Consider the following 72089-nt stretch of genomic DNA (forward strand, 5'->3'; position numbering starts at 1 on the left):
ATCGCACTTAAACTATATTTTACAACACGGACTCATCCCTAAGGATAAAGGAAACATACTACTCACCCCAATCCCTAAAGATTCAAAGAAAAATGAAAATGACATACCCAAGTACCGCCCGGTTGCATCTATCCCTCTGGCAGTCAAACTAATGGAAAGTATGGTAACTAAGCAGCTTACCAATTACTTAAACAAATTCTCAATATTACATAGTAACATAGTAGATGACGGCAGAAAAAGACCTGCATGGTCCATCCAGTCTGCCCAACAAGATAAACTCATATGTGTATACCTTACCTTGATTTGTACCTGCTTTTTTCAGGGCACAGACCGTACAAGTCTGCCCAGCAGTATTTCCCGCCTCCCAACCACCAGTCCCGCCTCCCATCACCGGCTCTGGCACAGACCGTATAAGTCTGCCCTCCACTATCCTCGCCTCCCAACTACCAACCTCTCTTCCCCCACCTGCTCCGCCATCCAATTTCGGCTAAGCTTCTGAGGATCCATTCCTACTGCACAGGATTCCTTTATGCACATCCCACGCATGTTTGAATTCCGTTACCGTTTTCATCTCCACCACCTCCCTCGGGAGGGCATTCCAAGCATCCACCACCCTCTCCGTGAAAAAATACTTCCTGACATCTTTTTTGAGTCTGCCCCCCTTCAATCGCATTTCATGTCCTCTCGTTCTACCGCCTTCCCATCTCCGGAAAATATTTTTTTGCGGATTAATACCTTTCAAGTATTTGAACGTCTGTATCATATCACCCCTGTTCCTCCTTTCCTCCAGGGTATACATGTTCAGGTCAGCAAGTCTCTGCTCATACGTCTTGGAACGCAAATCCCATACCATTCTCGTAGCTTTTCTTTGCACCGCTTCCATTTTTTTAACATCCTTCGCAAGGTACGGCCTCCAAAACTGAACACAATACTCCAGGTGGGGCCTCACCAACGACTTGTACAGGGGCATCAACACTTCCTTTCTTCTGCTGATCACACCTCTCTCTATACAGCCTAGCAACCTTCTCGCTACGGCCACCGCCTTGTCACACTGTTTCGTCGCCTTCAGATCCTCGGATACTATCACCCCAAGATCCCTCTCCCCCTCAGTACCTATCAGACTCTCCCCGCCTAACACATAAGTCTCTCGTGGGTTTCTACTCCCTAAATGCATCACTTTGCATTTCTTCGCATTGAATTTTAATTGCCAAACCTTAGACCATTCTTCTAGCTTCCTCAGATCCCTTTTCATGCTTTCCACTCCCTCCCGGGTGTCCACTCTGTTGCAAATCTTAGTATCATCCGCAAATAGGCAAACTTTACCTTCTAACCCTTCGGCAATGTCACTCACAAATATATTGAACAGAATCGGCCCCAGCACCGATCCCTGAGGCACTCCACTACTCACCTTTCCCTCCTCCGAGCGAACTCCATTTACCACCACCCTCTGTCGTCTGTCCGTCAACCAGTTCCTAATCCAGTTCACCACTTCGGGTCCTATCTTCAGCCCATCTAGTTTATTTAAGAGCCTCCTGTGAGGAACCGTGTCAAAAGCTTTGCTAAAATCTAAGTAGATTACGTCTATAGCACGTCGATGATTCAGTTCTCCAGTTACATGAATCACAATCAGGATTTCGATCCAACCACAGCACCGAAACAGTACTAATCATTCTCCTAACCAAATTCAAACAAGCAATTGCAACTGGCAATAGTGTACTTCTCCTACAATTCGACATGTCCAGCGCGTTTGACATGGTAAGCCATAAAATACTATTAAACATCCTAGAATACTTCTGTATTGGAGGAAGCGTACTTTGTTGGATCAAAGGCTTCCTAACTGCAAGAACAAACCAAGTGATATCAAATTCGAGTACATCATCACCATGGAAACCAGAATGCGGAGTACCCCAAGGATCACTGCTTTCACCGACCCTTTTCAACCTAATGATGACACCTCTATAACATCGCTATCCAACCAAGGCCTTAATCCTTACATCTACGTAGACAATGTCACGATCTACATCCCGTTCAAACATGATCTAACAGAAATCACAAATGAAATCAAACACAGCCTCCAGATCATGAATTCATGGGCAGATGCATTGCAACTAAAACTCAACGCAGAAAAAAACACAATGTCTCATCCTTTCATCACAATATAATACGAACAAACCCACCACCATAAACACCCCAAACTACACCCTTCCTGTTTCAGATAGCCTGAAAATTCTCAGAGTCACAATTGACTGAAACCTCACACTAGAACGCCATGCGAAAAATACAACAAAGAAAATGTTCCACTCAATGTGGAAACTCAAAAGAGTAAAACCTTTCTTCCCAAGGGAAATATTCCGCAGCCTGGTACAATCAATGGTGCCGGGGAAAATGGTAGAGGCTATTATTAAAAACAAAATTACAGAGCACATCCGAGGACATAGATTACTGAGACCAAGTCAACATGGCTTTTGTGTGGGGAAATCTTGCCTGACCAATTTACTTCAATTCTTTGAAGGAGTGAACAAACATGTGGACAAAGGGGAGTCGGTTGATATTGTGTATCTGGATTTTCAAAAGGGGTTTGACAAGGTACCTCATGAAAGGCTACAGAGGAAATTGGAGGGTCATGGGATAGGAGGAAATGTCCTATTGTGGATTAAAAACTGGTTGAAGGATAGGAAACAGAGAGTGGGGTTAAATGGGCAGTATTCACAATGGAGAAGGGTAGTTAGTGGGGTTCCTCAGGGGTCCGTGCTAGGACCGCTGCTTTTTAATATATTTATAAATGATTTAGAGATGGGAGTAACTAGCGAGGTAATTAAATTTGCTGATGACACAAAGTTATTCAAAGTCGTTAAATCGCGACAGGATTGTGAAAAATTACAAGAGGACCTTACGAGACTGGGAGACTGGGCGGCTAAATGGCAGATGACGTTTAATGTGAGCAAGTGCAAGGTGATGCATGTGGGAAAAAAGAACCCGAATTATAGCTACGTCATGCAAGGTTCCACGTTAGGAGTTACGGACCAAGAAAGGGATCTGGGTGTCGTCGTCGATAACACACTGAAACCTTCTGCTCAGTGTGCTGCTGCGGCTAAGAAAGCGAATAGAATGTTGGGTATTATTAGGAAAGGTATGGAAAACAGGTGTGAGGATGTTATATTTCAATTATCTTTATTAAAGCCGGTAAATAAACAGTGTACATGTTTGTTCCGTTCTTTTCAAGTTAACATCTTAACACTATTAACCAGGATGTACTACAAACATATCCCACTACCCCCTCCCTCTTCCAACCCCTCCTTCCCCCCCCCCTTCCCCCCTTCCCCGCCCTTCCCTCTACCCTCCCCGTTCCTAAGAACCTTTGAACCTTATAATACCACAGGTATTAAGTCCTCTCATCATCCTACACAGTTCCTCAATTTAAAATTCTACTTCGTTCTGCTGGTTGTAATGTGTCCCAAAAATTCGCCCAGATTTTTACCAGCTTTTTCCCCTCAGCAGAGGAGAAATCTGTAATTCCACACCGCTCCAGCTTCAAAAGTTCGATCATGTTTGTCCTCCAGGCCCCAAAAGAGGGGCCCACGCTCTCTCTCCAGGTCAGCAAAATGATCTTCTTTCCAATCAAAACCGCTCTATGAAGAAAGGAATTAAGTCCTGGCGGGGTGAGCCCTGTACACTCATATTTGCCAAAAAGTAACAGTGGTTGTCTCTGTATTGTGCTGCAGCCCCAGTACCGTTTGACTTCGTCTAGCATTTGAGACCAAAATCTCACCACTCGGGGACAAGACCAGAACATGAGCCCCAGCCCTGCAGGTATCTGGTCGCAGCGGGGGCAGGCTCCAGTGCCACCAAACCCCGCTTTTGATGCTCTGGCTGGTGATATATATAGCCGCAGTGCAAACTTATATTGTAATTCCCAATGTCGAGTGTATACAGAGGTCCTTGAGGCAAGAGCCAAAAAGGTCTGGAATACCTCGTCCGAAACCTCTGCTGCCAAGTCTGACGCCCATTTCTGCGCCCTGCCTCGATAATCAATGTCCTCAGTGGAGTCTTGAAGATATCTATGGTGAAACCGCAGGGGTACTGTATTCTGTGCCCCCAGTGTCAATGCTGTGTTCATCTTGTCCTGCACATCTTCACTCAGGTTAATCCATCCCAGTTCTGTCATATAATGTTGGATCTGCAGGTGCGCCAATTGGTCTGTCCCTGGCAGTTTAAATTCTCTTTGCAGATCCTGGAAAGGTCGCACTTTACCTTCATCTGTCAGCAGTTGGTACAAGTAGTGTATTCCTTTTCTCCGCCATCGAGCAAATATCACTGAAGATGTTCCTTCTGGGAAATCTGGATTGTGGAACAGAGGCAGGAAGGGCGTTGCAGTCCATTTAAACCAATGTCTTTTACACAGCCACTTCCAAGCTGCTCTTGTTGACAGTAAAAATGGGTTATTTCCAAGTTTATGTGTGATTCCCATGCCTGATGCGTGTAACCACCACCCCAGATGCTCTGTGGGAGAGAGTGTCTGCTCTATTTGTGTATTTGAGAATTCCTGCTGTCCCGTGAGCCAGTCTCTAATGTGCCTCATCGAACATGCGACTGTCAGGTATCTTATGTTGAGTAGACCCATCCCCCCGTGCCCTCTTGGTTTTTGTATTATGTGCAGAGGAAGCCGAGGCCGTTGTCCTCTCCACAGGAATACCTGAATCACTTTGTTGAGTGCCAGTTCCTCTTTCTTTCTTAGGTATAAGGGGAGCATCTGGAATGTGTAGAGCCATTTGGGGACTATCAACATATTAACCAGCCCTATGCGTCCTGACAGGGAAAGTGGACATTTACCCCAAAGATGCAGCAAGCGCCTGGTCTCTCTCAGAACCGGGATCACATTTTTATCATACAGTCGCCCTATGTCTGCTGGAATGACTACCCCCAAGTACTGAATCTGATCCTCTGCCCACTGCAGCGGGAATGCACCCCTCCAACCCCGCCGCAGCTCCGGATCCAGAGGCAACGCCAGTGACTTGTCCAGATTTAATTTAAAGCCCGAGAGTCTGCCATATTTATGCACTGTATGCAGGAGATGCTTTAGAGATGTCTGAGGGTTATTCAGCAGTAACAACAGGTTATCAGCATACGCCAACACCTTAATCTCGTGTTGTTGGAGCCTAATGCTCTGTATTTGTTCGTGTGCCCGGATCTCATTCAGCAACGGCTCTAAGGACAACAAGAATAACAGTGGAGAAAGCGGGCAACCCTGTCGCGTCCCTTTCTTAATGTCAAACCCCTCTGTTCTTATCCCATTGACTAATATCATGGCTCGGGGGTCAGTGTATAGTGTGGTGATAGCCTTCAAGAGCCATCCGGTAAGACCTATCCACTGCAGTGTTTCAAACAAAAAGTGCCATTGTACCCGGTTGAATGCCCGTTCAGCGTCAAGGCTCACCGCCAGTCTTTGTGATTTTGTGTCAGGGTCTGCTAATGTGGCTAGAATGAATTTGCGCACATTAAGGACAGATTGACGCCCTCGAACAAATCCGGCCTGATCTTCCTTCACTAGCTGTGGCAGCAGTGGTGCTAGTCTATCCGCTAAGATCCGAGACAGCAGTTTTGCCTCCACGTTAATCAGTGAAATTGGTCTGTAGGAACTGGGTTGCAGTAAGTCTTTTCCTTTTTTTTGGAATTAAACTGATAAGAGCCGTGTTGGCATGTAGTGGGAATCGGCCTTTCTCTACTACTTCATTAAGGTATTCTAATAGGGGTCCCAAGATCTGCAGTTTCAACATCTTGTAAAACTCACCGGAGAGACCATCAGGTCCCGGTGCAGAGTGCATCTTCAATGCGCCTATAGCTTTCTGAAGCTCTTGTGCCTCTATCGGTTTATTGAGGGGGTCTAGTTGTTCTGGATGTATCTTCCCCATGTTAACTGTGGCTAGGTACTCTGCTGTAGCCTTCCTGACGTCTCTCTCACCCTCCTCTCCTTTGTAGAGATTAGCAAAATGCTGTTGAAATACCTGCGCTATCTCGTCTGGATTGTTGGTAATCCCCCCCGAATGTCTGCATATCGCAGCAATATAATGGGACTTCCTTGTGCCTTTCACCAGCCTCGCTAGCATCCCTCCCGTCTTATCTCCAAATTTATGCAACCTGTACTTCCTGAATAGCAGGGATCGTGTCGTGCGTTCCTGAAGTAGGCTGTTCAGCGCCGCTCTAGTGGATGTAAGGAGTTCATAATTTTGCTGCGTGGGGTGTCTGCCATACTGCCGCCTTATAACCCGGATCTTCCGTTCCAGCTTCACTATACCCTGCGTTATTTGCCTGTTCCGTCTGCTTACGTATGCTATAATCTCTCCTCTGAGTACTGCTTTAGCAGCAGACCAGAACAGAATAGGGTCATCCACGTGTGCCTGATTATGTGTTTGGTACTCCTCCCATTTCTTATGCATGTGCTCTGTGAATGCTTTGGAGGGGTACAGATATGCAGGGAACCTCCACCCAGGGGATTGCTGAAAATATGTTGCAATCTCTAAATCCACCCATATGATGGAGTGGTCCGATATCTCTTCAGGGCCTATGACCGCTCCCGTTATTTTCTGAAATATATCAGGGGAGGTCAAAATATAGTCCAAGCGAGACTGTGAATGATGTGCCCTGGAGATGTGTGTGTAATCTCTTTCATCTCCATGTAATATCCTCCAGGGGTCAAGCAGGCCCACCTTCTGACAAAAGGAATCTAGGAGGGACACCTCCGATAGAGTGTCGGGGCGCGCCTGCCTTGACCTGTCTAACACTGGGTCTATCACTTGATTCATGTCTCCAGCAATTACTATTGGGAGGGATGCATGTGTGTGGCAAAGGGTCAACAGCTGAGCGTAAAAGGGTGTAGCTGAGGTGTTAGGGCCGTACGCTGATACCAATAGCATCTCTTTTCCTTGCAGATTGAGCTGAATTCCAACATATCTCCCTTCTCCATCTTTGAACAGCACTTTTGCCGCGCCCATCAGTGATTTGTGCAGCAGAATTGCTGTCCCACCTCTCCTACCTGTTGCTGGGGAATAGAATACCTCCCCACCCATCCTCTTTTTAGCTTATCGCTTTCCTCTTTGGATAGCCTCGTTTCCTGCAGGCAGGCAATGCCTACCCCATGACGTTTTAGAGCTGATAGGATTTTGGTTCTCTTAATTGGGGATGTGATGCCGACTACATTCCAAGAGATCAAGCGTGTTTTAACCACCTTCCCCTTGGTGTCTTGGAACTTGCACTGTTAAATACCTCTGAGGCCTTTGTCTCCCAGGCTCCCAGCCTAGCCCCGAAGACATCTCTCTCCCCTGTTGCATCAACGTGTGTGTCTCCTTCCCGCTTGCTTTCTTCCACTTCCGCCACCCTGGACTTCTTTGTGTAGGTTCCTTCTCCATTTTACCATACCTGAGGATACTTCGTTTGCTTATTACTAATCCCCCCCTCCCTTCTCCGCCCTTCCCTAACTCCCCTCCCCCCCTATTAATCTCTACACTCCCAAACATACCCTAGACAACAAATTATGTGGGAGCCCCTGCCATGCCCGAGGCCCCCCCACCCGATCCACCACTTTGTGTTGTGAACCAGCTCTTTACTGTGTGCGATACAGAACAACCATTTTATAGTTCTCACCCACTTTGGGTCTTAGAATCGTCCTTATTTCCAGTCTGCTCTGCCGCCTGTTGTTGTTCCCTCTGTTCCAGCGCTGTTATGTACTCTTTGGCAGCTGCCTCTGAATCATAGGACCTCCATTTGCCATCTTGTCGGATTTTTAAAATTGCTGGGTAAATCAGCATGAACTTGATCTGCAAATCCTGTAGTCGTCTGCACAGGGGGGTGAATTTCTTTCGACGGTCCTGTAAAGATACTGAAAAGTCCTGAAAGATTCTTATGGTCTTCCCCTCAAACTTTGTATCGTCCCGTTTTAATCGGTAGCCTCGCAAAATCTCCATCTTGTGCAGGTAGTTATGTACTTTCAGTATGACTGCACGCGGGCTCTGGCGGCCATCTTGGATGCGGCCCACTCGGTGTATTCGTTCTAAGCACAGTGCTCCTGCATGGTCCGACAGCGCAAATTCGGCCTTCAGCCACTTTTCTATCACCATGGCCAGCACCGAGTCACTCACCGATTCTGGTATGCCGATCAGGCGTAAGTTGCTCCTTCTGGCCCTGTTTTCTAAGTCATCCACTTTCTGTTGCAACGCTTCGACCGTGGACTGCGTGTTCTGCAGCCGACCATGCACTGGGGAAAGCGCATCCTCAATCTCCGACACCCACCTCTCTAGCTCCCCAGCCCGTTGTGTTACATCTGTCAGGCGCGATTCATATTGTTCTAGCTGTGCCGAGATTTTTTCCAATCGCGGCTCCAATGCTTGCGCTACCGCGGCGGTCAGTTGCGCCAGCTGCGCGGGAGTGAAGTTCTGCTCGCTTCGCTGCAAGGCCTTCTCCTCGGTGGTATCCGCCGTCTTTGCCTTATCCTTCTCCTTTTTAGCGTTGCGTGGCGGCATTGATTTAGTTGCTGTTTCTACGAACTTATCCATTGGTTGTACTGCTTCTGCTAATATATTAGTTCGCTGGTCAGCCGTTTTCTGCGGTTTATATGGCTAAATCAGGCGTGGGGGCCCCGGAGAGCAAAGACACACGTCCTACTCTCTCAACGCATCATGTGACTCCCCGGTGTGAGGATGTTATAATGCCGTTGTATCGCTCCTTGGTGCGACCGCACCTTGAGTATTGTGTTCAATTCTGGTCGCCGCATCTCAAGAAAGATATAGTAGAACTGGAAAAGGTGCAGCGAAGGGCGACTAAAATGATAGCGGGGATGGGACGACTTCCCTATGAAAAAAGACTAAGGAGGCTAGGGCTATACAGCTTGGAGAAGAGACGGCTGAGGGGAGACATGATAGAGGTTGTAAAGTGGATCCCCTTTTCTACGTGGTTGCAGCTCTTCCATAAACCAACTCCAGTATGGCTCTCCTGTTTCTCAAAACAAAAATACTGAAGCTTTTTATTGAATAGGAGGGTCGTCCCTCCTTCTCTTAGTCACGTCTCCAAAACAACACCCCAAGTTACCCAGTACCGGCTTCAACAGCCGCTTCCTCTCCCGATCTCCTGGAGAGTAGCAGTAAAAAGAAAAAAAAACACACTGCGCAATTCAGCCCTGGTTTCAACCCCCAGTTCACCTTATTTTGCCAAGCTTTGAAACACAGCTCAGGCCAGCCAGGCTTTCAAAAACACAGTTCAATTGTAGCCAGGCTTTTAAACACAGCTCAGTCCAGCCAGGCTTTCAAAAACACAGTTCAATTGTAGCTAGGCTTTAAAACACAGCTCAGCTCAGCCAGGCTTTCAAAACACAGTTCAATTGTAGCCAGGCTTTTAAACACAACTCAGGCCAGCCAGGCTTTCAAAACACAGTTCAATTGTAGCCAGGCTTTTAAACACAGCTCAGTCCAGCCAGGCTTTCAAAACACAGTTCAATTGTAGCCAGGCTTTTAAACACAGCTCAGTCCAGCCAGGCTTTCAAAAACACAGTTCAATTGTAGCTAGGCTTTAAAACACAGCTCAGGCCAGCCAGGCTTTCAAAACACAGTTCAATTGTAGCCAGGCTTTTAAACACAGCTCAGTCCAGCCAGGCTTTCAAAACACAGTTCAATTGTAGCCAGGCTTTTAAACACAGCTCAGGCCAGCCAGGCTTTCAAAACACGGTAACGGCTCTGCGCGGGCTCAACGCCTAGGGTCCCACCCTCTTGGTCAGTCTTACTCCTACCTGACCTCCTCCCGCTTGACCCCACTTGGCCCCGCTACTTCCTTGGCTTTCGCTGAGCCAGAGCTGAAAAGTCCATCGGCTCTTCCAGGGCGCTCTCTGGTTCAGTTACTTCCATAGGGCATGGCCCACTCTCCTCCTCTCTCTCCTCAGGAGCCCAATCCATATTCTCTTCACCACGCCCTTCCCCCAGCTGCTCACCCTTTCTCTCATTAAAACTCTTTGGTGTCTCTTCTTTCTCCACCCACCTGTTCCACCACCTCTTCCACCAGGTTGGAGAATCAGCCTTATTCTTTCCCCTGCGGCCCTCCTCTGGAGACTCCTGGGAATGCACATAGTTTCTCTTATCCCCAGGCTCCCTTGGGGCATGCTGGGAGTTGTAGTTCCTTATTTCTAGTTCTTTCTTGGGGGATGCCCGCCTATAACGGGGGTATTCTTGCCTATCCCAGGGTTCCTTTGGGGCTTTTCCTACATGCTCTTTACATACCCCCCCCCCTTAAACTTCCACCCCCCCATTCTTTCTCCTCCTCCTCCTCCACCCGGGACAGGGCATCAACATTTCCTAAACAGAACCAAGGGCGATGTTCCACAGAATATTGGAAAGCCTGCAACGCTAAGTACCATCGCATTAGTCTCCCATTATTATTCTTCATCACATTCAGCCATTTCAAGGGAGCATGGTCCGTTACCAGCTTAAATTTTCTCCCTTCTAAATAGACACTACACTCCTGCACTGCCCATCGTATGGCTAAACACTCCTTTTCTCTGGTGGAGTAATGCTCCTCATGAGGCAGGAGCTTACGGCTTAAATAAAGCACCGGGTGTTCCGCCCCTTCATGCTCTTGGGACAGCACTGCGCCTAACCCCCTTCCCGAAGCATCTGTTTGAAGGACAAAGGGCTTTTCAAAATCAACTGCCTTCAGCACAGGTTCCTGGCACAGGGCCCTCTGCATTTGTTCAAATGCCCTCAACTCCTCCCCTCCCCACCTCAAGTGGTCCGGATTCTTCCCTCTCAGCATGTCAGTTAAGGGAGTGGCCATTGCGGAAAAATGAGGGATGAACCTGCGGTAATCCCCTACCATCCCCAGGAATCTACGCAATTGTTTCTTGGTGTTTGGTCTGGGAAACTCTTGGATGCTTTGAACCTTATTCAATAAGGGCCGCACCTCTCCCCTTCCCACATTATACCCTAAATACTTTACCCGGTACTGCGCAAAATAACATTTTTTGGGGTTCAGGGTGAGCCCCGCATCCCTAAAAGCCTGCAGAACTGCCTCTACCTGGATTAAATGGGTGTTCCAGTCCCCACTATGTATTACCACATCATCCATATACGCGGCTGCATATGCCTGATGTGGTTGGAGAACCCTGTCCAGCAACCTCTGGCAGCTCGCAGCTGCTGAATTAAGGCCAAAGGGCAATCTCTTGAACTGGTACAGGCCTATGGGCGTACTAAAGGCGGTCTTAGCTTGGGCCCCTGACGTAAGGGGAATCTGCCAGTACCCTTTTGTCAAGTCCAGGGTGGTGAGATATTGTGCAGATCCTAGCCGGTCCACCAGCTCCTCAATATAGGGCATAGGATATGCATCTGCTTGAGAGATATTATTAAGCTGGCGGAAATCTATGCAGAATCTCCACTCCCCTTCGGGTTTTGGTACTAACACCACTGGGCTTGACCAGGGGCTATTTGACTCTTCGATCACCCCGAAGTCTAACATTTCCTGGACCTGTTTTATCACCTCCCTCCTTTTCATGGGGGACAGCCTATATGGTTTTTGCCGAACTACTTTACCCCTTTCCATTATAATGTCATGCTCCACTAGGTGAGTATTTCCAGGGCAGGCCGTCAACACATCATCAAACCCTTTCAGGAGCCTTCCTATCTCTTTCTTTTGTACCTGTGTCAACCGGGGATTAACCCCTGGCTCACCGGGCTTGAAAATATCTCTTATTTGCGGTCCCAACTCCTCTCCCTCCTTTTCCTCCCCCCGGGTCTGAAAGCCTACCCTTGCTACCCAGCGTTTCATCAGGTTTACATGGAAGGTTTGGACTCACCCCTTTTCATTCGCCACCTCATATGTGAGAGGCCCTAGTCTCCTCTTCACCACCCAGGGACCCTTCCACCTAGAGGCAAACTTATGAGGATCTTCCGAGATCAGGATAAGGACCCTATCTCCTATTACAAACTCCCTCTCCCGAGTACCCTTATCATAATATTCCTTTTGACGATTTTGGCTCTGTTCAAGCCTATCCTGGGAATATTCCTGTAACTTATCTAATCTGGCCCTCAGATCCTGTAAATATTCGACCACTGACTGATCGGAGGTGTCCGGGGGTACCCAGTGTTCCTGCAAGATATCTAATATTCCCCTGGGCTTCCGGCCAAACATCAATTCATAAGGAGCAACTCCTAATGAGTCTTGCACCTTCTCCCTGTAGGCATATAGCACGAAGGGCAACAGTTGGTCCCAACCTGTCCTATCCTCGCCCAACGCTTTTTTTAACATACCCTTTAAAGTTCTATTAAAACGTTCCACCATCCCATTGGTTTGAGGATGGTAGGCCGCGGTACGGATATGTTGTATCCCAAAAGCCTCCCACACTTGCCTTAAGGTACTTGACATAAAGTTGGACCCCCTGTCTGTCAAAACTTCTTGGGGAAATCCCAGCTCACAAAAGATTTTTATCAGCTCCCGGGCAATGACCTTCGCTGATATACTCCTCAAAGGTATGGCCCAGGGATACCTAGTGGCCATATCCATAACCACTAAAACATAGAGGAAGCCTCTCTGTGATTTTGTTACTGGGCCGATAATATCCATGGCTATTCTCCTCCCCGGTTGTTCCACCCTAGCAAGGGGCTTTAGAGGTGCCTTAGGGGGTAGCCGGTCTGCCACCTTCTGACAGTTGGGGCAGGACTTGCAATACCTCTCCACCTCCCCATAAACTCCGGGCCAATAAAACCGCCCCAATATCTGAGTCAGGGTAGCCTGGGAGCCCTTATGCCCACCCAAAGGGTGATCATGAGCGAGCCTTACTACTAGGGGACGAAAAGCTTGGGGGACGACTAACTGTCTCCCAGCTTCCGAGTTCTCCCAATTGGGTACCCTGCGATATAGAATGTCCCCTTCTATCATGAAACCAGGGGCCTCCCTGCCCTCCCCCTGTCGTGCCCTTTCCCAGGCATATTCTAAAGTCGAGTCTGTGGCTTGCTCCCTATGAAAATGGGGAAACTGTTCCTTCAATTCTTTCGGGGCTACTGGCAAATAACTTTCTTTTTTCGCCTGCTCCAATGCCTCCCGTCTACCCCTCTGCTCCTTTTTTTTAACAGCCTTCCCCTTTCTCTCTTTTCCCGGCTCTCCCACTACCTCCCCCTGAAAAGGAAAAATACCTCCTATTCCCTCTTCCTCAGCCTCAGGGTCTACCCGAGCCTGAGCGCGGGTAGTTACCAACACTCTTTTTTCTCTAATACATTCGGAAAAAGGGGGCCAGTCCCTTCCTAAAATCATCTCCTGAGGCAACCGGGGCAGGACGGCCATGGTTATCTCTATCTCTCCTGTGGGTCCCTTCACTTGCACTCTATGGAGGGTATATCACGTACTGGTCCCATGTATACATTGAATAGCCACTGCTCCCTCATAGGTATCCTTACCTTTTGTCCTCCTCGTTCTTAATTGTTCCCATAACCTTTTAGAGATCATGGACTGGTCAGCTCCGGAGTCTAACATGGTGTCGCGTGCACGAGGACCTTGGCACACTGTCAGGCTTCTTCCCCAGAAGCACTGGTTTTGTGAGTCCTTGGGCCACTACCGTGGAGCGGCAGTGGCAGGCAAGATCACCAACAAGGTAGAGAGAAGACAAGACTGGCCTGGAACCCCGGACTGGAGTTCTACACCGGAACACTCGGAACTGGAACGCACCGGACGGGTGCGCACTGGAGTGGGGCCCACTGGACTGGACACACTGGAGTGGCCCCACAGGACTGGAACATACAGGAGTGAAACCCGCTGGACTGGAACACGGACTGGACCTAGGCTTCACCTACACTTGACTGCCTTCTCCCTCGGGTTGAGCCCTCAGGTTCTGGCAGCCGGTAGGACTTACAGGAACCGCAGGAATGAAGGTCCAGGAGAGCCTACTGGCCCCTAGGCGATGGCTAGGCAGACAGGCAGGGAATGTCCGGGTTCTGGCAGTAGGCAGGTTCAAAGTAATGGTCACAGAAGGGCTGGAAACCCACAAAGCAAATAACACAGAAGGGTAGGAAGCCCACAGAACAATAAACACAGAAGGGCAAGACACCCACAGAGCAAACTCTGGAGACCTGTAAAGCTATACACCAGCTAACAACAAAGCTGTGCCCAGGCTAACAAGTCATACACAGGAAACATACACAGAGCAAACGCAGAAGACTTAGTAAAGCTAAACACCAGCAAACAACAAAGCTGTGCCCAAGCTAACAAGTCATACCCTGGAAACATACACAGAGCAAACTCAGAAGACTAGTAAAGCTGTACATCAGCTAACAACAAAGCTGTGCCCAAGCTAACAAGTCATACACTGGAAACATACACGGAGCAAACTCAGAAGACTTAGTAAAGCTATACACCAGCAAACAACAAAGCTGTGCCCAAGCTAACCAGTCATACCCTGGAAACATACACAGAGCAAACTCAGAAGACTAGTAAAGCTGTACATCAGCTAACAACAAAGCTGTGCCCAAGCTAACAAGTCATAAACTGGAAACAAACACAGAGAACTAGCAGAGCTAAACACAGGCTACAAACCAGACGGTGCTAAGCTGGCTAATCTAACACTAGGAACAAACACAGAGAACTAGCAGAGCTAAGCACAGGCAACAAGCCAGACGGTGCCTAAGCTGGCTAATCTAACACTAGGAACACACACAGAGAACTAGCAGAGCTAAGCACAGGCAACAAGCCAGACGGTGCCTAAGCTAGCTAGTCAAACAAAGAAACTCACACAGAGCAAACACTGAAACTGTGTACAGAGCACTCTATACACCAGGACCTTTAGATGAGATGAGATGAGATGCAAAGGCCAGGAGTGTAGTCTTCAGATGACTAATAAAGCCCAACACCAGAGCCACAGGTGCAGCAATCACCTTGCAACCAAACAGAGGCTTGACACTCAGAGCAGGCATCCCATAGAAAGTGACAGCGGAAGCCATCTTGGATACTGGCAGAGACGAAGAGGCGGCAGCCATCTTGGAAGAGGCAAAGCCCACACAGGTGAGGTTCAGTAGTGCAATCAGCACACAGAGCCAGAGAGAAACTAAGACAGAGACAGACACAGAGACCAGCAGAAGCCAGCACAGCCACTGACTCCCAGAAACAGGGTAAGTCTGAGGGTGGTCACGGCCACAGACGTGACAGTACCCCCTCCTCAAGACCCCCCTCTCGGTCTCCCTGAGGAGGTCAGGTGTCCAGGGGTAACTGTGGTGAAACCTTCTGAGCGGTTTCAACCCCCAGACATGGATCACTGGACTGGAAGTCACAAAGAAGTTCCAAACTGGCAGACAGGAGCGGAACTTGTCAACAGGAGGCTCCTTCCAATCACCGCTGGGCCAACTCAGGAACTTGGATGCATCAAGAGGAACTACATTCAAAAGGAACCCTTCTCCGAGGGAACCCAGACTGAACTCAGGAAGCAAACCGGGACTGGGACCCGGACTAGAGTCAAGAAGCAAACCGGGCCTGGGACCCGGGCGGGCGTCAGAAGCTTGACTGGAACAGGAATTCTGAACAGAAGTTGAACCGGGACTGGGACCCGGACTGGAATCAGAAGCTTGACTGGCAGGGCCCCTCAAACTGGACTCAGGAGCTTGGCTGGGAGCGCCCCGCGAACTGGACTTTAACTGAGGCTCGGTCTGAAGCACCACTCGAACTGGCCTTAGGAGCTTGATAGGAGGTGCCCTCTGGACTAGAAGCGGAGGCTCCACCTGAACCACCCTTCGGACTGGCACCGGAGGCTTGATTAGAAGCCCCCCTCGAACTGGACTCAGTGGCTTGACTGGACGGGTCACTTGGACAAGAACCAGAGGCTCGACCCGAAGAGCCACTTGCACAGGCCTCGGAGACTCTGTCAGAAGCACCCCTCGGACTGGACTCAGAGGTTTCAAAGGGCCTGCCACTTGAAGGAGGACAGGAGGCTCGGCCCGAAGCGCCACTCGAGCAGGAATCAGAGGCTCAATCGAAAGCTTCCCTCGGACTGGACTCGGAGACTTCAAAGGGCGTGCCACTTGGACGAGGACTGGAGGCTCGACCTGGAGCGCCACTTGCATAGGAATCTGAGGCTCCATCGAAAGTCTCCCTCGGACTGGACTCGGAGCCTTAAGTGGCATCGTTACTTGGACTTGAATTGGAGGTTCAGTATGAAGCATCCCCTGGACTGGACTCAGGCTCTTAAGCGGCCGCGCTACTCGAACTGGGGTCAGGGGCTTGGTCCGACGCCTCACTCGGCCTGACCTCAGAGACCTGGTCAGGACCGTCCCTCGGACCGAACTCAGAGGCTTAACTGGCGGCTTCACTCGAACAGGATTTGAAGACTCCACTTGAAACTCTCCTTGGACTGGACTCAGCGCCGGTGGACTGGAATCCCGAATAGGAACTAACCCGCTATGGTATCGCAGGCTGCTCTGCTGAGGAGACCTGAGCGGAGGAATTCCCCGGCGTCCTTTTTCGGCCTCAGCTTCAGGAGTATCCCGCAGAGCTGGCTCCTCCAGAAGTCTGAGGCGGTACTCCCAGAGCGAGATAGCAGGATTCATGTCAGAAACTGGGCTATGGCGGACCAGACGCCACCAGAGACGCTTTCTTTCAGCTGCTGCTTCAGGAGTAGCCGTAAAGGCTGGATTCGACAGAAGTTCCTCTCGGTATTCCCACAGGCTTAAATAGGGATTCAAAATAGAAACTAGATTGTCCTTGGAATCAAAAAAAAATATCAGACTCTCCCCTCGGATTGCCCATAGGGCACGGACTTATGGGCATGAAGCCCACCTGGACTGATGATCTCGCCGAACTCCTGGCTTTTGCATTCTGTCGCGTGCACGAGGACCTTGGCACACTGTCAGGCTTCTTCCCCAGAAGCACTGGTTTTGTGAGTCCTTGGGCCACTACCGTGGAGCGGCAGTGGCAGGCAAGATCACCAACAAGGTAGAGAGAAGACAAGACTGGCCTGGAACCCCGGACTGGAGTTCTACACCGGAACACTCGGAACTGGAACGCACCGGACGGGTGCGCACTGGAGTGGGGCCCACTGGACTGGACACACTGGAGTGGCCCCACAGGACTGGAACATACAGGAGTGAAACCCGCTGGACTGGAACACGGACTGGACCTAGGCTTCACCTACACTTGACTGCCTTCTCCCTCGGGTTGAGCCCTCAGGTTCTGGCAGCCGGTAGGACTTACAGGAACCGCAGGAATGAAGGTCCAGGAGAGCCTACTGGCCCCTAGGCGATGGCTAGGCAGACAGGCAGGGAATGTCCGGGTTCTGGCAGTTGGCAGGTTCAAAGTAATGGTCACAGAAGGGCTGGAAACCCACAAAGCAAATAACACAGAAGGGTAGGAAGCCCACAGAACAATAAACACAGAAGGGCAAGACACCCACAGAGCAAACTCTGGAGACCTGTAAAGCTATACACCAGCTAACAACAAAGCTGTGCCCAGGCTAACAAGTCATACACAGGAAACATACACAGAGCAAACGCAGAAGACTTAGTAAAGCTATACACCAGCAAACAACAAAGCTGTGCCCAAGCTAACAAGTCATACCCTGGAAACATACACAGAGCAAACTCAGAAGACTAGTAAAGCTGTACATCAGCTAACAACAAAGCTGTGCCCAAGCTAACAAGTCATACACTGGAAACATACACGGAGCAAACTCAGAAGACTTAGTAAAGCTATACACCAGCAAACAACAAAGCTGTGCCCAAGCTAACCAGTCATACCCTGGAAACATACACAGAGCAAACTCAGAAGACTAGTAAAGCTGTACATCAGCTAACAACAAAGCTGTGCCCAAGCTAACAAGTCATAAACTGGAAACAAACACAGAGAACTAGCAGAGCTAAACACAGGCTACAAACCAGACGGTGCTAAGCTGGCTAATCTAACACTAGGAACAAACACAGAGAACTAGCAGAGCTAAGCACAGGCAACAAGCCAGACGGTGCCTAAGCTGGCTAATCTAACACTAGGAACACACACAGAGAACTAGCAGAGCTAAGCACAGGCAACAAGCCAGACGGTGCCTAAGCTAGCTAGTCAAACAAAGAAACTCACACAGAGCAAACACTGAAACTGTGTACAGAGCACTCTATACACCAGGACCTTTAGATGAGATGAGATGAGATGCAAAGGCCAGGAGTGTAGTCTTCAGATGACTAATAAAGCCCAACACCAGAGCCACAGGTGCAGCAATCACCTTGCAACCAAACAGAGGCTTGACACTCAGAGCAGGCATCCCATAGAAAGTGACAGCGGAAGCCATCTTGGATACTGGCAGAGACGAAGAGGCGGCAGCCATCTTGGAAGAGGCAAAGCCCACACAGGTGAGGTTCAGTAGTGCAATCAGCACACAGAGCCAGAGAGAAACTAAGACAGAGACAGACACAGAGACCAGCAGAAGCCAGCACAGCCACTGACTCCCAGAAACAGGGTAAGTCTGAGGGTGGTCACGGCCACAGACGTGACACATGGCTACAATAGGTAAACCCTCCACCTCCACCTTGGCGGTATACCGAGGCCTAAACCCTTGGGCAACCTGCGAGGTCCATCCCTCTCGACCTGGGCAATCCCTCCTGAAGTGCCCCGCCTTCCCACACTTATAACAGATTTTTCCTTCATACGGAGTGGCCTTTTTTCCAGGGCCTGAGGGCTCTACAGGTCTTTTACCACCCCAGCCGTAATCGGGTTTCCCTCCCTGGGAATCTGTCTTAAAGAAGGAACTTTTGGAACCCCAGCTTCCCCCAGGTCGGGGCTTCCCACCCTCCAGGTCGGGTCCTCCCCAATGTTGGGCTTCCAAATAACACTCTAACCCTGCTGTCACGGCCTCCACCGTCTTACAGCCCCTTTGGACCAATCCTGCCCTGATCTCCCTGGGAAGGCCCTGCAGGAATTGCTCCACTACTAATTCTTGCAGAATCTCTCCCGTGGTGTGGCGATCAGGTTCCAACCACTTTTTTACCAAGTCCATCAGTTTAGTGGCCACCGCTTTAGGGGTTTCCCCCTTCTCCCATTTAGTGGACCGAAACTTACGCCTATAAGCCTGGGTACTTAGTCCATATCGGTCCTTAATGGCCTCTCTCAACCTCCCATAATTGGCCGCGTCCCCAGGAGCCAAATCTCTAAAGGCTCCTAGGGCCTCCCCAGATAATGAAGGCACTAACCGCATGGCCCACTGCTCTTGTGGCCATCCCGCGGCCACTGCCACCCTCTCGAATGCGGTCAGGAAATCATCTACATTATCCTGCTCAGACAACTTTCCCCAAGTAAGTGAGTTCATGGATAAAGGTCCTACCGCACCGCTTCCTCCTGGCCCATGTCCAGTTGCTCCGGCTCCACCGCCCCTTGGAGCCTCGACCCCTCTCTGCAAAAAGTCCTGGAGCATATTCAGCACCGGTTGTTGCTGCTCCCGTGCCGCAGTCAAGGAGTCTTCCACCATCTTCCCCGTCAGTTCTTGCTGTTTTTGGAACTGCATCGTCATCCAAGCGAAGATCTCCTTGGGGTCCATCCCTGCTCCGGAACAGCGACTCCTGGAGGAAATAAAAACAGAGGACACCTCCAAGTGCGGTCTCACTACTTATTTTCCCCTTTTACGAGGATCCCTTTATTTCCCCCAATCTAGGCCCCGCTTACCGGAACCCCAGACGGGTCTGCGCCTTTCTCAGCGTTGGCCCCTCCGTCGGGCTTTCCTGTCTTGCTAGTCTTGACCTCCTCGAGCGACAGGTCCGCGAAGTGATCCCACTTCTGACACCAATTGTAAAGTGGATCCCCTTTTCTACGTGGTTGCAGCTCTTCCATAAACCAACAAAAAAACACACTCCAGTATGGCTCTCCTGTTTCTCAAAACAAAAATACTGAAGCTTTTTATTGAATAGGAGGGTCGTCCCTCCTTCTCTTAGTCACGTCTCCAAAACAACACCCCAAGTTACCCAGTACCGGCTTCAACAGCCGCTTCCTCTCCCGATCTCCTGGAGAGTAGCAGTAAAAAGAAAAAAAACACACTGCGCAATTCAGCCCTGGTTTCAACCCCCAGTTCACCTTATTTTGCCAAGCTTTGAAACACAGCTCAGGCCAGCCAGGCTTTCAAAAACACAGTTCAATTGTAGCTAGGCTTTTAAACACAGCTCAGCTCAGCCAGGCTTTCAAAACACAGTTCAATTGTAGCCAGGCTTTTAAACACAACTCAGGCCAGCCAGGCTTTCAAAACACAGTTCAATTGTAGCCAGACTTTTAAACACAGCTCAGTCCAGCCAGGCTTTCAAAACACAGTTCAATTGTAGCCAGGCTTTTAAACACAGCTCAGGCCAGCCAGGCTTTCAAAACACAGTTCAATTGTAGCCAGGCTTTTAAACACAGCTCAGTCCAGCCAGGCTTTCAAAACACAGTTCAATTGTAGCCAGGCTTTTAAACACAGCTCAGGCCAGCCAGGCTTTCAAAACACGGTAACGGCTCTGCGCGGGCTCAAAGCCTAGGGTCCCACCCTCTTGGTCAGTCTTACTCCTACCTGACCTCCTCCCGCTTGACCCCACTTGGCCCTGCTACTTCCTTGGCTTTCGCTGAGCCAGAGCTGAAAAGTCCATCGGCTCTTCCAGGGCGCTCTCTGGTTCAGTTACTTCCATAGGGCATGGCCCACTCTCCTCCTCTCTCTCCTCAGGAGCCCAATCCATATTCTCTTCACCACGCCCTTCCCCCAGCTGCTCACCCTTTCTCTCATTAAAGCTCTTTGGTGTCTCTTCTTTCTCCACCCACCTGTTCCACCACCTCTTCCACCAGGTTGGAGAATCAGCCTTATTCTTTCCCCTGCGGCCCTCCTCTGGAGACTCCTGGGAATGCACATAGTTTCTCTTATCCCCAGGCTCCCTTGGGGCATGCTGGGAGTTGTAGTTCCTTATTTCTAGTTCTTTCTTGGGGGATGCCCGCCTATAACGGGGGTATTCTTGCCTATCCCAGGGTTCCTTTGGGGCTTTTCCTACATGCTCTTTACAAGGTATATAAAATAATGAGTGGAGTGGAACAGGTGGATGGGAAGCGTCTGTTCACGCTTTCCAAAAATACTAGGACTAGGGGGCATGCGATGAAACTACAGTGTAGTAAATTTAAAACAAATCGGAGAAAATTTTTCTTCACCCAACGTGTAATTAAACTCTGGAATTCATTGCCGGAGAAAGTGGTGAAGGCGGTTAGCTTAGCAGAGTTTAAAAAGGGGTTAGACGGTTTCCTAAAGGACAAGTCCATAAACCACTACTAAATGGACTTGGGAAAAATCCACAATTCCAGGAATAACATGTATAGAATGTTTGTACGTTTGGGAAGCTTGCCAGGTGCCCTTGGCCTGGATTGGCCACTGTCGTGGACAGGATGCTGGGCTCGATGGACCCTTGGTCTTTTCCCAGTATGGCATTACTTATGTACTTATGTACTTATGGTGCTAAGCCACCTAGATTACTGCAATGCAATCTGTGACGGATGCAAAGAACAAATCATTAAGAAACTCCAAACTGCCCAAAACACAACAGCCAGACTCATATTTATTTTATTTTATTTTTTTATTTTATTTGTTACATTTGTATCCCACCTTTTCCCACTTATTAGTAGGCTCAAAGTGGCTTACATAGTTCCGGAGAGGTGGTTACAGACTCCGGTGTGAACAAATACAGTATAGGGGAACTATTACAGTGACAAGTACAGTAAAGAAGTATCGGTAGTACTTAGAAAAACAAAATACGAAACAGCCAAACCCCTAAGAGAAAAACTACACTGGCTCCCACTTAAAGAACGTATTACGTTCAAAATTTGCACACTGGTTCATAAAATCATTCATAGCAAGGCCCCGGCCTACATGTCAGACCTCATAGACTTACCAACCAGGAACACCAAAAGATCAGCACGTACATTCCTGAATCTCCACTACCCCAGCTGCAAAGGACTAAAATATAAATTAACACATGCATCCAGCTTCTCCTACATAAGTACGCAACTATGGAATGCACTACCAAATGCCATAAAAACAATGCACGACCTAACTAACTTCCGAAAATCACTAAAACCCAACCTGTTCAATAAGGCATACCACAATGATCCATCCTAAACACCAGACAACGAAACTTATACCAGAACTGGGCAAAACCAAACTCTCTATACTTGACTGCTTCAGCTACTTTGTCATGAATGAACTTTAACGCAATGCCGCTCTATTTCTCATTCCGAATATGAACTCTCAATCCTTGACTGCTTAATCTACTCTGTCACTTATGAACTTTGATGCAACACCTCCTTGTATTTCTCATTCCGGAAATGGCGATCGCCATTACGGAACAATGTAAACCACGTTGAGTCTGCAAATAGGTGGGAAAATGTGGGATACAAATGCAAAAAATAAATAAATAATGCCTCTGTATCACTCCATGGTGCGACCTCACTTGAGTATTGCTTTCAATTCTGGTCGTTGTATCTCAAAAAAGATATAGCGGAATTAGAAAAGGTTCAAAGAAAAGCGACCAAAATGATAAAGGGGATGGAACTCCTCTCGTATGAGGAAAGGCTAAAGAGGTTAAGGCTGAGACGGATGAGGGGAGATATGATTGAGGTCTACAAAATCCTGAGTGGTGTAGAATGAGTAGAAGTAAATCGAGTTTTTACTCATTCCAAAAGTACAAAGACTAGGGGACACTTGAGGAAGTTACATGGAAATACGTTAAAAACAAATAGGAGGAAATATTTTTTCACTCAACAAATAGTTAAGCTCTGGAACTCTTTGCTGGAGTATGGACTTATGTACTTATGTCCATAGCTCCCTTCCCTTGGGTGCTGAGCTCCCCCAAATCCCCCCCCCAAAAAAAACCCACTCCCCACAACTCTACACCATTACCATAGCACTTATGGGTGAAGGGAGGCACCTAGATGTGAGTACAGTGGGTTTTGGGGGCGATTTGGAGGGCTCCCATTTACCAGCACAAGTGTAACAGGTGGGGGGGGGGGGTTGCCCTGGGTCCACCTGGCTGAAGTCCACTGCACCCACTAACAACTGCTCCAGGGACCTGCATACTGCTGTCATGGAGCTGGGTATGACATTTGAGGCTGGCATACAGGCTGGAAAAAAAAAGTATTTAAAGTTCTTTTTTTTGGTGGGAGGGGGTTAGTGACCACTGGGGGAGTCAGGGAAGGTCATCCCCGATTCCCTCCGGTGGTCATCTGGGCAATTGGGGCACTTTTGGGGGACTTGTTCGTGAAAAAAAAGGGTCCAAAAAAAGGGTCCACTGTTACCACTGGAGGAGGTGGTATCAGTGGTTAGCGTATCTGGGTTTAAAAACGGTTTGGACAAATTACTGCAGGAAAAGTGCATAAGTCTCACCACCATGTGGATGTTGCTGTTTTATATTCTGTTACTTGGCGCCCGGCGGGAGAGAGAATCCATAGCGTTGTCATGCTGGTAGAGATGATCAATCATCTCTTCTACCTTCTCTCCGAAAAGGTGATCCCCCCAGCATGGGATATCTGCTATCTTCCGCTGAGTTCGTTCCTCCAGGTTAGAGGCACGCAGCCATGAGAGCCTGCACATCGCTATACCTTGAGCAGAGAAGCGAGATACCACATCGCAAGTGTCAAAAATGCCCCTGGACAGGAACTTGCGACACGCCTTCTGCTGCCTGATCACTTGACGAAAGGGTTCGGCTTTCTCCTCAGGGAGTGTATCTACCAAACTCTCAAGTTGCCTCACAGAGTTCCGTAAATGAATACTCGTGTAGAGTTGGTACGACTGGATCTTGGCGGCGAGCAGACCGGCCTGATACGCCTTTCTCCCAAAAGAGTCCAGAGTTCCAAACTCCCGCCCCGGGGGCGCCGAGGAGAAGTTCCTGGAACTCTTGGCTCTTCTGAGAGCGGAATCCACCACCGCTGAATCATGAGACAATTGAGCCCGCATGAGACTGGGTTCCCCGTGGATCCGGTATTGGGACTCAACTTTTTTGGGGACGGTTGGGCAAGAAAAAGGCTTCTCCCAGTTCCTCAGCATAAGTTCCTTGAGAGTCTCATGAAAAGGAACTGTGGCAGAAGATGAAGGTGGAGATGGATAGTCCAGAACCTCAAGCATTTTGGCTCTGGGCTCATCCACAATTTCCAAGGGGAAGGGGATGGCCTCAGACATCTCCCGAACAAAAGATGAAAAAGACAAGCTCTCGGGAGGAGACAGCTGTCTCTGTGGCGAGGGAGTGGAGTCAGATGGAATGCCTTGAGAATCCTCGCCAGAGAACTCCCCATGCACTCCATCATCATCCTCAGATGAGGTATTGTCAGATGGGGCTAAAAGCTCAGACAGAGCCGCCCGGATCTGAGCCCGTCTCGACGAAGAGGCTTGACGGCCTCTATGGTGATGCCGAGAAGTTGACGGTCCCTGAGACTCCGGAGAAGCTTCCTGCCCCAATGTCTTGGGAGAGTCAACTCGGGAAGTCAAAGACACCGGCGCCGGAGGCGGCACCGGTGAGACAGACCTCACCACAGGCTTCAGCAGAAACATCCGGCATCGGCAATGTCGATACCTCCGACGCCGTCGGCACCGGTGCCTCTGAAAGCATCGACACCGGCACCGCCGACGCCGTCGGCACCGACAACCTCAATGCCGACTGCCACTGCTGCATCATGTCCATAAAAAATGGGAACATGGCCTGCATACGCTCATCCAGAGTTGGTGCCGGAAGATGCTGCGGGGTCGGTTGAGGCATTGGAGGCAAAGTCTGCTGAGGTTGGGGAGTGGGGACTCGGCTGCCAGTGACCCCACGCGTCGGAACCTCAGTAATAGAGGGAGAGCGGTCCTCTCGGCACCGACGCTTCTCGGGTATCGAATGTATCGATGACCCGGAGCTCCCGGTGCCGTGAGGCGAAGGAGACCGACGACGATGCCTCTTGGCCTTCGCCCGACGCATGTCGTCGAGACTCCTCGGCACCGGAGAAGAGGACGTGGAATCCACACGTCTCTTCGGGGCCGGGTCCGACGCAGGACGGTCCCGGGGGGTCTGCAAAGCAGGAGGCGCCGAGGCGGGTGGAGACCCACTCGATGCATCACTGCTCCCAGCATGCATCGGTCGAATGGCAGCCTGTCCCCGGTCTCCCGGTGCCGACGCTTCCTTCGACGTCGACCTTGACGACACCGGCTTCGAAGACATCGTCCTCGACGGCACCGACTTCACCGGCACCGACTTCCCCGGCGCCGATTTGGACGGCGCCGACTTAGACGACGTCGATAGCACCGACGTCGACGGCGCCGACGCCGAAGCACCGGGCCAAAAAATCTTTTCTCTCTAGGCATCTCGAGAGAGCAGTGTCCGCTTTTTCATGGCGAGACACAATTTGCAGCTCTCCGAGCGGTGGTCCGGCCCAAGGCACTGAATACACCACAAGTGTGTGTCAGTGCCAGAGATGGCCCGATGACAGCGGGCACAAGTCTTGAAGCCGCTGGGCGTCTTCGTTGACATCTCGGGAAAAACTGTCCCTGCCAAATCAAAAGACGCGATTGTGTCTATAAAAAGAGGACACAAGACAAGAAAAGAAAAAGGGGGGAAAAATAAGCCCGAACAAGCGATTTAAATAAAATCGCAGGCTAAAAGAAAGGAAACTTAATAAACGAAAAAATTACTAAGACAACTAGTAAGGATACTTCCTTTTTCCTTCGAATCTTCACCTCCGGGCACAGCAACACGAAGACGATCAAGTCGAGCTCCGTGTCACCTCAGACGCGGAGAAGAAAAAACTGAGGAATGTGCCCACGCGACGGGCGGGAAAACGGACGCGCGCATGCGCACTGCATCCGCCCGCGCGACGGGGGACATTTTTGTTTTTGTCATGGACTTTGCTAGAAAGTCCTCCGGGCCGACGTGACGTCACCCATCAGTGAGAATATTGGCCTGCTTGTCTTTGGAGAATGAAAACTTCCTTAAATGAAGTGGCTTCAGCCTTTTCACATCATGCCGTCTCCTTGACCACACCAGGGGGAGGAGCTCTGAACATGCTCTGTCTGTTCCATCTCCTTGACCACACCAGGGGGAGGAGCTCTGAACATTGCTCTGTCTGTTCTTTGTCTAGTGTCTGCAACAAGAGCTGCAAAGAGGGAAAAGACTGAGAACAAAAGCAAAACCTTTCTGTCTCTGGGTCCTGGAATCCCTGCAAGACCCAGTCTCAGATCTGCAGAGGGAATTTATCTGAGACCTGGAATCAGCTCAACCTCCTCCTGTTTTATTCATCTGTCCAGGGAAATCTCCAGCTTGAATCTATTCAGAGGGGAAACAGCAGGGAAATGTCTGATCAGGTAAGAAATGATTCTCTCTCCTCTTGCACACAGGGTTCCAGCACTAACAGGAAAAGATTTCTGTCCAGTTTTTCCTGCTTTCTCTTCTCCCTCCTTATTTGTCCATGTCGAGTGAAGCAGTAGGTCTAGTTTATGTTTCTTAAAACAATAAGTACATAAGCACTGCCACGCTGGGAAAAGACCAAAGGTCCATCAAGCCCAGCACTCTGTCTCCGACAGCGGCCAATCCAGGCCCCAGGAACCTGGCAAAAACCCAAAATTCAATAATGATCAATGGACTTTTCCTTCAGGAATCTGTCAAGACCCCCTTTAAACTCAGCAAGGCCAGTTGCCTTCACTACCTTCTCCGGCAATGAGTTCCAGAGTCTAACCCAGTGGCGTTCCTAGGGGGGTGTGGTGGGTGCGGTCCGCCACGGGTGCACGCCGCTGGGGGGGGGGGGGCACGCGCGCCTGTCCTTCCTTCGTTCCATGCTCTCTCTGCCCCGGAACAGGTTCCGGGGCAGAGAGAGCATGGAACGAAGGAAAGACAGGCGCGCGTGCCCCCCCCCAGCGGCGTGCACCCGGGGGGGGGGGCGCATCGGCGATCTACCCTGGGTGTCAGCCCCCCTAGGAACGCCACTGGTCTAATCACGCTTTCTCTGATTTGTTTTCAACCTACCACATTCTAATTTCATCTTGTGTCCCCTGGTTCTATTATTGTTAGAAAGTGTAAACAAACACTTCACATCTGTCCGCTCTACCCCACTCATTATTTTGTAGACCTCTATCATATCACATCTCAGCCACCTTTTCTCCAGGCTAAAGAGTCCTAGCCGTCTTAATCTCTCCTCATAGGGTAGTCATCCCATCCATTTTATCATTTTTATCACCCTTCTCTGCACCTTCTCCAATTCCTTTATATCTTTTTTGAGATGAGGCGACCAGAACTGAACACAATACTCTAATTTCTAATAATACTCAACATTCTGTTCGCCTTCTTAGCTGCTGCAGCACATTGAGCTGAAGATTTCAATGTCCTATCCACGATGACTCCCAGATCCCTTTCCTGGTCCGTAACTCCTAAAGGGGAACCTTGCATGACATAGCTGTAATTCGGGTTCCTCCTTCCCACATGCATCACTTTGCATTTGTCAACGTTGAACTTCATCTGCCGTTGAAGTTCATCTGCCATTTGGACGCCCAATCCCCCAGTCTCAGGAGGTCTTCTTGTAATCTTTCACACTCCTCCTGTGACAAGACAACCCTGGATAACAATATACTGCAAAAGTAAACAAAAGATTAAAGCTGTTTACAGCCAGCCCCAGGGTCCTTCCCTCTGTTGCTATGTGGGAAGGAGGCAGCAGAGGGAAAGCTTCAGGCCAGCTGGCGAGAGCAAGACTGCCAACCCTACCTGCAAATCTGTAGGCCTTTGAGGAGGAGGACAGTGGGAGGTAGGAAGGCATGTGGGACCCCTAGGGGGGAACAGGGTGGGGGCCAGAAGTTGCACATGAATGGAACACAGAGAGGAAGATTCTGCATATGGATGGAAGGGAAGTGAAGTGGGGATCCACTTAAAGGAAAAGAAAGAGGAGAGGGGGAAATACACATGTAAGAGAAGGGGAGTGGGAAAGCAAATGAAAGGAAGGGAGAGGAGAGGAGACTATTCTGCACATGGATAGAAGGAAAGTGTGTTTGTGAGTGTAGAAGAGAAGACAGAGGGGAAAATACACATGAATGTTGCCATAGTAGGATTGGGACAGACTGAAGGTCCATCCTGCCCAGTATCCTATTTTCCAACAGTGGCCAAACCAATTTACAAGTACCTGGCAAGATCCCAAAACAGTAAAATAGATTTTATGTGCTTATCCTTGAAATAAGCAGTGGATTTTCCCTAAGTCCATCTTAATAATGGCTTTTGGACTTTTTTCTTTTAGGAAGTTAGCCAAACTTTTTTTTAAACCTTGCTAAGGTAACTGCTTTTACCACATTTTCTTTCAGTGAATTCCAGAGTTTAATTACACATTGAGGATGAAATATGTTCTTCGATTTCTTTTAAATTTACTACATTGTGTGTCCCCTAGTCGTAGTATTTCCAGAAAGAGTAAACAAGCGATTTGTGTCCACCCATTCCATTCATTATTTTATTGACCTCTGTCATATCTCCCCTCAACTGCCTCTTCTTCAAGCTGAAGAGCCTTAGCCGCTTTAGCCTTTCCTCATAGGGGAGTCATCACATCCCTGTTATCTTTTTCGTCGCCTTTCTCGGTAAATTTTCTGATTCCACTGTATCTTTTTTGAGATGCGGTGACCAGAATTGCACACAGTATTTGAGGTGCAGTCGCACTGTGGAGTGATAGAAAGGCATTATAACATTCTTATTTTCATTTTCCATTCCTTTCCTAATACATACCTAACATTCTATTTGCTTCTCAACATTAAATACGCTCTTATCAAAACATTGCGTATTAGAATCTACATTCTCCAATTTATTTACCACCATTTGAGAAAAACTGCAATCTGAGAAACAGTGGAATTGAACATACTCTCCATACGCTGAATTGAATCCCACAAATCTCTTAACGTCATTTCTTGCTGGCCCTGAATAGCTGAAGGCTGCTGAATTGGGGTAGGTGCCTGAATAGCTGTTGGCAACTTGACAAAAGTTAATGATGAAACTGCTTCTTCCAACTGAAGCTCCAGCCTGAGGAAGGGGCACCACCTGGGAATCCCATATCTGACAGGCAAAGGGAGGGAGAGGTAGGGTCTGCTCCAGTGAGCTCAAAGAAGCTCCAAGGGGAGATAATACTTGATTAATTGATGGTCCAGAAGAAATCAGGTGTTTGTCCGTAGGACCCAGGAGGCTTCACTTTACGCTTCCCCTTTGAGAATTATAGTATAGAGTCAAAACTCCGAAGGGGCAGGGTGTGTACCTTACAGCACGCCCCTTTTGGCATGCCCTGCGGCCTCACACCTGTGGCGCAAATCTTCTCAAGGCAACAGGACCCTCGATATCTGCGGGTGTCCAATAGGGTGCCTGTTGGATTTGGCACCGACTCTCCCTCACAGGAGGGCTCCTCCCTCTGTAAGTTGACAACGGCAGAGAGCAGCTCCACCTCACACTATTGCCTCAGGCAAGTCACCACCCCTTTATTAAAGTTTGAAAAACCCTTTACACTTAGACATAAAAAAAACCTCTGAATGTTGATCACCTGATTCTCATAACATGATGTCTATTTTGGTGGCCCTTTACTAGGTGAAAAAATGTCAGCACCAATACAAACCCTCAAAATGACACAGTGATAGTGATTTAGGACAACTTACTACTCTAACTGATGAAAGCTTATTCCGTTGTGACAGTTCCTCTGTGTACATATGCTGCACACACCATCATGTTTCTAAATCTAACTGAGGTACAATAACAATGGATACAGCAGCTGACTGTTTGCTTCGTTTTCCGTGTACCAATATGGCGGCTGTTGGGCTAAATCGGCTTCAGCTTTCTGACCTCATGTCGTCTCCTGTTCTTTCTCCACCTTAGCTACACTAACCTACAGCCTCTTTATCTCCCACCTCTTCAGTTGTTGCTGCCTCCTCTTTTCAACTGCTAAATCAGTCAACATGAGAGATTTCCAGTGTAAGGACCAGGAAGTCTGTTCAAAATATTGGAGATTTTAGGGGACAGAACTCGTACTATATACTTCATCATACTATAATGTACTGGAGCTTTGATCTTACTGACTGAGGTAATATAACAGTCTCTTTATTTATTTATTTATTTATTTATTTATATTATTTATTTATTAGGATTTATTTACCGCCTTTTTGAAGGAGTTCACTCAAAGCGGTGTACAGTAAGAATAAATCAAACATGAGCAATAGTCAATTAGAGCAGTAAAAATATTCAAACAACAATACAAAGTATGGCATGGTATACTACTTTTGTTACTCAACACAATCTAAATTACGGCAACCAGTGGTTTAAATTCAGTCCCTTACTATATCTTCCAGTTGGTATTTGAGTATTTTCCTCCCAGCTGATACTCAACTTGATAAACTTATCCAATAGACCTCAATGCTTCCAAGCGTTGACCGATCTCCAAGCGATCACACTTTGCTCAATATTTATATGAGCGCCAACGCTATCATTAGAGCTAGTCTTATCATTGGTCCATTTAGGAATAAACAAGAAACAGGACCAATGGTAAGACTAGCTCCAATGATAGCGTTGGCGCTCATATAAATATTGAGCAAAGTGTGATCTCTTGGAGATCGTTCAAAGCTTGGAAGCATTGAGGTCCAATTGGATACGTTTATGAAGTTGAGTATCAGCTTGGAGGACAATACTCAAATACCAACTGGAAGATATAGTAAGGGATGGTATACTACTTGTAATGACAACACAATATGTACTAGAACATTATAATTGGTAGTGAAGGGTAAGGCAAAGTTGTAACATATAGATGAGTATGAAAGTAGGAAGAATTAGAAAGTAAGGTGATTGATTTGAAGAAAGTTGAACTTGAGATCAGGGAGATGGTTAAATATTATCTCAGCTAGGGTAGGAGTGGATAAACATGTCCCGCTGCATTATGTGCAGCCTTGAGTCAATCCTTGTGTGTGTGAGTGAGACTAACAAGTTAGTTACTTCTTCCATTAAAGGCTTGGTTGAAGAGCCAAGCTTTCACCTGCTTCCTGAAGTAGAGGTAGTCTTGCGTTAAGCGAAGCCTTTCAGAGAGTGCATTCCAGAGTGTGGGGGCTACTATGGAGAAGGCTTTCTTGCGGGTATCACATCATGTAATGTCTTTTGGAGACGGTCTGGTTAGTGATAGTCCTTGAGAGAACCTTAGTGTGCTTGGCGGTGTGTGGAGGATCATCCTATTCTTCAGATACTCGGGGCCATTTCCTTTCAGGGCCTTGAAGATCAGACATAGAGTTTTAAATTTAGCCCTGTATTGTACTGGTAGCCAGTGATGTTTTTGCAAAAATGGTGTGATGCGGTTACGTCGCTTGCAACCTTCTATGAGTCTTGCTGCTGCATTCTGAATGAACTGGAGCTGGTGTAAGCCCTTTGTAGTCAGACCATTGTATAGTACATTTTAGTAATCCAGTCTTGATGTTACCATGACGTGCACAACTGGGATAAGATTTACCTTCTCGATGTAAGGAGAGAGGCAGCGTAGCTGTCGCAAATAGTAGAATGTCATGGTGGTGCCCAGGTTCCATGCTCTCAGTCCCCTCGGCCCCTGGTGGTTAGACCTGGAGGCTGCTGTGAACTGATGACTTGGAGTTTCCCATGTTCCAGAAGATATGCTGGTCCGGTCCAGATTGTTGTGGGAGTTTTTTGGAACTAAGCAGTACCCATACCCGGTGAACTCCCTGGTAGGCTGCCTTTATTAATCACCTGGGAGGGGTTCTAGTTTGCCTTGCAACAGGGTTCTTCAGAGGTGTTCCTTTGGAGTGAGTTGTTGTAGTGCCTTTGTACTTTTACTCTTTTGTGACTTTGACTCTGCTTGCCTACTGGACTTTTCTTCTGCCTGCCGCCTGCCTAGACCCGGATTGTTACTGGACTTTTCTTCTGCCTGCCGCCTGCCTAGACCTGGATTGTTACTGGACTTTTCTTCTGCCTGCCGCCTGCATACACCCGGATTGTTACTGGACTATTCTTCTGCTTGCCGCTTGCCTACACTCGGATTGTTACTGGACTATTCTTCTGCTTGCCGCTTGCCTGACCCGGCTTGTTTCTGGACTATTCGTTTGCCTGCTGTTTCCCTGGAACCCAGCGTGTTTCTAGTGTTTCCTGCTGTCTGTCTGCTTGCTGCTGTGTCCGGCAGTCCGGCCTTCCTGTCCTGCCGGCCGCCTGCAGCCCGGAGCTTAACTCCAGCTGAAGGGTGGCTAAGTGTAGGTGAAGCCTTGCCCCGATCCACTGTGTTCCGGTCTGCCTTGTCTTGTGTTTAGGGTGATTCTCCTGCCGCTGCCGCTCCTTGGCAGTGGCCCAAGGGCTCACAAACCTAGTTACCTGCTGTGTATACGTGACATAGAAGCTGCTTTTGAAGGTTGCTTGGATTTGGGGAATCAGGGTAAGTGTTGAATCTAACTGTATTCCATGGTTCCTGACTTATGATTTGAGGGGGAGTTCATACTTCCCAAAAGGGATTTTGATGTCAGGTATGTATCCACTTGTGTTAGGGACCCAGAGAAGCTCGGTTTTACTTGGGTTCAGGCAAAGTTCGTTGTGTTTAGCCCATTCTTGAATTGATGTTAGACAAGTGATCAGTTTATTCAAGGCTGTAGGTAAGTCAGGTTCAATGGGTATGAGTAGCTGCACATCATCCGCATAGATGTAGAACTGAGTGTCCATTGACCGAATCAGCTCAGCTAGTGGCTTGAGGTAGATATTGAACAGAATAGGTGACAGTATCGATCCTTGTGGTACCCCGCAGGTCAGTGTCCATGGTGGTGATGAGTTGCTGCCAAACATTATGGATTGTTGCCTGTCTAATAGATAGGATCTGAACCAGGCAAGTACTGTTCCATTGATACCTGTTTCTGTCAGTTGTGCTAGCAAGATATGATCCACAGTGTCATAGTAACATAGTAGATGACGGCAGAAAAAGACCTGCACGGTCCATCCAGTCTGCCCAACAAGATAAACTCATATGTGCCACTTTTTGTGTATACCTTACCTTGATTTGTACGTGTCCTTTTCAGGGCACAGACCGTATAAGTCTGCCCAGCACTATCCCTGCCCCCCAACCACCAGCTCTGGCACAGACCGTATAAGTCTGCCCAGCACTATCTCCACCTCCCACTACCGGCTCTGTCACCCAATCTCGGCTAAGCTCCTGAGGATCCATTCCTTTTGAACAGGATTCCTTTATGTTTATCCCACGCATGTTTGAATTCCGTTACCGTTTTCATCTCCACCACCTCCCGCGGGAGGGCATTCCAAGCATCCACCACTCTCTCCGTGAAAAAATACTTCCTGTCAAAAGCTGCTGAGAAATTTAGCAGTACTAACATCGAGGCAAATCCCTTGTCTCGGTTTCTGTGAAGATCATCTAGCAAGGATATGAGGACTGTTTCTGTTCCATAACCAGGTAGAAATCCAGATTGACATGGATCTAGCCAGTTACTCTTTTCTAGCCATGTTTCTGGTTATGTTTCCGAGTCGTAGGTCTGTGAGGTCTGTCATGTAGCCTGGGACTTGGCCGTAGATAATTTTGTTGACCAGGGTGCATATTTTGAAGGTAATGCGTTCTTTGATTGGAAGCCAATGCAGCTTTTCTCGGAGGGGTTTGGCACTTTCGAATCACAATTTGCCAAATATCAGCCTGGCTGCTGTGTTTTGAGCGGTCTGAAGTTTCTTTGTGAGTTGTTCTTTGCATCCCGCATAGATTCCGTTGCAGTAGTCTGCGTGGCTTAGTACCATTGATTGTATTAGGTTACGAAATGATTCCCTTGGCACGAAAGGTTTTACTCGTTTAAGTTTCCACATTGAGTGGAACATTTTCTTTATTGTGGAGTTCACTTGGCTCTCGAGTGTAAGGTTGCGGTCGAGTGTGACGCCGAGTATTTTCAAGTTGTCTGAGATAAGGAGGGTGTGTTCTAGAGTGGTTAAAGTTGTGGGTTTGTATGTGTTGTGTTGAGATGAGAGAATGAGGCAGTGTGTTTTTTCCGTGTTCAGTTTCAGATGAAAAGCATTTGCCCATGAGTCCATGATGTTCAATCCAAGTTTGATTTTGTTGATGATTTCTGTTAGATCGTGTCTGAAGGGAGTGTATATAGTGACATCGTCAGCGTAGATGAATGGATTGAGGCCTTGCTTAGATAAGGATTTGGCCAGTGGGATCATCATTATGTTGAATAAAATTGGTGATAGTGGTGATCCTTGAGGTACTCCACAGTCTGCTTTCCAAGGTTGTGATATGTTTAGGTTTGATTTCACTTGGTATGTTCTGGTGGTTAGAAAACCCTTGATCCAGTTAAGTATATTTCCAGCAATCCCGAAGTACTCTAAGAGTTTTAGTAGTATATTGTGGTTGACCATGTCGAATGCGCTCGACATGTCGAATTGGAGGAGGAGTATGCTTTTACCTGTGACTATTTCTTGCTTGAATTTGGCCATGAGAGTGACTAGCACAGTTTCGGTACTATGGAGGGGGCGGAATCCCGATTGTGATTCATGTAGTATTGAGAACTTGACCATGTAGTCAGTGATCTGTTTGGTCACCATGCTCTCCATCAGCTTGACTGCTAGAGAAATAGATGCATCTGGGCGGTAGTTGGTAAGTTCGGTTATTTTTTTTTTTGGGGTGTCTTCTTGGATTGGGGTGAGTAAGATGTTACCATGTTCCTCTGGGAAAAGACCTTATTGGAGCAGGTCGTTTAGATGAGATGTGAGGTCTGTTAAGAAGCGGTCCGGGGCAGATTTTAGTAGGTATCTGGGGCAGGTGTCCAGTTTGCAGTGGGTGCTGGAGAACCTTTTGATCGCCTGGGTGACTTTCGATGGTGAGGAGTGTGAAGTTTGACCAAATTCGGTCGGCTGGGTGTTCTTCAGGGTTTGGATCCAAGCTATTAATGAAGTTATCGGTATCAGTATTGACCTGGGGTAGCGTTTTGCGTAGGTTTATAATTTTTTCATTGAAGTATTTAGCGAGTTTGTCTGCGGAGGGGATGTCTATATTGGTAGCAGTGACCGCTGTGGTATCTAGTAGCTTGTTCACAAGTTGGTAAAGTTTCTTCGTGTCTTTGAAGTCTGGCCCTATTTTAGTTTTATAGTATGTCCTTTTGATTTGTCTTATTGCGTATTTATATTTTCTTTGTGTCTGTTTCTATGCATTGAGTGTGTGTTCGTCTTTTAATTTTCTTCAAACTCGTTGTGAGTTTAGACTGGGCAGGCTGGTTTTGTTGTGGGGGTTGCAGTAGGCTGTTTACTATACTGAACAGCTGCTTGGTTGAATTGGCAGCCTGTGCAATGCATTGAGAGAAATACTGTTTTTTGGTTGCTGTTACGGCTTGGCGGTCCTTTGCCATGTGCTTCCTGCAGTTTAGCCTGTCTTCATCCAGGTGAGATTTGCGCCATCTCCTTTCCAGTTTTCGTCCTTCACATTTAAGGATCCGAAGTTCTGGAGAAAACAAAAACATAGTAGCATAGTAGATGACGGCGGATAAAGACGTGCACGGTCCATCCAGTCTACCCAACAAGGTAAACAATATAGTGAAACTATGACTGACGGTGTCTTGTCTGTTGTTCCAGGCCTTGTTCAAGGATGTTGCTGCTTATTTCTTGGAAGTGGACTGGAACTTTCTGAGAGAATGGCAGAAGGAGCTGTACAAGAAGGTCATCAAGGAGGTTCATGACATCCTCATCTCACAAGGTAGTTATGTCTTTTTTTATCATCTACCACACAGGCACATTAATGGAATGGGTGCTGTTATTTTATCAGAGCTGGAAAAATCCCAGGTACCAGGTCCCGTGGGCACCTGAAATTGAGACATGGCTTCTGTTGCAAAAGATAAAATGTTTACTTTAAACTGGAGGCTTCATACAAGACCAGCTGCAGTCTGTCTCCCTTTTCTGTACAACAAAATTTTGACCTTTTTTCCTGAGAACTACAATTTCTGTGTAAGAATATAAATCAGGACGGAGAAGTGACGTCACCGTCCGAAATGGCTGCCTAGCTCCGGAGCTCCGTCTACAACTTCTGTGTAAGAATATAAACCAGGTTTCAGTGGGCGTAAATCCTTACACCCAAAATTGGTCGCAGATCCCGGCGCAAAACACTATTCTATCAACAGCGACAAACTCTGAGAACTGTTTATAGAAAAGCGTTTAACTCCAGTTTTTATCAGCGTAATTTTTTTGGCTCCATATACAGAACTTAGTCCTGTATGTACACACACACACTTTCATGCACTGCTTGTTCACAACAGGAAACAGATGGAACCTCCCCGGGGCTTATACATTTTTATTTAAATGCTATTTTCCTGCTTACTTACAGGTTATTCAGTTGTTAATCCTGATGTCATTTTCAAGATTAAGAACAAAGACGAGAATTATTTCCCTCAACATTTTGAGTGGGAGGAAAAAGAAAACCCAGATGATCTCATTAAGAGTAAGTAAATGTTTTGGGTTTGAAGGGCTCTGAATTTTCAGATCAAAGTCTCCAGGCGTTTAGAGATTTAAGGTCCATTTCCTTATTTAGTATTATTGTATCTTTGATGACTCCTTCTAATGTATTTCCTCTTAACAGACCTTCCAGTTGTAACGTCTGTGATCTCACTCGGGGTTAAACAAGAGGAAGATCTCCCCTTGATGGATCCTCCTAAATCAGAAACGTCTGAACAGACTCACCCTCCTGTAACAAGTAAGTATAAAATTCCTCCTGCACATCTTAATAAAATCAGCCGGGATTATTTAGGAATTCAGAGCTGGTAAGGATAAGAAGCCATAATCCTCTCTGTAAAGCAGATACTGCCGGGGTGTGTAATTGAGTAGCATTGCTATTACTACTAGTACCACTACGTATCATTTCTGTAGGGTTACTAGACGTACACAGCACTGTACACTTGAACTTGAAGAGACAGTCCCTGCTCATCAGAGCTTACAGTCTATTCAAGACAGACCAATTAGGGATTAGGGAGTTAACATTGTCGAAAGGGTGAATTGTAGAACAGAAGAGAATGGAGTCGCACCATGGAGCGATACAAAGGCATTATAACGTCCTCATTTTTGTTTTCCATTCCTTTCCTAACATTCTATTTGCTTTCTTAGCTGCCACAGAACAATGAGCAGAGGGTTTCAATGTATCATCAACAACGACTCCGAGATCCCTTTCTTGGTCGGTGACTCCTAACATGGAACCTTGCATTACGTAGCTATAATCCACAATAGGACACTTCCTCCTATCCCATGACTCTCCATTTTCCTCTGGAGTCTTTTCATGAGGTACTTTGTCCAACGCCTTTTGAAAATCCAGATACACAATATCAACTGGCTCGCCTTTATCCACATGTTTGTTCACCCCTTCAAAGAAATGTAATAGATTGGTGAGGCAAGATTTTCCTTCACTAAATCCATGTTGGCTTTGTCTTATTAATCCATGCTTTTGAATGTGCTCTGTAATTTTGTCCTTTATAATAGTCTCTACCATTTTCCTGGCACCGAACCTTAGGCTGTCCTCTGGAACCTTTTTTAAATATTGGCGTTACATGGGCTACCCTCCAATCTTCTGGTACCACACTCAATTTTAAAGATAAATTATATATTGCTAACAATAGTTCCGCCAGTTCATTTTTCAGTTCTGTCAGTACTCTGGGATGAATACCATCTGGTCCAGGAGATTTGCTACTCTTCAATTTGTCAAATTGCCCCATTACATCCTCCAGGTTTGTAGAGATTTCATTCAGTTTCTCCGACTCGTCAGCTTTGAATACCATTTCTGGCACGGGTAACTCCCCCAAATCTTCCTCGGTGTAGACTGAAGCAAAGAATTAATTTAATCTCTCCACTATGGCTTTATCTTCCCTGATCACCCCTTTTACTCCTCGGTCATCTAGAGGTCCAACTGATTCTTTTGCCGGCTTCTTGCTTTTAATATACCTAAAAAAATTTTAGTATGTGTTTTTGCCTCCCAACGCAATCTTTTTTTCAAAGTCCCTCTTTGCCTTCCTTATCAGCGCTTTGCATTTGACTTGACATTCCTTATGCTGTTTCTTATTATTTTCAGTCGGTTCCTTCTTCCATTTTCTGAAGGATTTTCTTTTAGCTCTAATAGCTTCCTATACCTCACTTTTTAACCATGCCAGCTGTCATTTGGTCTTCCATCCTCCATTTTTAAAACGTGGAATATATTTGACCTGGGCTTCCAGGATGGTATTTATTTTTTAACAGCATCCACGTCTGATGTAAATTTTTGACCCTCGCATCCGCTCCTCTAAGTTTTTTTTTTTTTCTCTCTTTCATTTTATCCTTTTTGAAAGTTAAACGCTAACGTTTTGGATTTCCTGTTTATACTTACTCCAAAGCTAATATCAAACCTGATCATATTATGATCACTGTTATCAAGTGGCCCCATCACCATTACCTCCCGCACCAGATCATGCACTCCAGTAAGGACTGGGTCTAGAATTTTTCCTCCTCTTGTCAGCTCCTGTACCAGCTGCTCCATAAAGTTTTTGATTTCGTCAAGGAATTGTACCTCCCTAGCATGCTCTGATGTTACATTTGCCCAGTCAATATTGGGGTAATTGAAATCACCCATTATTATTGTGTTGCCCAGCTTGTTAGCTTCCCTAATTTCTGATAACATTTCTACATCCGTCTGTTCATCCTGGCCAGGCGGATGGTAGTACACTCCTATCGCTATCCTTTTCCCCTTTACACATGGAATTTCAATCCATAGGGATTCCAAGATGTATTTTGTTTCCTGCAGAATTTTCAATCTATTTGATTCAAGGCCCTCCTTAACATACAGTGCTACTCCTCCACCAATTCAATTCACCCAATCACTACGATATAATTTGTACCTCGGTATGACAGTGTCCCACTGTTTATCCTCCTTCCCCCAGGCCTCAGAGATTCCTATTATATCTAATTTTTCATTTAGTGCAATATATTCTAACTCTCCCATCTTATTTCTTAGGCTTCTGGCATTCGCACATAGACATTTCAAATTATGTTTGTTGTTCCTATTTACATCATGCTCAGTACTTGACAGTATTAATTTGCAATCTTTTGTCTGATTTTTATTTAAGGACACCTGATCTACTATGGTCTTTTTTGCAACCTCACTATCGGGATATCCTATCTTCCCTGTTTTGGTGATGTCTCTGAAAGATGCCTTATCCCGAACTATGCGCTTTTGAGCGATTGTCAGCCTTCCCCCAGTTTCTAGTTTAAAAGCTGCTCTTATTGCCTCCTTTTTAAACGCCGATGCCAGCAGCCTGGTCCCACCCTGGTTAAGGTGGAGCCGTCCTTTTGGAATAGGCTCCCCCTTCCCCAAAATGTTGCCCAGTTCCTAACAAATCTAAAACCCTCCTCCCTGCACCATCATCTCATCCACACATTGAGACTCCAGAGCTCTGCCTGTCTTTTGGGCCCTGCGCGTGGAACGGATAGCACTTCAGAAATGCTACCATAGAGATTCTGGATTTGAGCTTTCTACCTAAGAGCTTAAATTTGGCTTCCAGAACCTCTCTCCCACATTTTCCTGTGTCATTGGTGCCCACATGTACTAAGACAGCCGGCTGCTCCCCAGCACTATCTAAAATCCTATCTAGGTGATGCGTGAGATCCGTCACCTTTTGCACCAGGCAGGCAAGTGAGCAGGCGATCCTCACGTCCACCAGCCACCCAGCTATCTACATGCCTAATAATCGAATCACCAACAAAACTCGTGATGACAGACATTTCCATTATATTTATGCAGTATTAGTGCTGTTGAGAAAGGAGTTGTTCACCACAGCATGAAAATATCGAGGTATTTCTAGAATACATTTTTGATGATGATCAGTACAGCAGTACCCATCTTTATTTTAATTCTGTACCAGTGGAGGTGCCTGTGAATAATTCTGTGGTAACTTAAAACGAACATATTTTGCTGTCTTTTTCTTATAATAGGTTTCTACAATGTCAGGCCTGACATTTTAATCCAATTTGAGCAAAAAGGATTCAGAACTGAGCTTTGGGGATCTGAGGAAACAGGAAATCTGACCACAACAGGCAGATGTGAGGAACTGCCTGAAGCATGTGATGAAGCTACGATTAAAGCTAGTAATGAGGTGATACAAACTTTTCCTATAAGAAAGATTCCCTCCTGTGGACCAGGGATGGTGAGAACGAGATGTGATAATCACAGCCTCTGACTTCTAACTCTTGTGTAGATAATGTGTTTGTTCTACTTTTCATATTCTTTCTTTCTTTTTTTCATTTCTTCTTTCTCTTATTCTCCTTCACCCTTATCCCATGTCGCTCTGCCTCTTCTCTTTATCTTTAGTATCTATTGTCTCTCATCCTTTGTTAATTTTTATAATCTTCCCTATATCTCTCACTCTTTCTGATCTCTCTATATCCACTTTGCAATCTGTTTCCGGCTGAATTTTTACTCTGTTTCACTCAATTTCCTCGTTAACATATAGCACTACTGGGATGCAGGTTTTGGCATTTTTCTCCGGGAAAGATGGGAGGATTTTGTGTTTCCTAATAGAGCTCATGCCCACCAATATGGTCTTTTTTGGGAAACGGCAAAAGCAGTGATGCGGGGGAGGATAATCTCTTATAGAGCCTGTACTCGGAAAGCGAGAGATAAGGAGATTCTCCAGTTGAAGAAGATGGTCCGGAAGCAACACCTCCAATACGGGGTCAGTGGAGGCTAGAGAAGCCCTTCTGACTTCTCAGAAAGAAATGAATGAGCTGCTCCATCAAACAGCGAGAAAATCCCAATTGTATTATCGATATAAGCTGTTCCAACACGGGAATAAGGCGGGGCCTTGTTGGCATGACTAATAAAAAAAAGAAGCGCGACCGAGGATATTGCAGTTGCGAGACTCCAGAGGGGGATGGGTACGCTCGGATACTGAGATAGTGGCGTGTTTTGGGAAATACTACGAACAATTGTATCAAGAACCTACAGGTATTATGCTAGACAGTAATTTGTACTTAGATAACCTATCCTTACCCAAGATTACACCCTCGCAAAGAGAATTTCTCAATGCTCCCATTACAGAGGGAGATTTATTGCTGGCACTCCAACAAAGTAAGCTCCATAGGACACCAGGCCCCGATGGCCTTAGTGTGGAGTTCTATAAATTGCTTTGCGATCAGTTGAAGACCCCATTATTAAATCTTTTTAATTCAATGGGGGAGACTGGGACCATGCCGGAGTCATTTAAAGTTGCTCAAATGATTGTGCTTCTGAAGCCTGGCATGTACTTCCAGACTTGATTTCTCCCTCACAGGTGGGTTTTGTGAAGGGCAGGATGGCAACTAAAACATTAGATCAATATTGGCTTCATTGGAAGCAGTGGAACGTTCTGGGGAGGAATCTTTGTTGAAAAGCTTCGACGCAGAAAAGGCTTTTGATTGGGTTGCGTGGCAATTCCTTTTTGCAAACTTGAGAAAGGTTGGGATGGAGGGTTTATTTGGAGAGGCGGTAAGAATGTTGTATTCAGATCCAAAGGCTTTTATGTGGGTTAATGGGGAGAGATCTTCGGAATTCTGTATGTCATGGTACAAGACAGGGTTGCCCTTTGTCTCCATTGCTTTTTGTTTTGGGATGCAGCAAAGGCAGTACTCCGTGGTGAAATAATTAGTTATTATCACCATGTGAAGAAAGCCTGAAACAGGGAAATTTTGCGTTTGAGCGCATTAGTTTGTCAAGCCCGGAAAGCATACGGACAGAGACAAACTGACGCCCACCGCAGCAAACTCTTAGAAACACAGACAGCACTCAACGTGCTACTACATCAGCGGGCATCTAAATCCCAGTTGTACTATAAGTATCAGTTACATAGATTCGGCAATAAGGCAGGGCGCCTGATGGCTAGACTGGCTAACCCACGGGGCAGTAAAAGGCAAATACGGGAGAAAAGGGAAAGGTAGAGAGTAAGACGGAGCAAATCTGCCAAACTTTCGCCGCATTTTATGGTAAACTCTACGCGAAGCCAGAAGACCAAGGACTACCAGAGTCTATATATTTAGATAATTTAAGCTTGCCATCCCTCAGTCAACAGGACAGAGACAAACTGAACAAGCCGGTTGAGGTGGAGGAAGTGTTGCTGGGGATAGCACAAGGGAAACGGCAAAAAGCACCAGGCCCGGATGGGCTACGAATAGAATTCTATAAAATATTAGGAGACAGCATTGCCCCGACCTTGACCAATTATTTTAATAGAATGATAGATATGGAGCAATCAGCGGATGGTCTGGCTCTGGCGCAAATAGTGGTGCTACCAAAACCGGGGAGAGACCTACTAAATCCGGAGTCATACCGACCGATTTCCCTTCTAAATGTGGATTTTAAAGTGTTGGCAAACCATATGAAAAGAGTGCTGCCAAAGTTAATACATGAGGCACAAGTGGGCTTCGTAGAAGGCAGAGTAATAGCTAAAAACCTCAGGAAAATCATAGCGGCCTTGGAAATGCGGAGGCGCAGGAACGCCCAGTCTTTACTTATTAGTTTTGATGCCGAAAAGGCTTTTGATAGAGTACACTGGGCGTTCCTGTTCGTGACGCTGGAAAAATATGGGTTTAGCGGCCGGTTTTTGGCGGCAGTACGGACCCTGTATCATAGGCCGAAGGCAAAAATAAGAGTCAATGGGTGGAATCGGAGGAGTTCTTGATACAACGGGGAACTCGACAGGGGTGCCCCGTGTCCCCGATGCTGTTTGTCTTGACTCTTGACCCGTTGATTCGAGAGATAATAGACAATCCGTTGGTAAAGGGGATGCAAATGGGACGTTCAGTATTCAAAATAGCGGCCTTTGCGGATGACCTCCTAGTTATGATTACAGAACCACGGGCATCCCTCTCGGCGTTAATGGAAATCCTGAAGGAATATGGAGACTATGCAGGCCTTAAGTTGAATCTGGCAAAATCGGAAGCACTGGCTTCGTCACTAATAGTCAGACAGCTATGGAATCAGGATTTTCCCTTGGGATGGGCAGACAAATCATTTAAATATTTAGGAATCAGATTGACCATGGAATTAGAGAATTTATATGAGATTAATATAAACACCATGGTGGATGAGACTAAACGCCAGTTAGAGAAATGGGAAGGTCTCCCATTGACGCTGAGAGGCAGGATAAATCTAATTAGAATGGTAATACTCCCGAGATGGTTATATCTCATGCAGACGCTCCCCCTGCGTGTACTGAAGAGAGATTTGACTAAAGTCATGAGAGCATTTAGTAGGTTTTGCTGGGCACAAAAGAAACCCAAAATGCAAACTCCGTTATTATTGGGAGGATGAGGTCATAGAGGACTAGGATTGCCAAATCTAGCCGGATATAATCAGGCATGCCTATTAAGGCATATAGGAGACTGGGTTGGCCAGACTAATTTATTTACACCGCTAGATATAGAAGAAGAATATTTCGCCCCCTATGACATGGAGGGGCATAATTGAACGAAAACGTCTATCTCCATGGGCGGTTATCTCCGAGAACGGGTCCGTGAAGGGGCGGACCGAACCGTATTTTCAAAAAAAATAGACGTCCATGTTTTATTCGACAATTTGTGAGCTGGGCGTTTTTGTTTTTCAGTGATAATGGAAAATGAAAGCGCCCAGCTCAAAAACGAATAAATCCAAGGCATTTGTTCGTGGGAGGGGCCAGGATTCGTAGTGCACTGGTCCCCCTCACATGCCAGGACACCAACCGGGCACCCTAGGGGGCACTTTTACAAAAACAAAAAAAAAGGTAAAACAGCTCCCAGGTGCATAGCACCCTTCCCTTGGGTGTTGAGCCCCCCAAATCCCCCTCAAAACCCACTGCCCACAAGTCTACACCATTACTATAGCCCTAAGGGGTGAAGGGGGGCACCTACTTGTGGGTATAGTGGGTTTGAGGGGTTGGACGACTAATAAGCATTAAGCAGCACAATTGTAACAGGAAGGGGGGGGGGGGGGGGCCTGGGTCCACCTGCCTGAAGTCCACTGCACCCCCTAACAACTGCTCCAGGGACCTGCATACTGCTGCCAGGGAGGTGAGTATGACATTTGAGGATGAAAATAAAAAGTTGTGAAACATCATTTTTTGTGGTGGGAGGGGGTTAGTGACCACTGGGGGAGTCATGGGAGGTCATCCCCGATTCCCTCTGGGGATAATCTGGTCATTTAGGGCACTTTTTGGGGCCTTATTCGTGAAAAAACAGGGTCCAGGAAAAGTGCCCTAAATTCTCGCTAAAAACGCATATTTTTTTTCCATTATCGGCGAAAGGCGCCCATCTCTGTTCAGGTGATAACCACGCCCAGTCCCGCCTTCACCACGCCTCCGACACGCCTCCGTCAACTTTGTATGCTTCCGCAATGGAGTGCAGTTGAAAACGTCCAAAATCGCCTTTCCATTATACCGCGTTATTCGTTTTTGGGAGATAAACGCCTATCTCCCAATTTAGGTCGCAATATAGGCGTTTTTGTCTTTCGATTATAAGCTGGATGGTCACTTTGCTGCATCTAAAACAAGGCCAGCTCCCGGCCCACTTCAAACGTTGTTCTTTGCTTCAACCGCTGAAGGCGGCATGGAGGATGGTGATTAAAAGGTTGGGAGGGAGTGCCACAACATCAGAGCTCTTATCATTTAGGGGGAACCCGAATTTTGAACCAGGTCAAAGTAATTCGGTATTTCTCAGATGGGAACAACTAGGAATTACAAGAGTGGAGCATTTATTAGGAGCTGCAGTGACTATTATCCCGTTTGAGGAATTACAGGCAAAGATTGGGACTGCATGGGGAGACCGATTCGCTTATGCCCAAGCCAAACACTACATCTTAGCCTTGCACCAATCAGACTTACGGAGGAAACTAGGGGGTAAAGTACGGATATTTTTCCAACCCATGGAGGTGACGGGTGTGACAGTATCAAACATATATAAAATGTTGCAGAAGCGAACCCCACCACATAACTTAAACTACAGTATTTTTCGGACTCTAAGACGCACTTTTTTTCCCCCAAATTTGGGAGGAAAATGGGGGGTGCGTCTTATAGTCCGAAGGTAGCGAGGTCCGATTTCGGGATCGCCCTCCCCCCGAGTTCGGGATCGCCCTCCCCTACTCACGTCACGCGATGTTCCCTGGTGGTCTAGTGACATCGGGGCAGGAAAGAGCCCCCTCTTTCCTGCCCAGCGCGCTGCTCTCTGTCCTCCTGTATGCTCCCTGACGGTCTCTGCGAGATTCAAAATGGCCTAGGGTTCTTCATTTGGGGGTGACATTTTTTCTAGTGGTTAGGGTGGTGGACTTGGTACTGAGGAACTGAGTTGGATTCCCACTTCAGGCACAGGCAGCTCTTTGTGACTCTGGGCAAGTCACTTAACCCTCCATTGCCCCATGTAAGCCGCATTGAGCCTGCCATGAGTGGGAAAGCGCGGGGTACAAATGTAACAAAAAACAAAACATATCCCACACTCTATATCATGCCTTTTGGGGATGTCCAAGAGTAAAAGCTTTTTGGGGAGAGATCCAGAGATTTATGTCTTTTATAGTAAAGAAACCCGTGGATGGAACCTGGGATCATTACGTGCTAGATACACAAACAGCATTCCAAACACAGGCTGGGGGGGATAGAATATGGTGTCGCAAAGTATGTTTGGTGGCTAGAAAAAATATTTTACAAAATTGGATCTCATCAGACCCGCCGGCTTAGTGGCATTGGAGAAACCAAGTGCACGAGTTGGCCACTTGGGAAGCCAGGGAAGCAAAGGGATCTCCGAAACGGAAAAAGAATTTTGTAAGGATCTGGGATCATTACATACAGGAACTAAGCCCGCAAGGACGAAGTCTGCTTCTTAATTTGCTGTAACCCTGATATGGGGAGTGATACTCCCTACAAAACCATCCCCCAGTTAAGGTTGACATGCAGGGAAGGGGAGGGAGGTACCCCTGGGCTATCAGAGCCCAAGCACAGAGGGGGTAAGGGGGTATAGGAGGTACTAAATGGGTACTGAGTCTATAGATTATTCGGATGTATGATTACCAAAGGATTGGGAGGTGGGGTAGGAGGGGGAAGCTGAGGGGAAAGGGGGGGGGGTGGAAATTAAAAGTTTGAAGTTACTGTTCAGAATTGTATTGGCTTATATAACATAATTCGTTGTTGATTTAGTCCAGAGAAATGTACTGTGTGATTAATATGCTAAATGCTAATAAAAACTGTTTAAACATAAACAAATAAAATGAAATGAAAAAATAATGAAACTCTGACATAGGGTGTCCTGTTTGCTGTTGTAGGCATTGGTCACTTTCAAGGATGTTGCTGCTTATTTCTTGGAAGTGGACTGGGACCTTCTGGGAGAATGGCAGAAGGAGCTGTACAAGAAGGTCATCAAGGAGATTCATGACATCCTCATCTCACGAGGTAAATATGTTTCTCTATCATCTACCACACAAGCACATTATGGAATCAATGGTGTAAAAATCACAGGAACTAGATACCATGAGCACCTGAAATTTAGATCCTGGTTTCTGATACCATCCCATATGCAATAGGAGCCTGTGAAAGACTCCACTTCTACAGGATCTGCAAAAGATGCTGCTGTGTTATAAGATAAAATGTACAACTTAAACTAGAGGCTTCACACACCACCAGCAGGAGTTTCTCTCCCATTCCTATACAAAATATTTTGGCACAGAAGACCAGAGAGAGATTTCCTCTGAGACTTCTACATAAGGTCATGAAATATCAGCTGCACACGTCAACTATACTGTACAACGTATAACCTCTCCAAATGGTAACCAGAACATTGGCAGCTGTAATGCCTCCACCTAGGAGGGAAACGAAGAGAAATCTCTATACCAGAAAACCTCTATGATATAATCTTAATCAGGTGTCGGAGCACTGCTGCCTCTTCTCTCCAAGCTTTGTCAGTCAAATACACACGTCTCAAGATATCTGTACACAGACCTCCATGCACAAATCACGCACTTCTCCATCAAAACATGAAGCAGAGGGAACCTCCCGAGGGATTCTACAATTACAATTTAAATGTAATTTTCCTACTTATTATCAACAGGTTATTTAATTCTTAATCCTGATGTTATATTCAAGATTAAAAAGGAAGATGAGAAATATTTCACTCAACAATTTGAGAGGGAGGGAAAAGAAAATCCAAATGACCTCAACAGTAAGTAAATGTTTTGGATTTAATGGGCTTTGCATTTTTATATCACAGGAGATGGGTCAATAACATCAAACATTTGGCCACTTAAAATCAGTTTCCTAATTTAGTATTATCAGATACCTCGTAAATCCTTGTGAATGTGTTTTCTCATCACAGACCTTCCAATTGTAACATCTGTGTTCTCCCTGAGTATTAAGCAAGAGGAAGATATCCCCTTCATGGAAAATCCTGAATCAGAGATGTCTGAGCAGACCCTGACTTCTATAACAGGTAAGTATAGAATTCCTCCTGCACATCTTTACTAAAGTCAGTTGGAATCATTCAGGAATTCAGCGCTGGTGAGATAAAAGGTTGTCATCTCCTCTTCTCCTCCCTCTGTCTGTTTCCCTACTTTGGACAGATTAAACTGTCTGTGGAGATGGAGGAGGCACGGATAGAGATGGGTATCCCAGCGGTGGGATCTGGTCTGCAAAACCCTTTATCCTAGAGTGTCTTGGGGTTGTGAAATCTGTACTGTTGAAAGGGCTGCTGGAGGTGGAGAGTCTTCTGCACTGTTGTGGAGGGACATGACTGATGAACAAGGTTCAGTTTGACTTAGTCATGGACATTTTGTGTTACTGATAGGTTAATACAAATCACAGTATATAATGCAGTTTATCATAATGATGCCATTCCCAATTCCAAAATGGCGGCCACAACCTCATGCAGGCTGCCACGGGAAATTACGACTGCCATTTCTAACTTTGTTTATTAATTTTCTAGCAAAATAACTGACAGCATCTCTTAACATAAAAAATTAAGAACAAGTATTTTGTTACATAACAAACTGCCACCCCACAATAATGATAAAAACTAAAAGTAGACCCTCCGCATCCCTTATCTCTCCCCTTCCCTTCACTCCCCTCCCCAAAACTCAGATTGTCCTTCCAACTGGAGGAATTGCCCCACATTTCTTGATATTTGCATTTATTAGATTTTAAGGTAGTCAATCTATATTGTTTGCATATAATATACAGCCTGTTTTTGCATGGTCCATGTATGCCAATGTGAGGCAATCAGCAGTCGAGCTGCTGTAAAAACCAGTAGCATTAATTTATCCATAGCTCCTGTTATCCCTTCCACTCTCCCACTTAGTAGGGCATTTTCCATAGTACACGCTATATGAGTCTCGAGTAAATGTTGCCCATATGCAGATACCTCCTTCCATAATTTCTGGAGCTTAGGACATTCCCTCCAGATGTGAGTATATATTCCCCTCCGGCTATACCCTCTCCAACATATACCATCCCCTTTCCTCATAATGGCTTGCAGTCTACATGGAGAGTAATGCCATCTCACCAGTACCTTAAGACCATTCTCAATAATGTGAGGTGCATGTGACAATTTATGAGATCGCATTGAGACATTTTCCCATTCCTCTCCCATGCCCCCCTGTAGGTAGCCTTCCATTTATCTAAGGTGTTGAGGAGCCCATAAACAAAAGATATATAATCCCTACCAACTTGTCCACCCACTAAAGTTTCAAAAGCTGACTTAAGGCCTCCACCCCCTGCTGTTTGTTGTTCTACCTGAATGAAACATTTATCTTGAAGATAAGGGAATAACATCTCTAGCTGCTAGTTGATAGTGAACTTATAACGTTCCAAAATGTAGAATTTGGTTAACTCCTATAAATTGACCAAAATAGAGAAGACCATGTCTTTCCCATCTTTGAAACAAGCTATTGCCTAGCTCGGGTATAAACTTATCCGTATGTCCCATGTCTTATTCTTCAATAAATGGGGATGTGTCTTGAGGCATAGGTTCATAGTGGTCCTCGTAAAGGGGTTTTGGACCTCTTGAATGTGTTTGAGCATGCTAGCTGCCCAGTAGAGAATCTTCAACTAAAACATACTAGCCTCTTGTTCTGCTAGCACCCATTGTTTGGGTTGGGTTGGGGGTATCTGCTACTCTAACACTGCCTTAGGTTGTGCATCTTGGTAGTATTTTTCCAGATTGGGTATACCCATCCCCCCATTCCCTTAGACTGGAATACAGGCTCCCAGGCTACTCTGGATCTCTTCCTTCCCTATATAAAGCAAAATATCTTTCTATGAGGTAGTTCAACAAGAAGAACTTGGAATAAATATAAAAATTTAAGGAGAACCATCATTCTCACTGCCCCCATCCTTCCTCTCTTGAACAGTATTAATTAATCCCACCTCTCTAAATCTCGATACCAACTACAGAGTGTCTCCCAGTCTGCCCCAAGTTTGATACAGAGATACTAAACCCATTGAAAGGGCAAACATTTCCTAAGATTTGTCTCCTCCCCTTTTGGAAGGGATGTATTCAAAATCTCTGTCTTAGTGAGGTTAGCTCTGAATCCCAACAAGCTTCCATATTCTGCCGTTTGCTCCTGTAAAGCCATTTGGGCTTTTTCTGTACCTTGAGTCAATATCAAAAGATCATCGGCAAACAAGGAGAGTCTATGTTCCTTATCTCCTATTATAAGTCCTTTAATTTCCCTACCACCAAGGCAAGCAACGAGCGACACTGCTTCTGCTATCATAGGTATCCACTCTTGATGAGCCTTCCAAAAGATAACATAACTGTGACGAAACTCTGGGTTTCTAAGCCTGAAAACTGTATTATTTCATGAAATGTTTTTCTACTAGTTGGCCAGCAGATGGCTCTTGTTTTGAGTTTTAAAGCTGTAGCAGAAAAAAAGGCTTTGTCTTTTCCAGTTTAAGCTTATGGAAAGGCAATCTGCAATCATTGGCCAGATACTTTCAAAGTTGATGCCCTGGGGCTCTGATTAGCCCTGGACTTCAAACTAGACAGGAGGTACTGGATTTTTCTTTATTCTCAGGGTGGGGGTACAGAGGAGGAACATCTGTGTCCTGAGATCCTGTCCAATTCTTGTGAACAGTTACGTTCCTGAACTCCCCAGGTGCTACCCAGGTAGTAACAAGTGTTAGATAGTTTTATATATATATATAACTTTATTTATTCAAAAGAAGATTGTGGTTAACAACAGTCAACTGTAACATGTTCCAACATTTTCTTTTTGTTATAACATCCACTAGATTCTTGGACTTACTACCCATAACCCTCCCCTTCCCCTACACCCCCCCTCCCACCAGTGTTGCCAGGTGGGCGGTTTTACCGCCCAATTGGGCGGTTTTCCGCGACCCGCCGCGGGAAATTTTTGCCCGCGGCGGGTTGCGGTTTTTTGGGCGGCTTTTTGGGTTTCTGTGCGGTTTTTTAGGCGGCTTTTTGCCTTTTTCGGCCGCGGGGGGGCGGGGTTAGTGACGTTTTTTGGGCGGGGTTAGTGACGTTTTGCGCGGGCCGATGACGTGGGAGGCGGGGCCGATGACGGGAAGGCGGGGCCGATGACGGGGGAGGCGGGGCCGATGATGTGGGAGGCGGGGCCGATGATGGGGAGGCGGGGCCGATGATGGGGGAGGCGGGGCTGGTGACGTGGGAGGCGGGGCCGGTGACGTGGGAGGCGGGGCCGATGACGGCGGGGGCGGGGGCGGGGGTGATGACGCGGGGGTGGGGGTGTCAGGGGCGGGGTTTGTGTTTGGGCGGGTTTTGGGCTGGTTTTGGGGCTGGATTGGGCTAGAAAAAAATTTTCCACCTGGCAACCCTGCCTCCCACCCTTCCCTACTCGTGTGGACTTTACCCATTCGGAATCCGACTGCGGGCTGTCAGTGTCAAGATATCCCAGAAGGGAGACCAGCATTGAAACAAGCGGTCTCCCCTCTGCGAGGCTAGATCTTCTACATCTTTACGTTCCACTGCACTCAGGGAGACCATCAGAGACCACCACGTCTGCAGCGCAGGCTGTTCTGCTAACAACCAAACAGATAGTACAGTCTTTTTCCCCATAATGGATGCTCGCCGAAGAAACGCGAGCTTCCCCCTCCTTTGACGACCCATCACCTGATAAACATCAAACAAAAGCATGGGAGTGGGACGCCACTCGATCCCCCAGAACCTAGACACAAAGGCACATATTGAGTTCCAGAAGGTTCGCACCGGGGGGCATAGCCAAAACATGTGGCCCAAATGCGCCCCTTGTCCCGAACACTTTGGACAGTCGTCTTGGGGTCTCAAGGTAGTCCTGAAGGCTCTGTGCGGAGAAATATACAGACGCATAATAAATTTATGTTGTAGTTCTCGTAGAGTCGCACTCCCAAACGTTCTGTAACAAGTAGTTATGCATGCCTGCAATGACTTTTCCTGGACTCTACACCCTAATTCCCCAGCCCAAGACTGCGCCAAGGTTCCATAGTGCACCACAGGGGACGCTTCTCTAATTTGGTTATGAAAATGTTTTAGGGGAACCAGAATCTGCGCCTCCAGGTCATAGAGCTCTGTTAATTGTTTCCGTCTCTTAGAGGTCAAAGAGTCCCCCGGCAAGGGTGCAATATAATGACACAATTGCAGGTAGGACAAAAAAGCCCAGGTGGACAAGTATCCGCCCGCACACAACTCCTGTAAAGATTTACAAGTGCCCTCCTTCTTCAGGACTTGGAAAAGGAAAATGGTGCCCCCCTCTCTCCACTCCCGGAAAACCACTGTGGACGTACCCACCGGAAAATCAGCATTGCCCCTTTTGGCAATAGCGGGGGCACCGGGACGTCAAACCCATGTAGTTTGCAAATCCAGTGCCATGCTCTCCGTAAAGGTAAAAAAAGAGGAGCAAAACCCGGCTTCGTGGGGGCACGCCCAGCCGGTGCATGCAACCAATAGCTAAAATGGAAGGAACTCAGCACCCTAGTGTCAGGTTCTCAGGTTCAGAGCCCGCGGGACTGGGCTCTGGAGCAAACGTGAGCCCTTGGGCTGCTGACGAGGAGCGACAGCAGCAGGCAAAACCCACCAACCAACACTGGGTAAGCACACCGGCAGGGACTGCAGGCACTGCCCAGCGAACCGGAACACCTGGACTGGAATCCCCCGGACTGGAGGACACAGGACTGGAACACTGGACTGCAATCCCTCGGACTGGAACACACACCGGACCGGAACACACTGGACTGGAGCACACCAGACTGGAACACACACCGGACCGGAACACACTGGACTGGAGCACACTGGACTGGTCCCCCGGACTGGAGGACACAGGACTGGAACACGGGACTGGAGCACACTGGACTGGTCCACACAGCTTCACCTGCACTTAGCTACTAAGCCCCCCAGAAGTTGAGCTCCTGGGTTCGAGTAGCCGACAGGACTTACTGGATACCGGATGACATAGGGACCAGGACTGGAAACAGAAGTGCTCCTAAACCTAAACTGATCTACTTGCTCCCAAGCCCTAAACCAGCAGGAGTGTTCCTAACAGTAAACTGACAAAAGGACTTCCTAAGCCCTATACTAAACAGGAGCTCCTAAGCCCTGCTCAAGAAAGGGACTTCCTAAGTCCTAAACTAACAGAGCAGGGAACTAAACACAAAGCTAACACAGGTGCTACTAAGCACCAAGCTACAAGCAGAGCTCTACACTAACAAGCTAAACACAAAACTAACAAGCTACCTAAGCACTGCTCTAGCAAGCTAGATACAACTAACAAGGTGCTTCCCAAGCACTACTCTGGTAAGCAACCAGAAGAGCTCCTAGCACTAAAAGGGAAGACAGGGGGGAGCCACAAGAAAAGAAGGGAAGCTAACACATAAGCCAAAAGTGATTCTAAATCACCAAACACCAACAGCAAAGACTGCAATGCTCCCACTAGCATAAACCCAGAAGTACTTCTAACAGCAAACTCTGCAGTGTTCCTAACAACACCAAACCCTGAAGTACTTCTATCAGCAACAGAGCTTCCAAAGCCCTACACACAGCAATGCTTCCAAAACCAAGAGGGAACAGCAGGGGAACCAAAAGGGAAAAGCAGGAAAGCTAAACACACAGTCACCAGTGCACACTGCACTAACACTAACCTGGACCTTAGCAAAATCAAGCAGGGAAACTAGACACAAAGTCAGAAGTGCACACTGCACCACCCTACCTAAAGCAAACACCACTGTTGCAAAGGCCCTGAAGGAAACAACACCACTTCCTTATCAAGGCCCTCCCTGATGATGTCACACTCCCTAGACCTAGGCAAAAGCACACTGACCCAGAGAGGCCCAACCCACACCAATGCAACACTGTGAAGCACTTGAAGCCAGTACACCCAAAGCGAGGTAGAGCAACTCAGGCAACACACAGCTGTAGTAAAGTAAAACAATTAACCCCATGCTGCTGGAAGCTGCCAGCACAGAGAGACAGAGACAGCTCAGAAAGGACAGAGAATAGAAACAGAAGCCAGCTAAGAAGCTGACCCCCAGAAAAGAGGTAAGTTTGAGAGGGGTTTTGACCCCAATCATAACACCTAGACTCTGTATCAGGAAAAGGAAAAATGAGGTACTCCGGAACCAATCACTAATGTGTCTCATACAACCCGCAACAGAAAACTTCTTAATACTATCTGCTCCCAGGCCCCCCTTATCCATCGGGAGATAAGTCTGTGAGAAAGGGACACGAGATCTCTTCCCATTCCAAAAGAACTTTACTAACAGGCGATGCAATGCCAGTTCATCCCTTCTCAAGTTAAAAAGTGACAATACCTGGACTATGTAGAACCATTTGGGGACTAGGGTCATATTATATAGCGCGATTCTTCCCCACAGGGACACCGGGAGGTGTTGCCACATCTCCAAAGAAAGTTTAGTCGAAGACCACAACGGTGCTAGGTTAATGTTATAGAGCTGTGTGAAGACTGTCGGAACCCGGATGCCTAAGTAATGTAGATAGCCAGAGGCCCACTTTAACGGGAAGGGCCCCTCCCATGTTGTCTGTACTGAGAGGGGAACCGGCAGAGCTTCAGATTTTTGCAAATTCAGCCAAAAGCCAGAGTAATATCTGAATTCCTGCGACCAGGGAGCTCTGGGGGTGTGTTAAAGCCAGCAAGATATCGTCTGCGTAAGCCAAGGCCTTGACGGTGAGCTGGGGCAGTGCCACACCAGCAATCGTCGGGTCTCCCCTAATGTCACAGAGGAGAGGTTCCAGATATAGTAGAAACAGGAGGGGGAACAAAGGGCATCCTTGTCTGGTTCCCCTGCGTACCCGAAAACTAGGAGATTGTGACCCATTCACCAACACTCGGGCTACCGGATCTGCATAGGACCATCCAGAGAGTCCCACAAAGCGTAGCACTACGAAAAGATAGTCCCAGCTCACCCAGTCGAAAGCCTTCTCTGCATCCAGTCCCACCAGCAGCAGTGGCTGTTGAGAAGCCTTCGCCTTGCTCACTGCAAGCAGCGCTCTACGAACATTCAGACCTGGGTGTCATCCCCTGACAAAGCCTACCTGATGGTCTCCCACCAGGGTAGGAATATGAGTGGCTAGTCTGTCCGCCAAGATTCGGGCTAGGATTTTCACGTCTACGTTGAGGAGGAAGATCGGGCGGTAGGACCCCAGTAAATCCGGGGGTTTACCTGGCTTAGGAAACCAGAACAATGAGCGCCTCGTTCGCTCTAGCAGGCAGCTCACCGCCCAACATCGCCTCCTCAAAGAAAAGAGTGAGCGGTACAATTATTTTATGCACCAAAATCTTATAATACTCTGAGGAAAAGCCATCCAGGCCCAGGGCGGTGCCCATTGATAAAGATTTAATGGTCTGTTGAACTTCCTGAGCACAGAGAGGAGAACTCAGCCGCGCGCTAGCTGCAGGTGAGAGAGGGTTGGCACACCCGTGGCTCTCAGATGTACGGTTAATGAGGGACCACTCTGCTGTTGTTAGATAGTTTTAATGTTTGGGTTGTTTTGGTGGTTATCTGTTATTGCTTGCTGTACTTTTTCATCTGGTTTTTCAAACATTCACTGTTCATTTTCATGATAATAAACCAATAGTTTATTAGTTCTGCCGTCCTGTACTGACTAAGAATCCTGGTTTGTGTTTTTGGGTTTGCTTTCTAGAAACTGTGGAACTCCTGGAGTGTGGCCCCCAGTGTCCTAGAAATTACCAGAGAATAATCTGAGAGTGGGAGACTAGCTCAGAGGCAAGCAGGACACAGTCGGTGGGAGGAGGGTTCTAGTATAGAGCACATGCCCAGGTGCAGGCGGTCCTGAGCAATGTTGGAGACAGACCCTCCAGGTGGCCACAGGGTTAACCTCAGGCGGGCGCTAGGCGTTTGGTGACAATAACACTTTGTTTTTATAGTCCGCAATACCTCGCAGTTCTGTGTGGGTTACGTACAACGAGACTAGACAAACCAGAAATTACAGCATATTATCATGAATGAAAACTAATATGTTCATTTCCTTCCATAATTCTGAAACAAATCTGTTTTGAGCTTGATGCCTGAACTATCCAGGAAGAAATTTCCTTGTCTATTTTAGCAGTTTGATACGAAAGCAAAGAGTCTATACACCTCTTTTGTATTTCACCCTTCATAGATGGAAAGTACTCTTCTACCATCAGCTGCTTGCCTTCCAGTAATAAATCCTACCTGATCAGTGACATAGAGGCAAAAAACACATCCTCACTGGGATGTATCCTATCCAGCTCTGTAGCTTTTTCCACTTTCAGGTTTTCGAGCCCCCCCCCCCCCCCCCCCCCCGGCTCTCCTGACAATGCTCCATCTTTTCTTCCTGTCCCGGTTCTACCTCTAGCCCAGGTGCTCCAGTGAATTTTGTGGGGTAGGAGCACATTCTCCTCGTTCCTGCCCACCTTAAGTATATCCTTTTCCATAGCTGTAAAATGAATGATCGTACTCTTTTTATTTTATCCAACAGATGATGGATTTGGGAATGAGAGTGAAAGAGTGAGAATGTGTGATGAGCAGCAGAAAGAGGAATGGAAACATGAAGACTCCTCCAGAGACAGCACAGATCCTTCAGCAGACTGTGAAGGAGGTATCGGTAGCATAATACCAACTGGTGAGAAAACAGCAGTTCAGAAAGGAGAAAGATTTGAAAGACAAAAGAGAAACTGTAGCTTTTTCCCAACACTTGAACAACCTGGAAGACTCAACGGTGAGAGAGATTTTAAAAGGGCTGATGTTTGGGAAACCTTTACTACCGACTCCAATTTTATTGAGCACCACATAAGTGGGCTTAGGACTGAAGTTCATGACTGTCAAGGTATGCATAAAACTAACCCATCTGGATACTGTGAAAAACCATTTCAATGTTCTGAATGTGATAAATGTTACGCAAGCAAGGCGAACTTGGAAACCCACCATATGACTCATACAGGAGAGAACCCATTTCAATGTTCAGAATGTGAGAAATGGTTCTCAACCAGGACTTGGCTGAAAAACCACATAAGGATTCATACAGGAGAGAAACCGTTTCAATGTTCAGAATGTGATAAATCCTTTACCTGTAAAAGTCATCTGAAACGGCATGGAACAACTCATACAGGAGAGAAACCGTTTCAATGTTCAGAATGTGATAAATCCTTTACCTGTAAAAGTCATCTGAAACGGCATGGAACAACTCATACAGGAGAGAAACCGTTTCAATGTTCAGAATGTGAGAAATGGTTCTCAACCAAGGCTGAGCTAAAACTTCATGAAAGAACTCATACAGGAGAGAAACCGTTTCAATGTTCAGAATGTGATAAATCCTTTACCTGTAAAAGTCATCTGAAACACCATGAAAGAACTCATACAGGAGAGAAACCGTTTCAATGTTCAGAATGTGATAAATCCTTTACCAGTAAAAGTAGTCTGAAACAGCATAGAAGAACTCATACAAGAGAGAAACCATTTCAATGCTCAGAATGTGAGAAATGGTTCTCAACCAGGACTGGGCTGAAAAACCACATAAGGATTCATACAGGAGAGAAACTGTTTCAATGTTCAGAATGTGATAAATCCTTTACCTGTAAAAGTCATCTGAAACGGCATGGAACAACTCATACAGGAGAGAAACCGTTTCAATGTTCAGAATGTGAGAAATCGGTTCTCAACCAAGGCTGAGCTAAAACTCATGAAAGAACTCATACAGGAGAGAAACCGTTTCAATGTTCAGAATGTGATAAATCCTTTACCTGTACAAGTAATCTGATACAGCATGGAAGAACTCATACAAGAGAGAAACCATTTCAATGTTCAGAATGTGATAAATCCTTTACCTGTACAAGTAGTCTGAAACGGCATGGAAGAACTCATACAAGAGAGAAACCATTTCAATGTTCAGAATGTGATAAATCCTTTACCTGTACAAGTAATCTGAAACAGCATGGAAGAACTCATACAGGAGAGAAACCATTTCAATGTTCAGAATGTGAGAAACGGTTCTCAACCAAGTTTGAACTAAAACTTCATGAAATAACTCATACAGGAGAAAAACCATTTCAGTGTTCAGATTGTGAGAAATGGTTCTCAACCAAGGGTAAGGTAAAACGTCATGAAAGAACTCATACAGGAGAGAAACCATTTCAATGTTCAGATTGTGAGAAATGGTTCTCAACCAAGGCTGAGCTAAAACTTCATGAAAGAATTCATACAGGAGAGAAACCGTTTCAATGTTCAGAATGTGATAAATCCTTTTCCCATAAAAGTAATCTGAAACAGCACGGAAGAACTCATACAGGAGAGAAACTGTTTCAATGTTCAGAATGTGAGAAATGGTTCAGAACCAAGGGTGAGCTAAAACTTCATGAAAGAACTCATACAGGAGAGAAACCGTTTCAATGTTCAGAATGTGATAAATCCTTTACCAGTAAAAGTAGTCTGAAACAGCATGGAAGAACTCATACAAGAGAGAAACCATTTCAATGTTCAGAATGTGAGAAATGGTTCTCAACCAAGGCTGAACTAAAACTTCATGAAATAACTCATACAGGAGAAAAACCATTTCAGTGTTCAGATTGTGAGAAATGGTTCTCAACCAAGGGTAAGGTAAAACGTCATGAAAGAACTCATACAGGAGAGAAACCATTTCAATGTTCAGATTGTGAGAAATGGTTCTCAACCAAGGCTGAGCTAAAACTTCATGAAAGAATTCATACAGGAGAGAAACCGTTTCAATGTTCAGAATGTGATAAATCCTTTTCCCGTAAAAGTAATCTGAAACAGCATGGAAGAACTCATACAAGAGAGAAACCATTTCAATGTTCAGAATGTGAGAAGTGGTTCAGAACCAAGGGTGAGGTCAAACTTCATCAAAGAACTCATACAGGAGATAAACCATTTCAATATTCAGAATGTGAGAAATGGTTGAGAACCAGAAGTAAGCTGAAAAATCACGAAAGGATTCATACAGGAGAAAAACCATTTCAGTGTTCAGAATGTGAGAAATGGTTCAGAACCAAGGGTGATGTCAAACTTCATGAAAGAACTCATACAGGAGAGAAACCATTTCAATGTTCAGAATGTGATAAATGGTTCGGAACCAAGGTAAACCTGGAATGCCACAAAACGATTCATACAGGAGAGAAACCATACGTGTTCCTAATGTGATAAATGTTTCAGAAGGAAGGCCAAGAAGAAAGTTCACGAAAACTCATACGGAAGAAAAAAAACATTTAAATATTAAGTATGTGATAAGTGTTTTAATAAGAAGGTCCAATTGAAATAGCACAAAAGGACTCAAATGGGAGGGAAACCATTTAAATGTTTAGAAGGTGATAAATGTTTCAGAGGGAAGAACTATCTGACTGGGCTTGCAATAAATCAATATTCAAGATGTTATACATGTTTCAAAAGCAAGGGGTTACTGTCAGATAGGAAGGTCAGAGCAGGCCAATGGCCTGGACAAACAACTAGGAATATCTGAAAAGAGGGATTGCGTAGGCCTGTCACATAGTTTAAGGCATTAAGACATGCCTAAGAACAAGGACGTGGACCAGTATGTATGAACTGTGTGGCAGTTCAGTAGAGAGTGTACAGGAGTTCATTGCACTTTAAGTATTGTAAAAATGGTAACATTATAAGCTCTTCTGGACAGGGAGTTACATATATGAATTATATTAGCTTTACTTATATAAATTACATTAAGGTAAGCCTGTATGGAGATATGTACTTTAACATTTATTCTGTTCATTATTACCACTGCGTCTAAGCTTGTATTCTAAGCAGATAAGGAAAGTACCAGGAGCAAACTGTCTCTGCATTGTTAAGAATTTAGAGAAAGAACTGTAGCTGGACATGACATAGAAACAAGTTAGAAGATGGGAAAGATGGTTATGGAATATGGGAGGGATGGAAACTAAGTGGAAAAGACAGATAAGCAAATGAGAAGAAGAGGACAGATAGACAGTGGCGTACCGAGGGCGGGGCGGTGGGAGCGGACCGCCCCGGGTGCAGCTCGTGATGGGGTGCTGCCTTGGATGTCTTCCTCTCCCCCCCCCCGACTGGTGCAGTGCTGCCGTCTTTACCCCTCCCCCCTGGTGCGGTGCTGTATGGGTGTCCTTCCCCCACCCCCATCCCCCAACTAGTGCGGTATCGCTCTCCCCCTCCGCTCAACTTCGAGGCTTCTGGCAGCAGCATCACCAATGTAAGTGCTACCTTCTGCCTGCCCCGGAAGCACCCTCTGTACAACTTCCCGCATAGCCCCCCTCCTGATCTTTCTCTTTCATCTTTCAGTAGCTGCTTGCACTCTGCCCTTGATTTTTGTCTGCTGGTTGAAGTAAGAAAAATAAAGAATCTTGCTGAATTTGACAGCTGGTTGTGTGAGAATTTTTTGGGTAAGACGTCCCATCGCAGAGGTGGTGTGAAGGGGTTAAACCTCACAGTGAGTGTATGGTGGGCTGGTAAGGGAGGCCAATATGCAAATGGCATATAGTGAATCATACAAAAGAGAAACCATTTAAATGTTCCTGAATGTCATACTGAGCTGCAACGACATGAAATGACTTATACAATAAACCAGTTCAATATTCTAAATGTTTTATTATTATTTATTATTTGTTGCATTTGTATCCCACATTTTCCTACCTATTTGCAGGCTCAATGTGGCTTACAGAGATTTGTTATGACACAGTCATTACATGATAATAGATACAGTTGGTAGTTTGTAGATTAAGTGAGGTCAGAGAGAAGAGGGAAGGAAGGTGTTAGGCAGGATAGTACCGAAGGTGGACTTTAGTAACTGGGTGGGTTGGTGAGGTATTTTGTAAGGCTATGGGTTCTCTTTGTAGGCCCTGTTGAAGAGGTATGTCTTCAAAGATTTGTGGAAGTTGGTTATTTCTTCAGTAGCTTTCAGGGCTGTGGGTAATGCATTCCACAACTGTGTACTCATGTAGGAAAAGGTAGTGGCGTGTATCAGCTTGTATTTTAGTCCTTTACAGCTGGGGAAGCGCAGATTGAGAAATTTGCAAGATGATCTTATGGCGTTTTACAAGCTGCAATGGCCTATAGCAGTGATGGCGAACCTTTCAGAGACCGAGTGCCCAAACAGCAACCCAAAATCTAATTATTTATCGCAAAGTGCCGGTACTCCACCCCTATGATAGCCACACCCCTTACACCAGCCATGGCGCATATAAACAGACATCATTGAAATATTATACTAGTATAGGAGAAAAATAACATGATTTTCTTTCATTATAAATCATTTCTGTAAGCTGTTACAGCTCCAGTATACCCAGTGCAAAATAAGACAGCAGATGTAAATTCTCAAATTGGACATATTCCAAACACTAAAATGAAAATAAAATGATTTTTTCTATCTTTGTTGTCTGGTGATTTTGTTTTTCTATCCATATTGGTCCTAGTCACTGATTCTGCTGCTCTCTATCTGTTCTCTTAACTCCGTTTCCAGGGCTTCCTTTCCATTTATTTCTTTACTTTCCTCCTTTCTTCTTCATTTCTTGCCCTCCATCCATGTCCAGCAACCCTCCTCTCCCCTCCAGCCACAAATGTCCAGCCACCCTCCTCTCCCCTCCAGCCACCCATGTCCAGCCACCCTCCTCTCCCCCCTGCCCTCCCATCCAGCCACCCTCCTCCCACCCGCCCTCCCTCCCAGCACCAGGCAGGCCTCCCTCCCACCCAGCACCAAGCATCAGGCCTCCCTCCCACCCAGTACCCAGCAGCACCCAGCATCAGACCTCCCTCCCTCCCACCCAGCACACAGCAACACACAGCATTAGGCCTCCCTCCCACCCAGCACCAGGCCTCCGTCCCTCCCAGCACCAGGCCTGCCTCCTGCCCTCCCTCCAACAAAACAAGCATCAGGCCGCCCGCCCATCTTCCCTCCCTCCCAGCACCTGGGCCCCCCTCCTCCTCCGAAATTTAAAAGGCATACCTTGAGGTTAAGGCGGCGCCAGCAGCGAAAAACATGTTCTTCACTCGGCGCACCTTCGGCCTTCCCTTCTGTCTCTCAAGCTCTGGTCATAGGCGGGACCAGAGCTTGAGAGACAGAAGGGAAGGCCGAAGGCACGCCGAGCAAAGAACATGCTTTTTGCATGCCGCTGCCGACGCCACCTTAACCCGAGGTACGCCTGGGAGGGAGGGAGGGCAGGCAGGCGGCCTGGTGCTTGGTGGGAGGAAGGGAGAGTGGGCAGACCAGCGACTGCACGCATGCCAAGGGAGAGGGCTCTGCATGCCCTCTCTGGCACTCGTGCAATGGGTTCGCCATCACTGGCCTATAGGGTCTCACCGGAGAGAAAAATAGTTTAAAACAAATGTATAAAGGGACCATTTTACTGAAGTGCAGAAAGCCTATTGCAGGCTCGCTGCGTGGCAATTCGGAAGTACCGCTGGTCTGTAAGGTGTGTTAAGCCACTGATCTGCAGAGCTTCTACCGCTCCTGAGGTCTTTTTCCTCCATTACCACAGATAAAGTGTGTTGATTCGGGTTCAAAGTAGGGTAATAATTAAGGTGTTTCTCACTCCGGCTTGTGTTTGGTTATTCCTAGTTTTTTTTTGTGGGGACTTTTCATCATCTTGTTGTGTAATTGTCACATGTGACATAAACCATTGAAATGTTCTAAATATGAAAACTCTTTCAAAAGAAAAGCTGAACGGAAATGACATGATCTTACTCACACAGCATTTGGAGGCAGCCACAGGGAAGGTTTTTATTCTTATTTGTAATTTTACCATTCAAAGTAGAGAAATATCCAAGAATAATTCAAAAATTAGAAAAATAATAATAAAGGAAAAGATACATAGGCTTAGTCCACATCTAGGAAAGTGCAGTAGGCTAACGAGGAAGCTGGAGACTCAAGAGGGAAATGGAAACACTGGAAAGCAGAGCAGGTGATGCAAATATATTCATCTATCACTCCGAAACCTCAAAAACCATTACATTTCAGGAACTGATTAGCAACAAATGGCTAGAAAGGTAAGGAGGGGTGACAAAAATTTCTTCAGGTATATTAGTGAAAGGAGAATGACTAAAAAGGGAATTGTGAGACTAAAAGATACTGCAAACCGCTATGTAGATAATGATGAAGAAAAGGCAAATTTGCTAAATAGATACTTTTGTTCTGTTTTTACTGAAGAAAATCCGGGAGAAGGACCACGATGGACTGGCAAAAGTTCATTTGAGAATGGAGTGGATATAGCACCGTTCACGGAAGAGAGTGTGTATCAACAACTTCAAAATCTAAAGGTGGACGAAGCCATGGGACCGGATGGGATCCACCCCAGGATATTGAGGGAGCTCAGAGAGGTTCTGGCGGGTTCTCTTAAAGATTTATTTAATAAATCCTTAGAAATGGGAGAGGTTCCGAGGGATTGGAGAACGGCGGAGGTGGTCCCTCTTCACAAAAGTGGTGATAGGGAAGAAGCTGGAAACTACAGGTCGGTAAGGCTCACTTCGATTATTGGAAAAGTAATGGAAGCGATGCTGAAGGAAAGGATAGTGAATTTCCTGGAAGCCAATAAGTTGCAAGATCCGAGACAACATGGTTTCACCAAAGGGAAATCGTGCCAAATGAATCTCATTTTCAGAAGCTGTAAAGAAGCCAGATAATGTCACTAGAAAATTTAAGTGTCTTAAGGGGCCCTTTTACTAAACTGCAGTAAAAGGGGGCCTGTGCTAGCTTCAGCGCGTATTTTTGATGCTTGCAGAGTCCCTCATTTTACCGTAGCCCCAAAACGAAATGGCCGTGCAATAAGGATTTAGGTGGCAGTAAGGGTTCCGTCACTAAGTCAGCGGTAACCCCCTGCGGAAATATTTTTCCAATATTTCTGCTAGCGCTGGAAATGCTGCGCGTTCACGGTGGAACTGCCACCGGTGGTAATTCCAGATTGCTGCATGGCAACCCTTTAGTTAAAAGGACCCCTGAGATTTTATTTTCCAGAGCTTCCAGGTGTGAATGAATCGACCAACTGTCCTTAACAGCAGAAGCTGCAGTGGATCGCAAGGTAAAAACAGTTTGTTCAGTCTTTCGAAATGCTGTTTCAACTTTTATAAGTCTCTGATCCATCTCTTTCGTTTTAACCAAACGTTCTTGAGAGAATTTACACAATGAAGGAGTAGTTCCTTGTATCGCTTGTTCAATCCTCTTTATAACTTGCCAACTATCTTAAAGCTAAACCACTCCTTTCTTAGTAGAGAATGACACGGAGACAAAGTTTCTCCCATCCCCACAGATTCTGTCTCTGTCCCCGTCCTGTCCCCATGGGCTCTGTTCTCATCTGTAGAAGCCTTGAACACATATGATTTTATATTTAAATCTTTTTATTAAAGTATAAAAAGGAACAAGATGCTGTGCAACTGTTGTTTATAAATCACCAATAGAAAACAATAAGAAAAACAAGCAACTTGTCTTCTCAGAAGATGTGCTGGTAGCAGGACGTACAGGATCCCCCATGCAAATTTTGTGTTATGATTGGGGTCTGAACCCCTCTCAAACTTACCTCTTTCCTGGGGGTCAGCTTCTTAGCTGGCGTCTGTTTCTTTTCTCTGTCCTTTCTGAGCTGGCTCTGTCTCTCTGTGCTGGCAGCTTCCAGCAGCATGGCTCTAATTGTTTCACTATACTGCACCTGTGTGTGTGTTGCCTGAGTTGCTCTACCTCTCTTTGGGTGTACTGGCTTCAAGTGCTTCACAGTGTTGCATTGGTGTGGGTTGGGCCTCTCTGGGTCAGTGTGCTTTTGCCTAGGTCTAGGGAGTGTGACATCATCAGGGAGGGCCTTGATAAGGAAGTGGTGTTGTTTCCTTCAGGGCCTTTGCAACAGTGGTGTTTGCTTTAGGTAGGGTGGTGCAGTGTGCACTTCTGACTTTGTGTCTAGTTTCCCTGCTTGCTTTTGCTAAGGTCCAGGTTAGTGTTAGTGCAGTGTGCACTGGTGTTTGTGTGTTTAGCTTTCCTGCTTTTCCCTTTGGTTCCCCTGCTTTTCCCTCTTGGTTTTGGAAGCATTGCTGTGTGTAGGGCTTTGGAAGCTCTGTTGCTGTTAGAAGTACTTCAGGGTTTGGTGTTGTTAGGAACACTGCAGAGTTTGCTGTTAGAAGTACTTCTGGTGTTTGTGCTATTGGGAGCATTGCAGTCTTTGCTGTTGGTGTTTGGTGCTTTAGAAGCACTTTTGGCTTATGTGTTAGCTTCACTGCTTTTTCCTTGTGGCTCCCCTGTCTTCCCTTTTAGTGCTAGGAGCTCTTCTGGTTGCTTGCCAGAGTAGTGCTTAGGAAGCACCTTGTTAGTTGTATCTAGCTTGCTAGAGCAGTGCTTAGGTAGCTGGTTAGTTCTGTGTTTAGCTTATTAATGTAAAGCTCTGCTTATAGCTTGGTGCTTAGTAGCACCTGTGTTAGCTTTGTGTTTAGTTCCCTGCTCTGTTAGTTTAGGGCTTAGGAAGTCCCTTTCTTGAGCAGGGCTTAGGAGCTCCTGTTTAGTATAGGGCTTAGGAAGCCCTTTTGTCAGTTTACTGTTAGGAACACTCCTGCTGGTTTAGGGATTGGGAGCACGTAGATCAGTTTAGGTTTAGGAGCACTTCTGTTTCCAGCCCTGGTCCCTATGTCATCCGGTATCCAGTAAGTCCTGTCGGCTACTCGAACCCAGGAGCTCAACTTCTGGGGGGCTTAGTAGCTAAGTGCAGGTGAAGCTGTGTGGACCAGTCCAGTGTGCTCCAGTCCCGTGTTCCAGTCCTGTGTCCTCCAGTCCGGGGGACCAGTCCAGTGTGCTCCAGTCCAGTGTGTTCCGGTCCGGTGTGTGTTCCAGTCTGGGGGATTGCAGTCCAGTGTTCCAGTCCTGTGTCCTCCAGTCCGGGGGATTCCAGTCCATGTGTTCCGGTTCGCTGGGCAGTGCCTGCAGTCCCTGCCGGTGTGTTTACCCAGTGTTGGTTGGTGGGTTTTGCCTGCTGCTGTCGCTCCTCGTCAGCAGCCCAAGGGCTCACGTTTGCTCCAGAGCCCAGTCCCGCGGGCTCTGAACCTGAGAACCTGACATTTTGCTAGTTGTGTCCAGCATGTTTGCTTGTTTTTCCAAAAAATCAAAATATTGTTGTCTGCATCACTCAAATATGAATAACATTCCAGGTCATTAAGAGGCTTCAAAGTACAAAATGACACAGGGGCAATGTTTGTCCCTGACCCCAGGGGCTCTGTCACCATCCTTGCCCCTTCCCCGTGAGGTTTACTGGCCTGTAGTTTCCAGCATCTTCTCTGTCGCCACTTTCGTGAAGAGGGCTCACAGCTGTTCTTCTCCAATCCCACAGGGGACATGGGGTGGCAGAATAGACAGAGGCTATGTTCTTTCCAAGAAGAAAGTCTTTATTTCTTACCAATAACAAAGCAATTATGCAATAACAAATAGCAAAGCAATCAGGCACTAACAAATAGCAATTTGTTATGAGAGGGAGAGAAAAGCCACTGCTGTAAAGATTTACTCACTGTCGGTCATCCCAGCCTCTGACTAAATATAATGCAACCGTGGCTTATATACTTTCTGTACAATGGAAATTCCCTCCCAAATCATACAGTTAGCAATTTCAGCTAATTTCTGTCTTACTTCATTGTTTACATATAATGAAACACACTATCTGAATGTTATAGAACACAGAACATGATATTTAAATGTTTGTGGAACACAGCAAGTCCAAGGTTTCTTGTAGTCGTCACTTTGCTACAGGAATCTCTCCAGGACCCAGGTCTTATCATTGTTTTGTCTGGTAACCTCAACACATCTTCACTTTCAAACTGTGTATTCATTTTTGTGTCCTTGTGATGTAGAGTTAGTGGCACCACTCTGTCAGGGAGGGGTAAAAGTGCTCCTTGCTGGATCATCATGACCTCAAATTCACAGCTTTCAGCAAAAAGTACAGAAAATGCAGTACTCAGGCATTTTTAAGTTTGAGCTTTTAGCTATGCATTTCATGGGTCATAACTGACCTGTCAGTGCACAGAAAAGTGCAAATCAATTCATTCCCCTCTTGATGATTGAGAAATCATCACCTGTACAGATAATAATTGTGATTCCGCAGAGTGCCCATTCGATGTCCATTGATGAAGGGTACAACAGTTGGAAAAGGAAGGAACCCAAACTAAACCTTTCCATGCCTGGGGAGCTGAAATAAGCTCTAGAAGGAGAAACTCATGTAACCAATAAGCGGCTAAACCAGAAAAATGTTAAAGATAAAATTAAACATTACATTCAATTTCATAAAGGAAAATGGGTGAAACAGGTACAAAAAATCAATTCGGAATTAAGTGTGAAAGTTGTACCATGGATGACATGGGAGAGTACAGGAAAGAAACAGCAAAATAACATCAGGGAATCTTATTGAAGAAGTCATTTCAATTAAAAAATATATGTATAAAAGAAGAATATATATAATATTTCAACTAAAGCAGTATGAGCAGAATAAATGTCTTCCTTGAAAAAGGAGGTGTACTTGCGTTACAGGCAGTAAATGTTCTAACAATAAAATGAATAAGGTCAACAGCAGCTGGCCCCCACAACCTTCATGATTGAGATATGTTTTGTCTTGTACTATTAGAAAGAAGTTTGAAGACAAGCCCACGAGCACAGGGAATAAAGCAACAGACAATTAAAGCAAAAACTAAAATGACAACCAAAGTGGAGGTCAAAATAGACATAAGAAAGATTTTCTAGTTACCAAAGATTGTATCCCACCAGGATGTCCAGCTAGAATCAACACCTGAATTGGTAGCTAATTCGTTGGCTAAAGCAGAAAGGCCTTGTAATGCCTTCATAACAGAACCATCAGGGTCAGTATTATTGGGAATAAAAGTACAACAATGAGCATGAAGTACAATACAAACATCACCATCTTTGGAAAGAATTTGATCAAGAACAAATCTATTTTCCCAGGCTACTCGACTAGTGGCACCAAGTTGATCCGCTAAGCCGTGAATGGCATTTCTAGTAAAATTTATGAATCTTTGCTGATTATAATAAATGTAATTAATCCAATCAACATTTTTATTAATAGTGACCCACCAAAAGAAAGTAGATTCTAGACCTGCCTATACCTGATTTCTGGCCTTAAATTGATCAGGTATCCCTCTTGGAACTCCTATAGCGTCTAGATTGACAGTGTCATCAAGAGAGTTAGGAACGTGTCTTTTGACATGAGATACCTGGTGAGGATTGCCAATTACAATGGGTATAACTAACTGTATGAGAGCACATATACCAGGCCATTGTAATGGCAAGAGGGGATATAGAATTTTGGTCCCGCAATACCACCATACATCAGAACATGGGTTAGAGAAGCGAGAGAGCAGATCATTAGGAGAGAGGGACCTGTAGCGCCACCACAGAGGACGGAGCCGGAGGAGCCACAGAAAGTGTGAGTCTGGGATGGGGGATGGAGGGAGCCGGAGCAGATCGGATTGGATAAGAGCTGCTGCAACCACGTTGTTGTGCTTAATTGTTGGTAGCATTTTGATTTAATCTTATTTATATTTTCAGACATACTAGCCAGCTTCTGCAGCATATGGATGTACTAGAGAAAATATAACTTTTTATAGGTAGAATAGTAATTTGTTATAAATCGTAATTAGTGCGTCATTTGGAGGAGGGGCTGGTTACAGGGACACCCTAGCATGTGTGCAGAGATTTTTTTTTCTCCTAGTAAAAGGTCCACTAAAACAGACATCACAGTATGAGAATCAGATGCTCAACATTCAGAGGTTCTATCCATTCATTTACTTATTTTTGACATTTTATCCCACATTAAACAGTTGGAACCTGGGAGCATTTAAAATCTTTCTTTTTTCTGGAGAGATTAATGCATTGCCCCCTCCCAAGCTCTCTCCGTGGGTATAGCCAGCCTTGCAATTTGTGTGGGGGGGGGGGGGGGCACAGAGGTGGACTGGGGCCTCTGCACCCCCCAAAAATAAAAAATTGGAGGGCTGGCTATCCCGGGGAGAGAGCCTGTTAAAAATTTACCAGCATACCACTGTATCAGTAGCACAGTGTTTACTTGGTTCAAATCCTATTTGTCAGACAGACGGCAATCAGTTCTCTTCAGCAATGAACTGTGGGGTGCCACAGGGAGCCATATTGCCTTCAATTTTATTTAATATCTTGTCAAGCCTCTGGCTGAGCTGCTTCGGTCAATGGATACAAAATTCTTGATATATATATATATATATGTCACGTTTCTGGATGAGTGAGCCCTTGGACCTCGTTGGAACAGCACTGACTGTCTGCCCAGGGGGGCAGGAAGACTGTACTACTACTGTTACTTAACATTTCTAAAGCATTACCAGGGTTGCTCAGCGCTGCACAATTAACAAAGAAGGACAGTCCCTGCTCAAAGGAGCTTACAATCTAAAGGACACAAAGTGCAGTCAATCAAGATTGAGGCAGTCTAGATTTCCTGGATAGAGGTACAATGGTTAGGTGCCCAAAGCGACATTGAAGACGTGGGCTTTGAGCAAGGATTTGAAGATGGGTAGGGAGGGGTAGGTGAGTCCCTGCAGAAGGAATTGCTCCAGTAGAGGCATCGAGGGAAGCCGGAAAGTGTATCCCGAACTGGAAACGGACAGTGTGTTTGAAGCAGAAGCTATGCTGGAGCTGGAACCAGGACTGGAAGCAGGAGCTGTGCTACATCCTCAGGCATAAGGTCAATGGCTGGCGGTAAGGTCGCAGACCCAAAATGGATGCGCGGCAATTTTGATTTTGCCGCACATCTGTTTTGGCAAAAATGTTTAAAAAGGCCTTTTTTACAGGTGTGCTGAAAAATGGATTGGCGTAAGTCGGTCTTTCTCTGTTCCCAGGTGAGGCAACTAGGGAAAATGATCTATGCCTTCTCCTGACATGTGGGGCTCCCTCAGCTAAGAATCTGGGTTGTCCCCTCCTTTGGACCTTATCTTCTCCGCCGGTACCCCCCCCCCCCCCTCTCTGTTCCCTTATCCCCTTCTTCACAGTATCCATGGTGGTATGTACTGCATCAAGTCAGTACATAAGTACATAAGTACATAAGTAGTGCCATACTGGGAAAGACCAAAGGTCCATCTAGCCCAGCATCCTGTCACAGACAGTGGCCAATCCAGGTCAAGGGCACCTGGCACGCTCCCTAAACGTAAAAACATTCCAGACAAGTTATACCTAAAAATGCGGAATTTTTCCAAGTCCATTTAATAGCGGTCTATGGACTTGTCCTTTAGGAATCTATCTAACCCCTTTTTAAACTCCGTCAAGCTAACCGCCCGTACCACGTTCTCCGGCAACGAATTCCAGAGTCTAATTACACGTTGGGTGAAGAAAAATTTTCTCCGATTCGTTTTAAATTTACCACACTGTAGCTTCAACTCATGCCCTCTAGTCCTAGTATTTTTGGATAGCGTGAACAGTCGCTTCACATCCACCCGATCCATTCCACTCATTATTTTATACACTTCTATCATATCTCCCCTCAGCCGTCTCTTCTCCAAGCTGAAAAGCCCTAGCCTTCTCAGCCTCTCTTCATAGGAAAGTCGTCCCATCCCCACTATCATTTTCGTCGCCCTTCGCTGTACCTTTTCCAATTCTACTATATCTTTTTTGAGATACGGAGACCAGTACTGAACACAATACTCCAGGTGCGGTCGCACCATGGAGCGATACAACGGCATTATAACATCCGCACACCTGGACTCCATACCCTTCCTAATAACACCCAACATTCTATTCGCTTTCCTAGCCACAGCAGCACACTGAGCAGAAGGTTTCAGCGTATCATCGACGACGACACCCAGATCCCTTTCTTGATCCGTAACTCCTAACGTGGAACCTTGCAAGACGTAGCTATAATTCGGGTTCCTCTTACCCACATGCATCACTTTGCACTTGTCAACATTGAACTTCATCTGCCACTTGCACGCCCATTCTCCCAGTCTCGCAAGGTCCTCCTGTAATCGTTCACATTCCTCCTGCGACTTGACGACCCTGAATAATTTTGTGTCATCGGCGAATTTAATTACCTCACTAGTTATTCCCATCTCTAGGTCATTTATAAATACATTAAAAAGCAACGGACCCAGCACAGACCCCTGCGGGACCCCACTAACTACCCTCCTCCACTGAGAATACTGGCCACGCAATCCTACTCTCTGCTTCCTATCTTTCAACCAGTTCTTAATCCATAATAGTACCCTACCTCCGATTCCATGACTCTGCAATTTCTTCAGGAGTCTTTCGTGCGGCACTTTGTCAAAGGCCTTCTGAAAATCCAGATATACAATATCAACCGGCTCCCCATTGTCCACATGTTTGCTTACCCCCTCAAAAAAATGCATTAGATTGGTGAGGCAAGACTTCCCTTCACTAAATCCGTGCTGACTTTGTCTCATCAGTCCATGTTTTTGTATATGCTCTGCAATTTTATTCTTAATAATAGCCTCCACCATCTTGCCCGGGCACAGGAACACGAAGACGAAAGTCGAGCTCCGTGTCACCTCAGACGCGGAGAAGAAAAAACTGAGGAATGTGCCCGCGCGACGGGCGGGAAAGTGGACGCGCGCATGCGCACTACATCCGCCCGCGCGACGGGAGACATTTTTGTTTTTGTCATGGACTTTACTGGAAAGTCCTCCGGGCCAACGTGACGTCACCCATCAGTGAGAATATTGGCCTGCTTGTCTTTGGAGAAAAAAGGTTACATTTTCATGACACTACCAGCTATAATAATTTTTAAAGCTGTTTTAGTGATATTCAATTGTGATTTCAGGATATTCATATGTACAGATGGGAAGCTTTCAAATAAATTAAAAAGCTGTCCAGTAAGAAACAAAAACCTTTTGTCCTCCACCTTTTAAGGCACCTGAGCAGCAGCTCCTAGGTTTGCTTGCTTTGTTTTGAGTGAGCAGGGATGACGGCTGCGCTGGGAAGGGGAAACTTAAATTGTCCTAATTGGCTTCCTTGCTTACAGTGGACTAGATAGGCTCACTTCCACTCCTGTTTATTTAACCTCCTTGTTCTACACAGATGCACTTTAAGGAGGTAGGAATTCCCAGAAACACCTCACCCAAGGAACGTGAATGACCCATTATGTGACCTGAAGTTAGTAGGCAGAGCTTATCATCCTGCCAAGTATGTTGTTTTGGGTTTACAAAGATGGCGGTGGCTGCCTTTGGGAGAAAGAGTAGTTACTTACCTGTAACAGGTGTTCTCCGAAGACAGCAGGCAATATATTCTCACTGATGGGTGACGTCACGTCGGCCCGGAGGACTTTCTAGCAAAGTCCATGACAAAAACAAAAATGTCCTCCGTCGCGCGGGCGGATGCAGTGCGCATGCGCGCGTCCGTTTTCCCGCCCGTCGCGCGGGCACATTCCTCAGTTAATTTACAAGAATTAGAGGAATACAACTCCAAAAGGGGAGGTGGGAGGGTTGTGAGAATATATTGCCTGCTGTCTTCGGAGAACACCTGTTACAGGTAAGTAACTACTCTTTCTCCAAAGACAAGCAGGCCAATATTCTCACTGATGGGGTATCCCTAGCCCCCAGGCTCACTCAACATAACAAAGAATGGTCAATTGGGTCCCGCAACGGCGAGGACAAAAACAAAATTGACCTGAAACAAAACACAACTAACTGAGAGTGCAGCCTGGAACAGAATAAAAATGGGCCTAGGGGGGTGGAGTTGGATTCTAAACCCCAA

General features: G+C 46.4%; 1 protein-coding gene across 1 annotated transcript; it reads left to right on the forward strand.

Annotated features, from left to right (window-relative positions):
* Positions 1 to 47104: 47104 nt before the first annotated feature.
* LOC115462715 (zinc finger protein 709-like) lies at positions 47105 to 59312 on the forward strand. Its single transcript, XM_030192716.1, is given in 3 exon segments — positions 47105 to 47126; positions 47280 to 47393; positions 55890 to 59312. Coding segments are annotated over 2 exon segments (2727 nt in total). The 5' UTR covers positions 47105 to 47126; positions 47280 to 47341; the 3' UTR covers positions 58565 to 59312.
* Positions 59313 to 72089: the final 12777 nt, after the last annotated feature.

The sequence above is a fragment of the Microcaecilia unicolor genome, chromosome 2 (assembly GCF_901765095.1).
Source record: "Microcaecilia unicolor chromosome 2, aMicUni1.1, whole genome shotgun sequence".
NCBI lineage: Eukaryota > Metazoa > Chordata > Amphibia > Gymnophiona > Siphonopidae > Microcaecilia > Microcaecilia unicolor.